Source organism: Malania oleifera, chromosome 3, assembly GCF_029873635.1.
Source record: "Malania oleifera isolate guangnan ecotype guangnan chromosome 3, ASM2987363v1, whole genome shotgun sequence".
Taxonomy (NCBI): Eukaryota; Viridiplantae; Streptophyta; class Magnoliopsida; order Santalales; family Ximeniaceae; genus Malania; species Malania oleifera.
The window spans coordinates 47040263-47112351 of NC_080419.1; the positions used below are offsets into that span (position 1 = coordinate 47040263).

At 36.7% G+C, this 72089-nt stretch overlaps 2 long non-coding RNA genes across 2 annotated transcripts; both read left to right on the plus strand.

Moving 5' to 3' along the window:
- The first annotated feature begins 15698 nt into the window (after positions 1–15698).
- Positions 15699–35206, plus strand: LOC131152220 (uncharacterized). The gene is made up of 7 exons (XR_009135890.1): positions 15699–17029; positions 20792–20918; positions 21350–21554; positions 23139–23428; positions 28502–28551; positions 34294–34426; positions 34864–35206. It is a non-coding gene; the product is annotated as an uncharacterized LOC131152220 (long non-coding RNA).
- A 1254-nt stretch (positions 35207–36460) lies between these two features.
- Positions 36461–38394, plus strand: LOC131152221 (uncharacterized). Its single transcript, XR_009135891.1, has 2 exons — positions 36461–36934; positions 38144–38394. It is a non-coding gene; the product is annotated as an uncharacterized LOC131152221 (long non-coding RNA).
- The last annotated feature ends 33695 nt before the right edge of the window (positions 38395–72089 follow it).

The window sequence follows — 72089 nt, forward strand, 5'->3', positions numbered from 1 at the left end:
ATTTCTTACTCTGAATTATTCAAAATCTTACTTTGGAAACCCATAATCATTTACTATATTTTACTAGTAAAAATCTCTAATTTAACTGGCATAACATGTTTCCCTTACCTGTTTCCTAATAAGACTGCTGAAACTTTAAATCTACGCCCCACGACATTCGAAGTTCAAAACCTTGAAATTCATATTTCCCAAATTTAATCAACTCGACCCCCAGTATATTCATCATTCAGTATTTTCTAGGCTTTATATACTCCAAATTAACAATAAGACTCTAAATCACCTCACTTACCCTGATTTTGGAGTGGTGCCTCGGAACCGCAAATTGAAAATCTATTCTAGTGAAATTGCAGAGAACCTTCCCACGAACCTGGTGGTGGTTCCTGATCGTCAAAACGGGGTTTAACGGAGCGAGAATCCAAGGAAGGAGGGGGTAGGGCTGTAGGGTTTTAGAGAGAGTATGAGAGAGAGTGATTTTTCCAATTTCTTTTATTATTATACTTTTCGGCCCTCAACATTATGAACTTAGAGAATTTTTTCTGGATAGCCAATTGTACATTACATGCCATGTCTCATAATATGGCTGCTGCCATTGTGTCCTAGGATAGCATATCCTAATGTATAGGAATTGAGCCATGTTAGATTTGTAATGTTAATGCATTACTGGTTGTGATCACTGCCATCGCCTGTGAGCAGCCATATATTATCTTAAAATTTTTGTAAAGACTCGAAAAATTAAAATGATTGAAATAATAAAAAAAAAGATAAAATAAAAAATAAATAAATAAAAGGAATGCGTGGGAAAAAGAAAAAAAAATTAATTTAATTAATTTTTTTAAAGAAATTAAATTAAATCAAGATAAATTAAATAATTAAATAATTAGTTATTAAATTAAACATTTTTGCATTGGACTTAAAAAAAAGAAAAAAAAAACTAATTGAAATAAGAGAAATATATATATATATATATACATATATAGGTTATTATAATATATAAATAAATAAATATATATATTATATTATAATATAAGTAAGTTATATATATATATGAAAGGAAAGGTTTCCTGAAAGTTCAGGAAACTAAAGATTTAAAATTATAGAGAGTTTGGCTCTCTCTCTCCGCCTCTCTCAATTGGCTCGCTCCGTCTTTCTCTCTCTCTCTCTCTCTCTCTCTCTCTCTCTCTCTCTCTCTCTCTCTCTCTCTCTCTCTCTCTCTCCTTCTCTTAATTTTTCGATGAGTTTGCGGTGGATCGGGAAACGGAAGGTGTCATTGGATTCTTGGTTCCGCTGCCGACATTTCTACTGGAGCAGATTTTTCATGGGAACGGCTTAGGCACTACTCTTGGGAAAAGATAATTTTTCTCTATTTTTTTCAATTTTGCTTTAAATCTGTTGTTAAATCGGCGATCGGGTACCACCATGTGGTCCTAGTCGCGATTACCGTCATTTTGACGTGGACAAATTTTCAATTGGAATTTTCTAGGCCCTACTCCAAAGCAAGAGTGAGATTTAGGAAATTTGGCAATTTGGATATATTTGCGGGTATTATTATTTATTTAGAAATTATGACCCTAGGAAATATTTAAATAATATTTTATTCAGGAATAATTTATTGCAATTAGGAATTTAATTTCAGGATCCGAGTGAGCGCCGCAAGCATCTTCTCGGGATCCCTATTAGCGTAGTGCAAGAAATCAGGTAAGGGGAAAAATATATATTAAATCAGAATTTTTATGAATTTAATGAAAATAATAAATTGTGTTATATGTATGTGTAAATTTTTCAATATGGGTTTAAAATGCCGACCATTTAAATAATGTTTTTTTGAATTTAGGACTGTTTATTAGATATGTATATGTGAAATTGAACTGATGAATGAAAGTGAAATATTTTTTTCAAAATAATTATGCAAGAAATTAAAAGTATTTTTCTAGTATATGAATGTTGATTGTGGGTTGGCTTATTTTCAGGCAATGTATGAATTTTACTGCTAAATTGTGTGGCATGAGTAAATAGGAATGCTGTGTGGAAATATGTTATATGTATGAGATGCATGATATATAGGAAATGAACTGAGTATGAAAATGTTAAATTATATATGTTGCTTATGTGTGTTAATGCAACCATGTAAATAGCTGAAATATGTTGGGTAAAACAGTTGAAAGTGGCTGGGTAAATGTATGACAGCTGAAATATGCTGGGTAAAACAGCTGAAAGTGGCTGGGTAAATGTATGACAGCTGAAATATGTTGGGTAAAATAGCTGAAAGTGTTTGGGTAAATGTGTGACAGTTGAAAAATGCTGAATAAAACAGCTGAAAGTGGCTGGGTAACTGTATGACAGCTGAAAAATGATGGGTTAATGTATGACTGCTGAAATATGTTGGGTAAAACAACTGAAAAATGCTGGGTATGAAATGAAATGATAAGGGAAATGAATGAAAGGGAAATGGAATGTGAAATGTGAACAATGTAAAATGGGAAAGAGTCACTTAAAGTGAAATGTCATCCAATGTTAAGCTATGAATATGAACAGATGTGTATGATTGAATAATGATAGAAAGAATGATATATTATGATATTAGAAGTATGTATGTACGTAGAACATGTTACGATTGGGCGAGGCGTACCTTTCGCCTAAGGGCTTGCTGAGTAAGGCGAGTGCACTAATAGCTACAGATGTGGCAGTAGCCGCATAACGTGCTAGGGCAGAGGGAAACTACTTGTATGGGCAGGTAGATTTCCCTATTCTTAGGAGCCTTCACCGGTAAACTTTTGTATGAACTGTGTGAGTACGAGATCAATTTATCACTTGTGCGCTTACTAAGTAAGGTGAGTGCCCTGGTATGCTTTAGGTGCGACCTTTGAGTTGCCTAAATATTAGAGCAGAGGGGTGCTACTTGTATGGGCGGGTAAACACCCCTATCCTCGGGTAATCTCGTGGGTTAAACATTTGCATGTGTTTGATTAGGTTCAATGAATGATTTCAGAAATTATGTTAACGATTTTCAAATGTTAAATAATATGTCATATATAAACTCATGTTGCCACACACTGTTTTAATATATTGTTTATTCTTTTACTGAGATGTGTCTCACCCGAATATGAATTTATCTTTTTCAGGATTTCCTCGAGATCGAGCTTTAAGAGCTCGAGGTTTTTATAGCATTATTGGGGAATAGGAAAAAGAAAATGGTATATTTCTATGTAAATTTTGAGATGTATATGTTATGTTTTATGTTTTGTATTTTAAGTCTTCTAGATATTATGAAAGGTTGTGAAACATACTGGTATTATGAATACTAAACAATGTTTGGAGATATGTATATATTTGAATACAGGTGGATGATTAATTTATTATGTTTGGTAGATGGAATTAGAAAACTCTGGTATTGTCACGCCCCGAACCCGCAGGTGGGTCCTAGGTATGAGTTTAGTAACCTAACTTGTCTTTGTATTAATTAAAATATACATGATACAACACAAAAAGAGGGTCCGACCCTGTGGGGTGAACAGATGCTTCATATACATACACATAAACATCCATACTCATCCAAAATATGCAGCGCAATACGGTCTTTCCATACATATACAGTATCATACCAGAGTCTATACAAACTAGGATATACATTCCCATAATACCAAACGTACCCTAGGTGTCTACAAAACCATCCTGACAACTTGGGTACCAAAACTCGTACCTAACAGGTACTAGCAATAGCTAATGACACCCCCGCCTCCAGATGCTAAGATGCTAAATACGGCTACCAGAAGGACCTGAAAAACATTGTACGTACATTCGGGGCGAGACACCTCTCAGTAATGAAGAAAGCAAGTTATATCAGTGTGTGGCATACCGGTGTTATTTTACATACTTCATACACTATACAATACGATACAGTTCGAAACATTTACATACAGTTTCATACATATCCATACAGTTCCAGTATTTTCAAAAAATCATTCCAGTACATGCGATACCCAAAACATACGGTCAATGTTGTCACACTAGTTCGCAACTACACAAGGTTACCTCGTCTCACAACGATTACATTGCTACATACGCAACTACACTGTGACGATCGAGGCCCAATAGTGATTACATTGCTCCATACGCAACTACACAAGGTCACCTAGTCTCTTAGCAATTACATTGCCACACACGCAACTACGCTACGACGACTTAGACCCACAGTGATTACATTACTACATACGCAACTACACAAGGTCACCTAGTCTCATAATGATTACATTGCTACATACGCAACTATGATGCGATGACTTAGGCCCACAGTGATTACATTGCTACATACGGTGTAGAATACACCCTTTGGTGACCAGCTGGAACATACTGGTGATATTTCACACCCCGGATATAGAGCCGGCCACTCTTGCCCACGGTAGTTAACCGATACATGGTTGTTTTACAAATCCCTAGAATCATTTTGGAACTCACGTTTCTATATATTTTAGCGTACGATAATTAGTTGCCACATAACTGTTTTGCTAATACTTGGAACAAATACATACAACCATACATACCACACTTATTTGGTTTACGGCAAATCATATCGTTTACAAATTCAAGTATACAGTTTATGCAAATTTGGATTATGGTCACCTCAATAATACAGTTGTAGCCTAACCAATAGTTTTCCAAATAAAGTAGAGATGATACCCGAAATCCTCATTTTTCTCGAAAACTGTAACTCGAAAATCCCGCATTTTTACCTGATAGATTTCCCCAAATAAGTTACCAAAACATACATACGATTGTAGCCTACAAGCTTACCAATCCTGATTTCGAAAATAACCTGATATAAACAGAATCCCCTTACCTTAACCCGAATTCCAACTACGAACTTTACTATCCCCAAAACTATGAACCGAGATTCCAAAAACTACAAACCACAGTACATTACATACTTACAATTCGTACTACTACACATATATTGAATCAGAAATGAAAATCGAGCCTTACCTCAATTTTAGCCCAAAACTTGAAAATGCTCAAAATGGAATTCCGATCCACTAGAAACGTAGAGAATCCTTCACTGATCCTTGTCGTAACTTTGGATTCCCAATTCCATCAACGATCGGCTAAAGAATCTAGAGAGAGAGAGATAGGGAGAGTTCTAGAGTGAGAGAGAGAGAGAGTTTAGGGAAACTTAGTCCCAAAGCAACCAAAAATATCCTTTATAGGACCTTTGACCCGGCCCAACTCGTCGATGAAATGGGGTTCTCGTCGACAAATCCTTCACTGCCTTTGTTGACGAATCGGTGGCCTCATCGATGAATCTGGGATCTTCGATTTTTCCGAGACTCCTTTGCTTTTCCTCGTCGACGAGTCCCTGAATTTCGTCGACGAGAAATGCATGGCCTTCATCGATGAACTCTGGCTTCGTCGACGAAGTCTGTTCAAATACCACTTTACCCCTCTTTTATTTATTTAACCCATTTATCACGGTTCGGGTTCTTACAAACTCCCCTCCTTACAAAAATTTTGTCCTCGAAATTTGCCATCTCTTATTCACATACTCATACATACCATCAAACATTTATATACCACTCTAGAACAAAACTAGCGGCCACTACAACGTAGCCCATCACAATCCATACATACATACTCTAGAGAATATGGCGACCATTTATACGTAGCCCCATCACGATACATACATACACCCTCTAGAGAATACGGCGGACATTTATACGAAGCCCTATTACGATACATACATACATTCCCTAGAGAATACGGTGGCCATTTATACGCAGCCCCGTCACAATACATACATACACCCTCTAGAGAATACAACGACCATTTATACGCAGCTCCGTTACGATACATACATACATTCCCTAGAGAATACGGCGACCATTTATATACAGCCCTGTCACGATACATACATACACCCTCTAGAGAATACGACGACCATTTATATGCAACCCCGTTACGATACATACATACATTCCCTAGAGAATACGATGGCCATTTATACGCAGCCCCTTTACAATACATACATACACCCTCTAGAGAATACGGCGGCCATTTATACGCAGCCTCGTTACGATACATACATACATTCCCTAGAGAATACGACAACCATTTATATGCAGCCCCGTCATGATACATACATACATACATACTCTTCCTCACTTATGGTGGAGGAATACCGTGGTTACATACATATACGGTCTCGAGAGCTTACAATACAACAGGACTTCTCCCAGAGACTAACCACTAACTACAATATGATAATAGAGGTTTACATACATACATACATACTCATACCACCCTGCTATCCAAGTACTACTCGAACAACTGCGGATACTTTCGGTGTATTTGCGCTTCCAGTTCCCAAGAAACTTCTTCAACCTCGTGGTTTCGCCAAAATACCTTCCCCAATGGTATTTCTTTGGTACGAAGCTTCTGAACTTTACGGTCCAGAACCTGAACAGGTATTTCCTCATACGCTAAAGTATCCTCAATTTCCAACTCATCATAACTAATAACATGAGATGGATCCAACATGTACCTTCTCAACATGGATACGTGAAATACATCGTGGACCCTCGAGAGTGCTGGGGGTAGTGCAACTCTGTAGGCTACCAGACCCACTCGCTTAATAACCTCGAATGGTCCGATATACCTTGGGATCAACTTGCCCTTCCTTCCAAATCTCATCACTCCCTTCATTGGAGCAATTCTAAGGAATACTTTGCCCCCTACCTCGAACTCCAACTCATGGAAGCGAACATCTACGTAGCTTTTCTGCAAACTCTGAGCCGTTCTAATCCTCTCCCAGATCAAATATACCTTCTCAGATGCCTGGTGCACGAGTTCAGGTCCTAAAAGCTAACGTTCACCGACCTCATCCCAATACAAAGGAGATTGACACCTCTGACCATACAAAGCCTCAAACGGTGCCATCCTTATACTAACCTGGAAGTTATTGTTATAGGCGAACTCCACTAGTGGTAGAAACTAAATTTAACTACCACCGAAGTCTAATACATAAGCCCATAACATATCCTCCAAAATTTGTATTGTCCTCTCCGACTGTCCATCAGTCTGGGGGTGGAACGCTGTACTGAAAGTAAGCTTCGTCCCCAACGCTTCCTGCAAGCTCCTCCAAAATCAAGAAGTAAACCTCGAATCTCGATCTGAAACAATGGACACCGGAACTCCGTGCATCCTCACTATCTCTTGCACGTATAGGTCCACTAGTCTACTTAAAGGGTAGCTGACCTTCGTTAGTACAAAGTGAGCAGATTTTGTCCACAATTACCCAAATAGCATTCTGCCCGTGAAGCATTGTTGGTAATCCGGTAACAAAGTCCATGGAAATATGCTCCCATTTCCATACTGAAATAGGTAAAGGTTGTAACGACCTTGCCGACCTTTGATGTTCAGCTTTCACCTATTGACACGTTAGACACTGCTCCACAAACCGGGCAATATCCTTCTTCATACCACTCCACCAGAAGACTCACGCAAATCTCGATACATCTTCGTACTACCAGAGTGTACCGTATACAGAGAACGATGCGCTTCCTCCAGAATCGTCCTTCTGATCTCATTGTCATTTGGAACACACAGCCTGGACCCAAACCTGAATACACCTCTGTCAGAGATGTTAAAATTTGCAGTCAAACCCTGCTGCACCTTCTTCACAATCTCAACTAACTCTGCATCATTAGCCTGCGCGACTTTAATAACCTCGGACAAGGTCGGATGGACCACCAAGCTAGCAATGAAAGCCTGATGATCACCATGCACCAATTCCACACCAAGGCTTTCCATATCCCGTCTGACATGATGTTGAGTTATAACTGTAGTTACTGCTGCATGTTTTGACTTCCGACTCAATGCATCTGCTACCACATTAGCCTTTCTTGGGTGATAACTGATCGTGCAATCGTAGTCCTTAATCAACTCTAGCCACTGCCTTTGCCTTATATTTAGTTTCTTCTACGTGAAAAAGTACCTGAGGCTTTTGTGGTCAGTGAAAATCTCACACTGAACACCGTATAGGTAGTGTCTCCAAATCTTTAGAGCATATACTACAGCAGCCAATTCCAGATCATGCGTAGGGTAATTCTTCTCATACTCCTTAAGTTGCCAAGAAGCATAAGCTACCACCTTACCCTGTTGTATAAGCACACATCCCAAAACTTTCAGAGACGCGTCACTATAAATCATGAAACCCCCATCCCCCGAAGGAATGGTCAATACTGGAGTAGTAACCAGTCGGTGCTTCAACTCGAGAAAGCACTGCTCACAATCATTAGTCCAATCAAACTTCACTCCCTTCTTAGTTAATCGTGTCAGAGGTCTAGACAATTTAGAGAATCCCTCTATGAACCGAAGATAGTAACCCGCCAGTCTCAGAAAAGTTCGAACCTCCGGCACACTCTCTCGATCTAGCCCAGTCAACCACAGCTTCAATCTTGCTAGGATCAATAGAGATACTGCCCTCAGACACCACATGGCCTAAGAAAGTGACTTGATTACACTAGAACTCACACTTCTTCAGCTTAGCATACAACTTCTTCTCCTGTAGAATCTGTAACACTAACCCCAAATGTTCCACATGCTCTTCCGTACTCCTCGAGTATATCAGAATGTCGTCAATGAATACCACTACGAATTGATCTAGGTACTTATGGAAAACCCTGTTTATCAGATCCATGAACACCGCCGGAGCATTTTTCAACCCAAAAGGCATGACCAAAAACTCGTAATGACCATATCTGGTTCAAAAAGAAATCTTTGCTACATCCTTAGACCTAACCCTCACCTGATGATACCCTGACCGTAGGTCAATCTTTGAAAAGACCTGCGTTCCCTGCAGCTGGTCAAAAAGATCATCTATACGAAGCAAAGGGTAATGGTTCTTCAACATCACTTTATTAATCTCACGATAGTCAATGCACATGCGCATCGACCCATCCTTCTTCTTCACAAATAATACTAGAGCTCCCTAGGGCGAAACACTCGGTTGAATAAAACCCTGGTCCAGTAGTTCTTGCAACTGCTCCTTCAACTCTTGAAGTTTTGCTGGAGCCATCAGATACGAAGCTTTAGAGGTCGGTGCCTTACCAGGCAGCAACTCTATCGCAAACTCCACCTCACGATCCGGAGGTAAACCGGGTAAGTCATCTGGAAACACATCCGGAAACTCGTTGACCACCCGAATATCCTCGAGTCTCAACTCATCTCGCGGTTGTTCCTTCACGCAAGCTAGTTACCCCTGACAACCATCCAAGAGTAACCTCCTCGTTTGCAATGCCGATAAAATCTGTGGCGTCGAACGCACACACGATCCCACAAACTCATACTCCTACTTCCCAGGAGGTCTCAACACTACTACCTTTTTACGACAATCAATCACCGCATAACTGGGGAACAACCAATCCATTCCCAGTATGACGTCGAAACTCGACATGTCGTATACTACAAGATTTGCCGGTAGCAGTCTCTCTTGAATCACAACTGGGTAGTTTCCTAACATCTTACTACAAATCGTTACACTCCCAGTCGGTGTAGTCACAGACAACATCTCATTCATCATATAGGTTTCCGCCTCACATAACTTCACAAAACTAGTAGATATGAACGAATGGGTTGCCCCCGAATCAAATAAAACAACGGCTCTATTTGAAAGCAATAACATGGTACTTGTCACCACGTTCCTAGCGTGTTCCGCATCTGCTAGAGTAAGTGAATATACTCTCACCGGAGTCGTGGTTTCCTGGTGGCTTCCTCGAGGCATCTGATTACTCCCACAGTTATGGCTCTATGCAGGCATAATCCTCCTTTGTTCCTGACAACTGTTTGCTATATGGCCCGACTTGCCACAGTTGTAGCAGACACCCCAGAATGGCTAACATTCTCCATCGTGCCATTTGCGGCACTTGGCGCATGGTGCGGAGGGTGGATCCCCCTGAGAACTCGGCCACACGGTGTTCCGCTGATAACCAGAGTTGTAGTTCTTCTTCTTCTTCCACTAACCCTGCCGAGAACCACTATGAGGACCAGAAGATACTGGCCTCTTCCCTTGAACCTGCACTACCTCATCTCCCCGAAGGTCGATCTCAACTATAGTGGCTTTATCCACCAAGACATAGAACTCACGGATCTGTAGCATCCCCATAAGACAACGAATGTCTTTCCTCAAACCCCTCTCGAACCTCCGAGATTTTTCGTCCTCATTTGGAATGAAGTACGGCGCGAATTGAGACAACTCAATAAATCTGGCAGCATACTTCTGCACCGTCAATGTTCCTTGTGTTAGGCCCGAAAACTCATTAGCCTTTGCATCTTGAGTGGAGAATGAAAAGTATCTCTCGAAAAATACCTCCTTGAAACGGCCCCACGTTATACCAGATGGATCAGTTCTCTACCTCTCAAGCAGACTCACCGCCGTCCACCATCGCCCTGCCTCTCCAGTCAGCTGAAAGGTAGTGCACAAGACCTTCTGCCCATCAGTGCAGTGGAGGACATCCAAAATCCTCTCAGTCTTCTCAACCCAGTCCTCTGCTATAATCGGATCAGGTCCTCCCGTAAACGTCGGAGGGTACATGTGTGTGAACCTCTCGATGGTACACCCCGCATCAATAGGAGAGCTCTCGCGTCTCTTAACACTCCGCCCAATCTCTCGGATTACCGATCTCGCTAAACCATGAGACACTAAAGGAGACTCATCACTTGCTGTCTCCTCAGAGCCACTCTCCAAGTTATTACCCTTGGGCTCCATTCTGAAAATAGAATAGGAATCGGTTAGAATTCCCATATTGTACACAGTTAACACAATCATAGACCTAATCATGTCAACTATTACTCTCATAGGTCTAAGCCTGTCCTGTCACACTGACATGAATCCATCAATGGTCTGCCCTGCCTTTACTAGAATCGTCATTCCAAGAAAAACACGGAATACCTCCGACACATCCCGATCTAGTAACAGAACAACCCTCGACCAACACTACCCATTTCCTACATCCTATACTCTAGTATGTACACATCAATACTCCTAACCAAGTCTACAAAACCTAACAACCTGGTTAGCTCTGATACCAAGTTGTCATGCCCCGAACCTGTAGGTGGGTCCCAAGTGTGAGTTTAGTAGCCTAACCTGTCTCTGTATCAATTAAAAATACATGATACAACACAAAAAGAGGGTCTGACCCCGTGGGGTGAATAGATGCTTCATATACATACACATAAACATCCATACTCATCCAAAATACGCAGCGCAATATGGTCTTTCCATACATATATAGTATCATACAAGAGTCTATACAAACTAGGATATACATTCCCATAATACTAAACGTACCCCAGGTGTCTAACCATCCCGACAACCTGGGTACCAAAACTCGTACCTAACAGGTACTAGCAGTAGCTAATGACACCCCCGCCTCCAAATGCTAGGATGCTAAATATGGCTACCAGAAGGACCTGAAAAACATTGTACATACATTCGGGGTGAGACACCTCTCAGTAAGGAAGAAAGTAGGTTATATCAGTGTGTGACATACCAGTGTTATTTTACATACTTCATACACTATACAATACGATACAGTTCGAAACATTTACATACAGTTTCATACATATAAATACAGTTCCAGTATTTTCACAAAACCATTCCAGTATATACGATACCCAAAACATACGGTCAGTGTCATCACACTAGTTCGCAACTACACAAGGTCACCTCGTCTCACAGCGATTACATTGCTACATACGCAACTACGCTGCGACGACCGAGGCCCAATTGTGATTACATTGCTCCATACGCAACTACACAGGGTCACCTAATCTCACAGTGATTATATTGCCACACACGCAACTACGCTACGATGACCCAGGCCCACAGTGATTACATTGCTACATACGCAACTACACAAGGTCACCTAGTCTCACAACGATTACATTGCTACATACGCAACTACGATGTAACAACTCAGGCCCACAGTGATTACATTGCTACATACGGTGTAGAACACACCCTTCGGTGACCAGCCGAAGCATACTGGTGATATTTCACACCCCGGATATAGAGCCAACCACTCTCGCCCATGGTAGTTAACAGATACGTGGCTGTTTTACAAATCCTTGGAATCATTTTGGAACTCACATTCCTATACATTTCAGCGTATAGTAATTAGCCACCACATAGCTGTTTTGCAAATACTTGGAACAAATACATACAACCATACATACCACACTTATTTGATTTACGGCAAATCATATCGTTTACAAATTCAAGTATACAATTTATGCAAATATGAATTACGGTCACCTCAATAATATAGTTTTAGCCTAACCAACAGTTTTCCAAACAAAGTAGAGATGATACCCAAAATCCCCATTTTTTCCAAAAACTATAACCCGAAAATCCTGCATTTTTACCCGATAGATTTCCCCAAATAAGTTACTAAAACATACATACGATCGTAGCCTACAAGCTTACCGATCCTACTTTCGAAAATAAACTGATATAAACAGAATCCCCTTACCTTAACCCGAATTCCAACTACGAACTTTACGATCCCCAAAACTACAAACCAAGACTCCAAAACCTACAAACCACAGTACATTACATACTTACAATTCGTACTACTACACATATACTAAATCAGAAACGAAAACCGAACCTTATCTCGATTTTAGCTCGAAACCCAAAGACACTTAAAACGGAATTCCGATCTGCTAGAAACGTAGAGAATCCTTCACTGATCCTCGCAGTAACTTTGGATTCCCAATTCCATCAACGATCGGCTAAAGAATCTAAAGAGAGAGAGAGAGAGAGATAGGGAGAGTTCTAGAGTGAGAGAGAGAGAGAGTTTAGGGAAACTTAGTCCCAAAGCAACCCAAAATATCGTTTATAGAACCTTTGACCCAGCCCAACTCGTTGACAAAATGGGGTTCTCGTCGAAGAATCCTTCACTGCCTTTGTCGACGAATCGGTGGCCTCGTCGACGAATCTAGGATCTCTGATTTTTTTGAGACTCCTCGGCTTCTCCTCGTCGACGAGTCCTTGAATTTTGTCAACGAGAAATGCATGGCCTTCTTCGACGAACTCTGGCTTCGTTGACGAAGCCTGTTCAAATACCACTTCACCCCTCTCTTATTTATTTAACCCATTTATCACGGTTCAGGTTCTTACAGGTATTATATAATTGGGAGATTATATTTATGTTTTTCGCTGCGTATATGTTGATTATGGATTATCAGAGATTTTATCAGGTATAACGCGCCGGGGACCCCGGGTTTAAGGGTTCAGAGCATTACAGATGGTATCAGAACAAAGTCCAGCCGGGAGTGTGATTAATTTCACATCGCCTAGATATGAAAATATTAGAGTATTACGTTAGAGATGATTTATACCAGAGTATAGGAATAAGTTAGGATGAAAAATAGGAGATGGGTAAGTTAGGTGTTGAGAAGTAGGTTTGGTGTAGGGAAATATAGGATTTTATCTTATAGCTTGGAGGCAGAAATCCCTTGGCGGTCTTTTGTGATTTTCTGATTCAGTCGATGGTTTCAAAAACCACGGTAAATCCATTGACGGTGATGTTTCCTAGTCATGAGATTGGTCCTTATATGGAGAACTTGGATGTGTATTGGATTTAAAGTATATAATTGTATTGTTGAGATTATGGTGTGGGATATAGTAAATCGTAGAATTATGGAAATGAAAGATCGGGTAACAAATTTCGAGGATGAAATTTCTTAAGGAGGGGAGAATGTAAAGACCTGAAAAAATTAAAATGATTAAAATAATAATAAAAAATAAAATAATAAATAAATAAATAAAAGGAATCCGTGGGAAAAAGAAAAAAATTAAATTAATTTAAAAAAAAATTAAAGAATTTAAATTAAATAATTAGTTATTAAATTAAACATTTTTGCATTGGATTTAAAAAAAAAAGAAAAAAAACTAATTGAAATAAGAGAAATATACATATATATATATATATATATACATATATAGGTTATTATAATATATAAATAAATATATATATATTATATTATAATATAAGTAAGTTATATATATATCAAAGGAAAGGTTTCTTGAAAGTTTAGGAAATGGAAGGTGCCATTGGATTCCTGGTTCCGCTGCCGACACTTCTACCGGAGCAGATTTCTCATGGGAATGACTTAGGCACTGCTCTTGGGGAAAGGCGATTTTTTCCTATTTTCTCAATTTTTCTTTAAATCTGCTGTTAAATCGGCGATTGGGTACCACCATGTGGTCCTAGTCGCGATTGCCGTCATTTTGACGTGGATAAATTTTCAATTGAGATTTTCTAGACCCTACTCGAATGCTGAAATATGTTGGGTAAAACAACTAAAAGTGGGTGGGTAAATGTATGACAGCTGAAATATGCTCAGTAAAACAGCTGAAAGTGGTTAGGTAAATGTATGACAGCTGAAAAATGTTGGGTAAATGTATGACAGCTGAAATATGCTGGGTAAAATAGTTGAAAGATATTGGGTATGAAATGAAATGAAATGATAAGAGAAATGAATGAAAGGGAAATGAAATGTGAAATGTGAACAATGTAAAATGGGAAAGAGTCACTTAAAGTGAAATGCCATGCAATGTTAAGGCATGAATATGAACAGATGTGTATGATTGAATAATGATAGAAAAAATGATGTATTATGATATTAGAAGAATGTATGTACGTAGAACATGTTACGATTGGGCGAGGCGTACCTTTCGCCTAAGGGCTTGCTGAGTAAGGCGAGTGCACTAGTAGTTACAGATGTGGCAGTAGCCGTATAACGTGTTAGGGTAGAGGGAAACTACTTGTATGGGCGGGTAGATTTCCCTATTCTTAGGAGCCTTCACCGGTAAACTTTTGTATGAACTGTGTGAGTATGAGATCAATTTATCACTTGAGGGCTTACTGAGTAAGGTGAGTGCCCTGGTATGCTTTAACTGCGACTTTTGGATTGCCTAAATATCAGAGCAGAGGGGTGCTACTTGTATGGGCGGGTAATCACCCCTATTCTCGGGTAATCTCGTGGGTTAAACATTTGCATGTGTTTGATTAGGTTCAAGGAATGATTTCAGAAATTATGTTAACGATTTTCAAATATTAAATAATATGTCATATATAAACTCATGTTGGCCACACACTGTTTTAATATATTGTTTATTCCCTTACTGAGATGTGTCTCACTCGAATATGAATTTATCTTTTTCAGGATTTCCTTGAGATCAAGCTTTAAGAGCTCGAAGTTTTTATAGCATTATTGGGGAATAGGAAAAAGAAAAGGGTATATTTCTATGTTAATTTTGAGATGTATATGCTAAGTTTTATGTTTGTATTTTAAGTCTTCTATATATTATGAAAGGTTGTGAAACATACTGACATTATGAATACTGAATAATGTTTGGAGATATGTATATATTTGAATACATGTGGATGATTAATTTATTATGGTTGATAGATGGATTTAGAAAACTCGGGTATTATATAATTGGGAGATTATATTTATGTTTTTCGCTGCGTATATGTTGATTATGGATTATCAGGGATTTTATCAGGTATAACGCGCCGGACCCCGGGTTTAAGGGTTCGGGGCGTTACAATTTTCCCTACTGATTCTTGGTTCCCTCTACTCATGCAGGGAAGAAGACAACCTTTGATGACAAGAATGTAGCAAGGGGCACTTTGCAGGTCGGACATTGCCAGTGCCAGTTTTTATATCCAAGTTTCAGTATGATAATTTTTAATAGGAGGATATATACGTTTTTTATTTTTTGTTTTCTGCTTCCTCCAGCGGTAATTTTTTTGGTAGTACACCTTGCCTCTTATATTATGCTGCTGCTACTACTGATTGTGCCCTTATTCTTGGAATGTGATTTTGTTTTTTATCTTTATATAATTTTTCCTTTTGGAAATTTTTGTTCTTTTTAAACTTTCTTCTTATTTTTGTACTAGCTTTTTTATTGAAGCTGCTCATATAATCACAATTAATTGAAGAGATTTAGGAGTTATAACCTCCTTAAATTCCTCCCCACATGGTCTAGGGCTGCAAATGAGCTGAGTTTTAGCATGCTCGAGCTTGGGCTTGGCATTTTGATCTCAGAAAGTCAGGCTTGAGCTTGAGCTCGGCTCAAGAATAAAAATAATGGCTCGAGCTTGGTTCGGGCTTGGCATTTTGATCTTAGAAAGTCTGGATCGGGATCGAGTTTGGGCTCAACTCATTTGCAGGCTCAGGCTTCGTCTCAGGAGAAAACAAAATAAAATAATAAAAACCAAAAAAAAAAAAACCACCATTTTTGGTTTGTGTTCTTTGGGTATTTGGGTTAACATCCATCGCAAGTAACTACCTATTTGGCTGTCTTTATCCTCCAATTTTCTATTGAAAATTCCTTATATTGCTTTCATTTCTGTTCTTCTTGTATTTGATTGACAACTATAGGTGGCTATTTTAGTTAGTTATTTATTTAATTATCTACTGCGTGTTGAGGGAGCTAGGTTGCAAAAATTGTATAAATCTTGGGAAGAAAATCTAGACATTGGTTTTACCACATTGAAGGTAATACTTTTGTGCTCTTTCTACTGTTGATTTCATTTATGTTTTTAGGTAATTGTTAATTTGTGTCTTTATCATATGGTGATTATTTTTGTTAAATAGCTTGTTGTTTATGGTGTGGCTCTTATACTTGGAGTTTCATAAACAAAGGAAGGAAGAAGAACATGGAGGGGCTGCATAGATTGGGAGCAACGACTTGGAATGAATTGGGAGCAATCATTTGTCTTTATTTGGCTAAGGATGTGTTGTATCACGTCATGGATGAGAATTCTCCGGCATTAGTTTGGTGAAAATGGGAATGCCGATATATGTCTAAGGGTTTGTCAAAATCTGCAAGTGTAGTGGAGAAAGACTCAGAATGTAATGTTGAAGATACGCTACGCGTTTCATCGGGTTTGGAGTGCCTCACGGGTGATTCTTGAATCTTAGTCATCGGATGCTTTTATCCTAGAAAATGGTTTGACACCGACAGGTTAGTTTGTACTGGTTGTATTTTGATGGAAAATGATATTTCATGCAAAATATTTGTTATTGGAAATGTCAAAATCAAAATTGTATGATGGTGTTGTAAAAGGCATATGTGATGTAAAGCATGAATTGGGTCTAAGGAAGAATGGTATTTTCATTTGAAATTTTAGATTGTAATGGATATTGTTACGAGTCTGAATGCAAAGAAATGAAAATGTGTGGTAACTCAATAGTGATGAAAGGGCATAAAGTAGCGACAAACATCTTTGCACTATGGGATGTTATAGTTGTAGGTGGAGTTGCAACTGTTGAATCTCAGTTGAGTTTCTTGTGGCATATGCGGTTAGAGCATATGGGTAACTACATGTATTCAGATGTTTGGGAACCAATGATGATAGCATCAGGGGATAGATATATGTTTTTCGTGGAATTATCACGAAGGGTCTTAGTGTACTTTATGCAGTGGCTGAGGTGGAGAACCAGACTGGGAGAGAGATTCTCAAGTCAAACATTGGGACAGAGTATGCTGGTTTTGTTCAAGAAGTTTTGTGAGCAAGGTAGGTTATATGTAGGGCTTGTAGGGTACTTCTTGGTGAAGTCAGTGAGTATGGCGCGTTTCTTGAGTAATCGATTGCCAAAGGTATCGCTAGATAAGAAAGTTGCAAGTGAATTGTGGGCATGTTTTTGCGGTAGACTACTGGGTTGTGAGTGGATGTCCACTGGTGCACTATTCTAGTGATGAAGGATCTAGGCTTGATGTTTTGTCCGGAAAGTACCTCTTTCTTTATTCACTAAGAAAGGAGGGTGCAAGTTGGGTGATCCTGTGGCAAACAAAGGGGTGATCGAGAACATGACTTTTCGTTGATAAAGTCATGGGGCAGCGTACTTAGGTAAAGGAAGAGAAACATAAATGCTAGAAAACTGCGGCAGAAGCAATCATGTTATTTAGGTGGAGTTAGGGACTCTGGGCAGAAATGCGGGGAGTTCTAAGTTTCTAACTCAGGTTAACAATATCACAGATTAAATGAGTTTGTGATGCAGGTGGAGCAACAGACTCAGGGTAGAGATGACATTGGTCATATTGCATGGAGTTTCAGCTCGGGAGATCCGTAGAATCACGTTAAGCTTATATGCACTATTAGACCATCACTCAGGTGTGTGAGGTGGTGAGGCTTCCAATATGGAAGAGGGTGATAAGATGTAGTGAAGTGATATGTTTGTTGTGTATGAATGACATGTTATTGGCTGGAAATGCTTTAACTGAGGCTTTAATCCGTTGGAAACTCTGTTGAAAGGTTTTGATATGAATGTGTTGGGCATGGCCAAGATGGGTCTTGGTTTGTTGATTCACATGGACAAAGCTGCAGGGAGATTGATATTATCTCAGGGTGGTTTTTTGGATGGAACCGTAGGGAGACTTCTTTTTCTGTCTCAAGGGGGTTCTGTGGAGAATCGTTGTGAAATGTCTACCACTTGGTACCCAAGGACGGGCTGTGATGTCCAGCATATGTAAAAGGTCCTCCATGATTGTGAAAATGGGGTGTTTCGTTAGGCAACAAAGTGGACTGTTAGTTGTGAGATTTGTTGAAGACTATGCAGGGGGCTTTGGTAATATAAGGCTTGCAGTAGTATTTGTTGTTGTTGGAAGGCTTTGTTGGAAGCTTAGGGTGAAGTCTTCGGGTGGTGAATCTACAACTGCATCGAAGTTGATGGTAGAAGTTGAAGCTGCCATCAGTAAGTTCAAGCGGTATTGTTTGGACTTGGTATTTGTCTCCAAGTGTTAGAAGGGAGACATAACCCAACTGGGCGATTCAAGTTCAAGGTGGAGCAGTTCATATGTTTTTCAGTATTCTCCTAAGGGGGCGTATAATCGCCAAGGTGGAATTGTTGTCTATGGTGTGGCTCTTATACTTGGAATTTCATAAACAAGGGAAGGAAGAAGAACATGGAGAGGCTGCACAACAGGCACTCGTTGGCGAATGCCTTGAGCTCGTCGATGAGTATATACCGAGAGCCAGAAAATCTCAGAGCAAAAGACTCGTCGACGAGATGATAGACTAGTCAACGAGTGGGCTTCTTGGACTCATCGACGAATCCCTTGTTCTCGTTGACGAGTGCGACTGGGCTGCGAGAGGTTATTTGAATTTTGAATTTGAATGTGGTGACAGTTGGGGATTCGGAGCGAAACTTCAGAGGGCTTGTTATATATGCTCTTTTGGGCATATTTTGACATGTAAGAGAGTAAGAGAGGGTAAGAGAAGGAGAGAAGATAATTGTATTATGAGACTTTGATTTTCATAGTGAATCTCTTGTTGATTGCTCTCGTGGATGTAGGTTTTGCTGAACCACGTAATTCCTGATATCGTTGCTCTTATCTTTACTCTCTTTATATTGCTATGGTTGTGGAATGTTTCTGTTTATCACTAATATGTTTGTTGTAAGTGTGTATGTGTGATCCTTTATACAGTGTTCATTCTGGTGCGCATTGTTGGGAGAGGCCTCCCTTATTTTTTTCATAAGATAGCTTATACAGCATCTTGAATTTTTTTAAGGGCAGTGGAAAGGCATTTTGTGCTGGTAGAGATATTGTTACACTTTATTGATTATTAAAAAGAGGTATGTGACAGGCTTAGCAAAAAAATAAAAAATTGTTGTGTGAAAGAGAAGCCTCTTATAAAAGGATGGAACTCACTAATTAACAGCACCTTGGCTAATCTGCTTGACTACTTCATGCCACCATGATAAAAGGGCGTGAAGGCATCTAGAAGAGGTCTTTGCAGGATAATGTTGGGGAGGAGTTAAAATATCATTTGGTGAAGTTGGGGATGGTTAAATTATCAATGACCATAACAGATTTGTTTTTGAAATGCAAGTGGATGAACTTTACCGTAAATCTGTAATTTTATTTTTTTAAAAATTCTTTGATATAAAACTGGTAATAAAAATAATTCATCAGGTCTCCTTTTCGGATTTGCATTAACAGATTTGCTTTGTCTTGTTCAAATACAAAGTAAAGATAAGAGCACCTCAAATATCTGCTGTGATATTTTGATTTAAATTATTTTTTTGTACTTTGTTTAAATTATTGTTATATTGTATTGCAATATAGCATTGAGTCTGATTCCAACAGAGAGAAATTTAATTGTAAAATAATATTGGATTTAGGTATTCCGTTTATCTGTGAGAAGACCTGCTGCCCAACAGTTTGAATCTATCCAAGTAGGACGATAGACACAGGTTTTAACTGAAGCATAACATATTTTAGGTTGGGGAAATTCTCAACCAATCAGAGATGCTGAGTTATTCTGGTTCATGATTCATAGCTGATCCACTTATGTTCTGGACTATTGTAACTTTTAAGTGTTTTAGCCAATTCTGGTTGATGATTCAAAGTTGATGTTGGTCATCAATCATAATACAGAGCACTATGATAACTAATAAATCTGAAGTATGAGCATGTTTATTTGTATGTGCTCAGAATCAAGTACACAATAGGACTTGTTCATATAGCAAGGTTGTTAGTTGGCTCATTAGGTTAGAATGGCTTGGTTTTAGGGTTGGGGAGAAGCTTGGATATAGAATGAGGCTTCTCTGCTCTAGGTGAAATGTATAACTAACATGAGAATTGAACAAATCCGCCACAGCTGGTCATAATCAAAGATAATTGGGGCCCATTATCAATTTCTGCTTGTGTTAGCTATAGTGAACTTTGATTTACGTGGATTTTGAGTATTGCTATTTTTGCCTTCATTTTTTTTATGTTCAGTGAATTCCACTTCACTACATAAGCATCCATGTGGCAACCTCTGATGCATCCATGTGACTACCTTCGAGAGGAGTATGAGGTCACACAGCGTTTTGGGAATCTGGATTTCAAATTGAAATTTGTTGAGGTATTTCTCTCTGTTCTGATCATTTCTTTTATCAGCTTATGTTGGAGTATACCCATTTTGTCATTTTCTTCCTCCAAATGTGGAGATCAAGGTTGCATAGATCATGTCCTTCCAACCCCCTGAAGGTGCGGGAACCTTTTGCGCTGGGTATTGCCTTTTCTTTTTTTCCCTATTTTAAAATGCTCAGGTTTGGATGTGGATGTTGTGTGCTTTCTATAATGATCATTGTTGGTTTTCCCCAGAAATTTGGAATGTAGTACATTCATAAACATAATGTGTTGGATGATTGTTACAAGAAAAAATAACAGTACTCCATAGAAGTAAATAGTTGAAAAATTGCTACACATTTTGTGAATGTTCTAAAATTGTCCAATGAACTTTTATTGAACTTATTTGAATATTTGATGTAAACCTTTTTTTTTTTTTGGCAGCACAACGTTCATTTTCTTCAAGAAGTCCTCCAAAATAGGCGGTCAGATCTTTCGGAGTGGTGCATCATTTGCTTGCTGAGTATTGAGAATGTCCTATCCATTTATGAGATCATTCGTGAATCAACCAGTGTTTTTCTTTGATCTGTCAAACAGATGGTGACGACTTCAACAGCCAAATAAAGTTTACAGCATAACTACTTAATGGGTAGGGCAAATGATTCTGCAATTTACTGCTGCTTGTTGAGTATTTGATAATGTTACATTAATTTATAAGATTTTTGTGTGAATCAATTCCAGTTTATGTTTTTTGATTTGGCAAGCATATGGGATTTTTGATAGCCAACACATACAGCAGTAAAACAAATCATATCTTGACAGGGTGAATGAATCTGCAATTCTGTATCCAGTATCAAGTTAATAGCAGTCCGAGTAGAGATGGGAAAATAGTTAGAACAAATCATATTGCCAGGGTGAATGAATCTGCAATTCTGTATCCAGTATCAAGTTAATAGCAGTCCGAGCAGAGATGGGAAAATAGTTAGAATCAATTGATCTAACTCATACTTGATCCGCCTAATTTGAATTACATCTGGTTTGCACAAAATATGGGATTTAGATATGCATTGGAATATTTATATTTGCATTGTAAATGGATTGGGATGGTTAAACAAATGGGTATCTGTTGATTTGTTTATCAATGAATACAACAAAAGAGAAATATGGGAAGTAATTGGCAGTATGTGCATATAATACAAATTGTTTTCTTATCCAAAAATTTTAGAAGCCTAGAGTTGTGGTAATTGATTGAGTACTCTTTGGTAGTGTTTGGGAGCATGGATTTCAAGACTTGGATTTGGATTTGTGTGAATTTGAATAAAATTTAATATAATTTTGCATTGCGTTTTGCCTAGATAATAAAATTTTATCCCAAAATTTTGTAGAAAATTGATTTTTTTTTAGTTCTTTCATTCAAATACAGCCAGATATTCTGGTTTGGCATTGTAATTAGAAGGATTTTGATATTAAAGTGTCATTATTTCAGTGTCAATAGCCCCCAACACAAGTAATAAAATGGTTAATCTAGTCACCCAACCCCTTGCCACTGACCATCTAGTTGTTAAACTTGGGACGACCCAGTTGGCTCAGTCAATTTCAGATGTCTCATTTGAGCCTAGCAGGTTGATTGTTTAATGTTTTCCTAGAATTATGTTAATGTATGAAATTTTTGGGCCATCAAGCTTGTTCCATCCAGCTTAAGACTTAAATTCATAGAAGCAACAGCGACAGAACTAGTTTTTAGAAGCTTGTTAATAATTTGATTGCTTACATGATTTACAGAAAATAGTTACTTCTAGACAATGTGATAAATTGGGTCCTGAGCAGCATTAAAAATGACTAATATATCTTAACAAAAAGAAAGCAATATTAATTTGTACAAAAGCAATAAACAAAAAATTATTTCTGTGTGAACAAAATAATATAAACTCCTATCAAAATTTTAGAAATCTAAGTTATTTATTCTGGCTATCTGGGTTTGCTAAATTATTTAGAATGCAGATCGACCCTCTAATCTGGAGGTTGGGCCATGACCTGGTGATCTATTCTTGGTTCTAGTTTGACGAGGGTTGTTCCAATTCTGACTGAGCGAACTGGTCAACGAGTTCTTTCACATTTTCCCCCAAGTTATTTTATGTGCATTACCTCCATGAGAGTTGGATATCTTATGAATTTTAATTTAATGAGAATGTGGTTTAATCTTTATTAAGGAATATTAATGACATCATGATAGATATGTTGGTGAAAACCCAAAAGAAGGGGAGAAGAAGCGATCCCCAGCCTGGTAAGTTCAACCTTGGGATCCACTGGATTACAGAGCTTGAAAAGGCATAAAGCAGCATTCTTACAACCGGGCAGAACTGAGGCTTTCAGATCATCGGCCTGTAAGCTCAGCCTTCTTAGTTGAGATTGAAGTTTTAGACCCTCAGAACCTCAAAAGGGCTCTCAATATCACTAGCGCGGCAGTACATCCTGAGATTTTCCTTGATGGAGAGGGGGAGTTAGAACTTTAGCATATTAGAGGTAATCAATTTATTTCTGATCACATAAATCATTATCTGAATTGCAGTTGTTGGTGCTGGTACTCCTAAAGAATAGCCGCATGTATCTTGATTGCCCATTGATAGAAATCAGCACTTAAAAGTTGAATGCAAAATTATTAACCGGTCACTGACTTGGTGGAATGATGGAAAGGAGGTTTGAGCTAGGAGTTAAATTGTGTTTTTTTAAGTGGATAACTATTTACAATACTGCAGCATTACTGTTCATAAGAGCATTTTTGGGTGATTTTTATTTCACTATGGGTCCTGTGTTAAGGGAATTTTCGGTCCATATTTTCGGCTATTTTATGTAGTCTATTTTTTATGGTCAAGATTAGTTTAGTTTTAATAGTGGTCATTGATTATTGTTAGGGTTAAGCTACCAAGAGGCTTATATAAGATTCATATTAATTCTTGGTGAAGTTGGGGATGGTTAAATGGGCATGTTTGGTGATGGAAGAGAATGCACTTTTAGTTCATTTGAAGTTAACTACAACAATCTCTTAATTTGTTCTTTTTTTTTTTCAATTAGTTTTGTTGTGTTGGTTGTGATTTTACAAAAGGCATTTCATTTTCATGTATAAAAAGGAAAATAGGTTCTTTTTAGCAGTTCAACTATGTATCCATTGGAAAATTTGGATAATGTGGCTAATCTTCCATGCAATAATTTCCTTTTTAGAAAAATGTTGCCATATTTGCATATTCTTATTTTAAAAATATTTATCAACTTCATATCTGTATACATAGCCTTCTCCCGGTCAAGAACCCATATCAAGAACCCATCATCTTGTTGATCTATAGGAGGAATAAAATCAAATGTTACATAATTGTGAAACAGTGGATTTGCTTAACAACTAATATAGTGGACATTGGTTTGTATTATTGTGAAAGGAATTGAATCTTGTGTGAAAAATAGTCATTAAAAAGCAATATTTCCTTTGAAAGATGATAATGAAAGACATAGTATATCATCTATTTCTTTGCAATGTGAATAAATAGCTAGTTTTCTAGCTGGAATTGGTATGGCGATGTCATGTTCTTCTTTTTACTTATAGGAGGGAAATTTAACTATTTGAAATTGTATCATTTTTTTTAACTATGCCCGAATGTCTGATTATTTTGCTATTAAATCATTGATACTTATAGTACGTAAACATATATGTTCAAAAATTGTATATTAATTTTTTTTTTATAATTCTTAATTTGTAGGGTTAGTAGCTGTCACAACATCAGCACGATGTCATATACTATAGTCAGATGTAGCTTTTGATTAATTTTTTTTTTTTGTGTATTTTTTTGTTATCTGAACAGATAGAATTTTTGTATTTTAATTTGAATTTGTATAATGTATTTGTATTTGAATTTGATTTTGATTTTTGAATTTTTTTGAATTTTTTTTTTGTTATCCGAACAAATGGAATTTTTGTATTTTAATTGAATTTGTATAATGTATTTGTATTTGTATTTGAATTTGAATTTTAAATAATTTATGAATTTTTTAGTAATTATTGTTTAATGTTATGTATGCGAAAATGTAATTACAGATTTTTACAAGAATTAATGATTAAAAATATTATTAGTGATAGTTTTAAAACTATCACTAATAATTGTCCATTTTTTGAGTATTAGTGAAGGTTTCAAAACTGCCACTAATACTCTATTATTAGTGACGAATTTTAAAAGTGTCACTAAAGCTCAAGTATCAGTGATGGTTTTAAATTTTGGTTTTGAAATTCATCACTAATACTCTTCTATTAGTGACGATTTTCAGCCGAACCAACGTAAAATTTATAGTAACGGCATTAGAATTTTAGTGACGGTTATAATCCGTCACTAATACTTTGTTATTAGTGACGTTTTTAGAATTCGTGACTAATAAGTATTAGTAACTGCAATTATAGTGACTAATTCAAAATTGTTACTAATAATCACAAAATCGTATTAGTGACGGTTTTGTGATTATTAGTGACGGTTTTTGATAATTCACTAATAACCTTATTTTTTGTAGTGTTACACCTTAGAAAAATAAGGTGTCCTAATTTACTTTCATGATTTTACCACTTGCTTATAATGGGACGAGTGAGAGAATATCCTATTGTATGGTGTTTTTCTCTCTTCCCTCTCTAGGCACAATGTGAGTACTCTTCCTTAAGCATGTATGAGTGAATGAAAGTAGGTGCTTGCTGTAACAACCTGACCCTTTAAACGGACCTAGATTGCCAACCTACATACATAATAACCTGTACCTGATAGCCATACATGAAGAACCCGTCCTAAACAGGGACATACGGGTGTAAATCATACAAAACTGGGATATAAATGTCGCGAAAAAACATAAATATCCATCGGGATTTATACTAGGTATAAACCAGAGTCTACCAACTGTATTTTTAAATTCTCAAACATCCAACTTAATACATAAATCAGTGTTTACAACCTCCAAAAAGATGCTTCTAACTAAGTTTATTACATAACCGAATACTTACACAACTAAACCAAAAACCACCTTCCCAGTCGCTCTAGCAACTAGGACCGACGTCCTGAAGGACCTAAAAATAGAGGTTGTATAACGAGGTGAGACACTTCTCAGTAGGGAAGAAAGTATTACAATTAGCGTGTGGCCACATGTGAGTATTTCAATTTAAAACATATATCCATATATATAAAACGAAGGTTTTCAATACTGAAGCACAACACATATATCAATATAAACAATACCGTTTTTCCATATCAGCTTTTAAATCATGTATATGAATATAGAATGACCAACAACTTGGTATCACAAATAATGCCTATTTTACCCCGTGGCACGGGTTGTGCAGTGATATCTCTAACAATGCCCTGTTAAGTGCAGGCACTATCATGTATCTCATATGTAGTCTGACTGCCTCCCCTGGTCCATTATTCACCTATGATTACAAACTCCTGCAAGTCGACCATCTTTGTACCCACACCACTTAGCGTGTGTGGTTGCACTGTACTCACTGGCAATGGAATCCGAGCCTTTTGGTATCAGGACTATAAACCCCTTTACCCTGAAGTATTTCAACTCCAGTTTGGTAGTATCTTTCAACTCCTTAGTCGGTAGTATCTTTCAACCCCTTAGGTGGTAGTATCTTTCAACTCCAATAGTCGCAAGCTATGGTTCCACTTATCATGTAAACAATTTATAACAAAACATGATAACCTGTGTAATTCTAGCATTTTTACAAACTCATATATCCATATCTGGTATAAATCGGCACACACCCTCTCGGTTTACCCTTTTTACATAATTAGCACGGTATATAACCGACACTTGTTTTTCAACATTTTCCAGTATAACAATCTGAAACTCCTTTCCCATAATCCATATCAATAATATCAAATGTTCACAAGTTCATTTTCATCCACATGTCACACTAATTTAAACAAAAATCCGCTATATAGTATATAATACAATAAACACCATTTAAATAAAAATAAGGGATTCAGACATCTCCCACATACATAATAATACAAATAAAGAAGTTTTGAAACATTTGGAGACCATACGCCAAAACCCGTATTTTTACCAAAACCGTAAAATCACGAAACCCTGCATTTCAACCTGGTGAAATTTAGTAAAATAGCAGTCAAATCAATCATATGAATGTAAACTATCTTTTTAGTGGTTTAGTTTTACGAAATAACTGTTGTAATCAATTTCCCCTTACCTTAAACATGAAATAGAAACACGAACGAACCGATCGAAAATAACGACTCGGGGTCCCCAAAACCTAAAAATTGAAGAACAATGCTTCAATATAATTTCCTATACTACCAATCTACCGAACCGAAATCGAATTTATACCCTTACCTCGATTTTAGGGAAAATCCCGAAATTTCACAAACGAAGATCTATTCCACAATAAACGTAGAGATTCTCCTCCAGACCCATGTGGTAACGACGGATCGTGAATTCCTGCAACGGATGATGCGAAATCCTAGAGAGAGAGAGAGAATGAGAGAGTTTATAGAATAAAACCTAACTTAGCCTTTAAGTAATCTAAATAAATATCTCCTCTAAGATATTTATATATAAATATCTCAAAATATCTTCTCCAAAATATCTCCTCCAAAATATCTCTTTATTTATTATTTATTTATTTATTTTTTGGGTCAGGTTACTACACTTGCTCTATGGGATTGAAGCATGAATGGTAAACTTGGAATTCCATTTTTTCAAAAAAAAAAAAAAAAAAGCACCTTCCATTTTTAAAAGAGACATTTTTTATTGTTTTCGTTTTTGGCCAATGATGAAATATAGTAATGTTATAAAAAAACCTCTTTATTTTGCCAAATATGCTCTTTTCAAAATGAAACTTCCATTTTTGAAACCATGAATATCTTCTATTTTCCTACCCCTTGATCACAATTTGAAAGGATCTCAATCTTGTTTCCATTAAAACCTTGATTGCAATTAGGCGATTTTCAACTCAATCATAATTTATTCCCTGATTTCAATCAAAGATCTCAATCTCCCTCTCTATTAAAACCCTAATTGCTATTAGGAGATTTTCAACTCAATCATCACTAAGTTCATGATTTCAAGCAAAGATTTTAAAAATTGAGATGTGTCTCACTCGAATATGAATTTATCTTTTTCAGGATTTTGTTGAGATCAAGTTTTAAAAGCTCGAGATTTTTATAGCATTATTGGGGAATAGGAAAAAGAAAAGGGTATATTTCTATGTTAATTTTGAGATGTATATGTTATGTTTTATGTTTTGTATTTTAAGTCCTTTAGATATTATGAAAGGTTGTGAAACATACTGACATTATGAATACTGAATAATGTTTGGAGATATGTATATATTTGAATACAGGTGGATGATTAATTTATTATGGCTGATAGATGGATTTAGAAAATTATGGTATTATATAATTGGGAGATTATATTTATGTTTCTCGCTGCGTATATGTTGATTATGGATTTTCAAGGATTTTATCAGGTATAACGCGCCGGACCCCGGGTTTAAGGGTTCGGGGCGTTACAATTTTCCTTACTGATTCTTGGTTCCCTCTACTCATGCAGGGAAGAAGACAACCTTTGATGATAAGAATGTAGCAAGGGGCGCTTTGCAGGTCGGACATTGCCAATGCCAGTTTTTATATCCAAGTTTCAGTATGATAATTTTTAATAGGAGGATATATAGGTTCTTTATTTTTTGTTTTCTGCTTCCTCCAGTAGTAATTTTTTTGGTAGTACACCTTGCCTCTTATATTATGCCGCTGCTACTACTGTTTGTGCCCTTATTCTTGGAATGTGATTTTTTTTTTTTATCTTTATATAATTTTTCCTTTTGGAAATTTTTGTTCTTTTTAAACTTTCTTCTTATTTTTGTACTAGCTTTGCTATTGAAGTTGCTGATATAATCACAATTAATTGAAGAGATTATATATAGGAGTTATAACCTCCTTAAATTCCTCCCCACATGGTCTAGGGCTGCAAATGAGCTGAGTTTCAGCATGCTCGAGCTTGGGCTTGGCATTTTGATCTCAAAAAGTCAGGCTTGAGCTTGAGCTCGGCTCAAGAATAAAAATAATGGCTCAGGCTTGGTTCAAGCTTGGCATTTTGATCTTAGAAAGTATAGATCGGGCTCGAGTTTGGGCTCAACTCATTTGCAGGCGCAGGCTTCGGCTCAGGAGAAAACAAAATAAAATAATAAAAACCCAAAAAAAAAAAAACCACCATTTTTGGTTTGTGTTCTTTGGGTATTTGGGTTAACATCCATCGCAAGTAACTACCTATTTGGCTGTCTTTATCCTCCAATTTTCTATTGAAAATTCCTTATATTGCTTTCATTTCTGTTCTTCTTGTATTTGATTGACAACTGTAGGTGGCTATTTTAGTTAGTTATTTATTTAATTATCTACTGTGTGTTGAGGGAGCTAGGTTGCAAAAATTGTATAAATCTTGGGAAGAAAATCTAGACATTGGTTTTACCACATTGAAGGTAATACTTTTGTGCTCTTTCAACTATTGATTTCATTCATGTTTTTAGGTAATTGTTAATTTGTGTCTTTATCATATGGTGATTATTTATGTTAAATAGCTTGTTGTTTATGGTGTGACTCTTATACTTGGAGTTTCATAAACAAAAGAAGGAAGAAGAACATGGAGGGGCTGCATAGCAGGCACTCGTTGACGAGTGCCCTGAGCTTGTCGACGAGTATATATCGAGAGCTAGAAAATCTCAGAGTAGAAGACTCGTCGATGAGATGATAGATTAGTTGACGAGTGGGCTTCTTGGACTCGTCGACGAATCCCCTGTTCTCGTTGACGAGTGCGACTGGGCTGCAATAGGTTATTTGAATTTTGAATTTGAAAGTTGTGACAGTTGGGGATTCGGAGGGAAACTTCCAAGGGCTTTTTATATATGCTCTTCTGGGCATATTTTGACATGTAAGAGAGTAAGAGAGGGTAAGAGGAGGAGAGAAGATCATTGTATTGTGAGACTTTGATTTTCATAGTGAATCTCTTGCCGATTGCTCCCGTGGATATAGGCTTTTTCGAACCACGTAATTCCTGGTGTCGTTACTCTTATCTTTACTCTCTTTATATTGCTATGGTTGTGGAATGCTTCTGTTTATCACCAATTTTTTTGTTGCAAGTATGTATGTGTGATCCTTTATACAATGTTCATTCCGATGCGCATTGTTAGGAGAGGCCTCCCTTATTTTTTTCGTAACAATTGGTATTAGAGCGTGTTGTATGGCCTCTGAATTTGAGGATTTCATGTTGTAACAAGGCATGGGGAATGTTTTTTTACAAAATTTCAACTGGATAGCATGAATGCAACGACTTGGAATGAATTGGAAGCAATCATTTGTCTTTATTTGGCTAAGGATGTGTTGTATCACGTCATGGATGAGAATTCTCCGGCATTAGTTTGGTGAAAACGGGAATGCCGATATATGTCTAAGGGTTTGTCAAAATCTGCAAGTGTAGTGGAGAAAGACTCAGAATGTAGTGTTGAAGATACGCTACGCGTTTCATCGGGTTTGGAGTGCCTCACGAGTGATTCTTGAATCTTAGTCATCGGATGCTTTTATCCTAGAAAATGGTTTGACACCGACAGGTTAGTTTGTACTAGTTGTATTTTGATGGAAAATGATATTTCATGCAAAATATTTGTTATTGGAAATGTCAAAATCAAAATTGTATGATGGTGTTGTAAAAGGCATATGTGATGTAAAGCATGAATTGGGTCTAAGGAAGAATGGTATTTTCATTTGAAATTTTAGATTGTAATGGATATTGTTACGAGTCTGAATGCAAAGAAATGAAAATGTGTGGTAACTCAATAGTGATGAAAGGGCATAAAGTAGCGGGAAACATCTTTGCACTATGGGATGTTATAGTTGTAGGTGGAGTTACAACTGTTGAATCTCAGTCGAGTTTCTTGTGGCATATGCGGTTAGAGCATATGGGTTACTACATGTATTCAGATGTTTGGGAACCAATGATGATAGCATCAGGGGATAGATATAAGTTTTTTGTGGTATTATCACGAAGGGTCTTAGTGTACTTTATGTAGTGGCTGAGGTGGAGAACCAGACTGGGAGAGAGATTCTCAAGTCAATCATTGGGACAGAGTATGTTGGTTTCTTTCAAGAAGTTTTGTGAGCAAGGTAGGTTATATGTAGGGCTTGCAGGGTACTTCTTAGTGAAGTCAGTGAGTATGGCGCGTTTCTTGAGTAATTGATTGCCGAAGGTATCGCTAGATGGGAAAGTTTCAAGTGAATTGTGGGCATGTTTTTGCGGTAGACTATTCGGTTGTGAGTGGATGTCCACTGGTGCACTATTCTAGTGATGAAGGATCTAGGCTTGGCGTTTTGTTAGGAAAGTACCTCTTTCTTCATTCACTAAGAAAGGAGGGTGCAAGTTGGGTGATCCTGTGGCAAACAAAGGGGTGATCGAGGACATGACTTTTCGTTGATAAAGTCATGGGGCAGCGTACTCAGGTAAAGGAAAAGAAACAGAAATGCTAGAAAACTACGGCAGAAGCAGTCATGTTATTCAGGTGGAGTTAGGGACTCTGGGCAGAAATGTGGGGAGTTCTAACTCAGGTTAACAATATCACAGATTAAATGAGTTTGTGATGCAGGTGGAGCAATAGACTCAGGGCAGAGATGACATTGGTCATATTGCATGGAGTTTTAGCTCTGGAGATTTGTAGAATCACAGTCAGCTTATATGCACTATAAGACCATCACTCAGGTGTGCGAGGTGGTGAGGCTTCCAATATGGAAGAGGGTGATAAGATGCAGTGAAGTGATATGTTTGTTGTGTATGAATGGCATGTTATTGGCTGGAAATGCTTTAACTGAGGCTTTAATAAGTTGGAAATTCTATTGAAAGGTTTTGACATGAATGTGTTGGGTATGGCCAAGATGGGTCTTGGTTTGTTGCTTCACATGGACAAAGCTGCAGGGAGATTGATATTATCTCAGGATGGTTTTGTGGATGGAACCGTAGGGAGACTTCTTTTTCCATCTCAAGGGGGTTCTGTGGAGAATCGTTGTGAAATGTCTACCACTCGGTACCCAAGGACGGGCTGTGATGTCCAGCATATGTCAAAGGTCCTCCATGATTGTGAAAATGGGGTGTTTCATCAGGCAACAGAGTAGACTGTTAGTTGTGAGATTTGTTGAAGACTATGCAGGGGGCTTTGGTAATATAAGGCTTGCAGCAGTATTTGTTTACTGTTGTTGGAAGGCTTTGTTGGAAGTTTAGGGTGAAGTCTTCGGGTGGTGAATCTACAACTGCATCGAGGTTGATGGCAGAAGCTGAAGCTGCCATCAGTAAGTTCAAGCGGTATTGTTTGGACTTGGTATTTGTCTCCAAGTGTTAGAAGGGAGACATAACCTAACCGGACGATTCAAGTTCAAGGTGGAGCAGTTCATATGTTTTTCAGTATTCTCCTAAGGGGGCGTATAATCGCCAAGGTGGAATTGTTGTCTATGGTGTGGCTCTTATACTTGGAATTTCATAAACAAGGGAAGGAAGAAGAACATGGAGAGGCTGCACAACAGGCACTCGTTGGCGAATGCCCTGAGCTCGTCGATGAGTATATACCGAGAGCTAGAAAATCTCAGAGCAAAAGACTCGTCGACGAGATGATAGACTAGTCAACGAGTGGGCTTCTTGGACTCATCGACGAATCCCTTGTTCTCGTTGACAAGTGCGACTGGGCTGCGAGAGGTTATTTGAATTTTGAATTTGAATGTGGTGACAGTTGGGGATTTAGAGGGAAACTTTGGAGGGCTTGTTATATATGCTCTTCTGGGTATATTTTGACATGTAAGAGAGTAAGAGAGGGTAAGAGAAGGAGAGAAGATCATTGTATTATGAGACTTTGATTTTCATAGTGAATCTCTTGCTGATTGCTCCCGTGGATGTAGGTTTTGCTGAACCACGTAATTCCTAATATCGTTGCTCTTATCTTTACTCTCTTTATATTGCTATGGTTGTGGAATGTTTCTGTTTATCACCAATATGTTTGTTGTAAGTATGTATGTGTGATCCTTTATACAATGTTCATTCTGGTGCGCATTGTTGGGAGAGGCCTCCCTTATTTTTTTTGTAACATAGCTCATACAGCATCTTGAATTTTTTTAAGGGCAGTGGAAAGGCATTTTGTGCTGGTAGAGATATTGCTACACTTTATTGATTATTAAAAAGAGGCATGTGACAGGCTTAGCAAAAAAATAAAAAATTGCTGTGTGAAAGAGAAGCCTCTTATAAAAGGATGGAACTCACTAATTAACAGCACCTTGGCTAATCTGCTTGACTACTTCATGCCACCATGATAAAAGGGCGTGAAGGCATCTAGAAGAGGTCTTTGCAGGATAATGTTGGGGAGGAGTTAAAGTATCATTTGGTGAAGTTGGGGATGGTTAAATTATCAATGACCATAACAGATTTGTTTTTGAAATGCAAGTGGATGAACTTTACCGTAAATCTGTAATTTTATTTTTTTTAAAAAAATTCTTTGATATAAAACTGGTAATAAAAATAATTCATCAGGTCTCCTTTTCGGATTTGCATTAACAGATTTGTTTTGTCTTGTTCAAATACAAAGTAAAGATAAGAGCATCTCAAATATCTGCTGTGATATTTGATTTAAATTATTTTTTTATACTTTGTTTAAATTATCGTTATATTGTATAGCAATATAGCATTGAGCCTGATGCCAACAGAGAGAAAATTTAATCGTAAAATAATATTGGATTCTGTGAGAAGACCTGCTGCCCAACAGTTTGAATCTATCCAAGTAGGACGATAGACACAGGTTTTAACTGAAGCATAACATATTTTAGGTTGGGGAAATTCTCAACCAATCAGAGATACTGAGTTATTCTGGTTGATGATTCATAGCTGATCCACTTATGTTCTGGACTATTGTAACTTTTAAGTGTTTTAGCCAATTCTGGTTGATGATTCAAAGTTGATGTTGGTCATCAATCATAATACAGAGCACTATGATAACTAATAAATCTGAAGTACGAGCATGTTTGTTTGTATGTGCTCAGAATCAAGTACACAATAGGACTTGTTCATATAGCAAGGTTGTTAGTTGGCTCATTAGGTTAGAATGGCTTGGTTTTAGGGTTGGGGAGAAGCTTGGATATAGAATGAGGCTTCTCTGCTCTAGGTGAAATGTATAACTAACATGAGAATTGAACAAATCCGCCACAGCTGGTCATAATCAAAGATAATTGGGGCCCATTATCAATTTCTGCTTGTGTTAGCTATAGTGAACTTTGATTTACGTGGATTTTGAGTATTGCTATTTTTGCCTTCATTTTTTTTATGTTCAGTGAATTGGGAACCCACTTCACTACATAAGCATCCATGTGGCTACCTCTGATGCATCCATGTGACTACCTTCGAGAGGAGTATGAGGTCACACAGCGTTTTGGGAATCTGGATTTCAAATTGAAATTTGTTGAGGTATTTCTCTCTGTTCTGATCATTTCTTTTATCAGCTTATGTTGGAGTATACCCATTTTGTCATTTTCTTCCTCCAAATGTGGAGATCAAGGTTGCATAGATCATGCCCTTCCAACCCCCTGATGGTGCGGGAACCTTTTGCACTGGGTATTGCCTTTTCTTTTCTTTTTTTCCCTATTTTAAAATGCTCAGGTTTGGATGTGGATGTTGTGTGCTTTCTATAATGATCATTGTTGGTTTTCCCCAGAAATTTTGGAATGTAGTACATTCATAAACATAATGTGTTGGATGATTGTTACAAGAAAAAATAACAGTACTCCATAGAAGTAAATAGTTGAAAAATTGCTACACATTTTGTGAATGTTCTAAAATTGTCCAATGAACTTTTATTGAACTTATTTGAATATTTGATGTAAACCTTTTTTTTTTTTTGGCAGCACAACGTTCATTTTCTTCAAGAAGTCCTCCAAAATAGGCGGTCAGATCTTTCGGAGTGGTGCATCATTTGCTTGCTGAGTATTGAGAATGTCCTATCCATTTATGAGATCATTCGTGAATCAACCAGTGTTTTTCTTTGATCTGTCAAACAGATGGTGACGACTTCAACAGCCAAATAAAGTTTACAGCATAACTACTTAATGGGTAGGGCAAATGATTCTGCAATTTACTGCTGCTTGTTGAGTATTTGATAATGTTACATTAATTTATAAGATTTTTGTGTGAATCAATTCCAGTTTATGTTTTTTGATTTGGCAAGCATATGGGATTTTTGATAGCCAACACATACAGCAGTAAAACAAATCATATCTTGACAGGGTGAATGAATCTGCAATTCTGTATCCAGTATCAAGTTAATAGCAGTCCGAGTAGAGATGGGAAAATAGTTAGAACAAATCATATTGCCAGGGTGAATGAATCTGCAATTCTGTATCCAGTATCAAGTTAATAGCAGTCCGAGCAGAGATGGGAAAATAGTTAGAATCAATTGATCTAACTCATACTTGATCCGCCTAATTTGAATTACATCTGGTTTGCACAAAATATGGGATTTAGATATGCATTGGAATATTTATATTTGCATTGTAAATGGATTGGGATGGTTAAACAAATGGGTATCTGTTGATTTGTTTATCAATGAATACAACAAAAGAGAAATATGGGAAGTAATTGGCAGTATGTGCATATAATACAAATTGTTTTCTTATCCAAAAATTTTAGAAGCCTAGAGTTGTGGTAATTGATTGAGTACTCTTTGGTAGTGTTTGGGAGCATGGATTTCAAGACTTGGATTTGGATTTGTGTGAATTTGAATAAAATTTAATATAATTTTGCATTGCGTTTTGCCTAGATAATAAAATTTTATCCCAAAATTTTGTAGAAAATTGATTTTTTTTTAGTTCTTTCATTCAAATACAGCCAGATATTCTTGTTTGGCATTGTAATTAGAAGGATTTTGATATTAAAGTGTCATTATTTCAGTGTCAATAGCCCCCAACACAAGTAATAAAATGGTTAATCTAGTCACCCAACCCCTTGCCACTGACCATCTAGTTGTTAAACTTGGGACGACCCAGTTGGCTCAGTCAATTTCAGATGTCTCATTTGAGCCTAGCAGGTTGATTGTTTAATGTTTTCCTAGAATTATGTTAATGTATGAAATTTTTGGGCCATCAAGCTTGTTCCATCCAGCTTAAGACTTAAATTCATAGAAGCAACAGCGACAGAACTAGTTTTTAGAAGCTTGATAATAATTTGATTGCTTACATGATTTACAGAAAATAGTTACTTCTGGACAATGTGATAAATTGGGTCGTGAGCAGCATTAAAAATGACTAATATATCTTAACAAAAAGAAAGCAATATTAATTTGTACAAAAGCAATAAACAAAAAATTATTTCTGCGTGAACAAAATAATATAAACTCCTATCAAAATTTTAGAAATCTAAGTTATTTATTCTGGCTATCTGGGTTTGCTAAATTATTTAGAATGCAGATCGACCCTCTAATCTGGAGGTTGGGCCATGACCTGGTGATCTATTCTTGGTTCTAGTTTGACGAGGGTTGTTCCAATTCTGACTGAGCGAACTGGTCAATGAGTCCTTTCACATTTTCCCCTAAGTTATTTTATGTGCATTACCTCCATGAAAGTTGGATATCTTATGAATTTTAATTTAATGAGAATGTGGTTTAATCTTTATTAAGGAATATTAATGACATCATGACAGATATGTTGGTGAAAACCAAAAGAAGGGGAGAAGAAGCAATCCCCAGCCTGGTAAGTTCAACCTTGGGATCCACTGGATTACAGAGCTTGAAAAGGCATAAAACAGCATTCTTACAACCGGGCAGAACTGAGGCTTTCAGATCATCGGGCTGTAAGCTCAGCCTTCTTAGTTGAGATTGAAGTTTTAGACCCTCAGAAGCTCAAAAGGGCTCTCAATATCACTAGCGCGGCAGTACATCCTGAGATTTTCCTTGATGGAGAGGGGGACTTTAGCATATTAGAGGTAATCAATTTATTTCTGATCACATAAATCATTATCTGAATTGCAGTTGTTGGTGCTGGTACTCCTAAAGAATAGCCGCATGTATCTTGATTGCCCATTGATAGAAATCAGCGCTTAAAGGTTGAATGCAAAATTATTAACCGGTCACTGACTTGGTGGAATGATGGAAAGGAGGTTTGAGCCAGGAGTTAAATTGTGTTTTTTTAAGTGGATAACTATTTACAGTACTGCAGCATTACTGTTCATAAGAGCATTTTTGGGTGATTTTTATTTCACTATGGGTCCTGTGTTAAGGGAATTTTGGGTCCATATTTTCGGCTATTTTATGTAGTCTATTTTTTATGGTCAAGATTAGTTTAGTTTTAATAGTGGTCATTGATTATTGTTAGGGTTAAGCTACCAAGAGGCTTATATAAGATTCATATTAATTGTTGGTGAAGTTGGGGATGGTTAAATGGGCATGTTTGGTGATGAAAGAGAATCCACTTTTAGTTCATTTGAAATTAACTACAACAATCTCTTAATTTCGTTCTTTTTTTCAATTAGTTCTATTGTGTTGGTTGTGGTTTTATAAAAGGCATTTCATTTTCATATATAAAAAGGAAAATAGGTTCTTTTTAGCAGTTCAACTATGTATCCATTGGAAAATTTGGATAATGTGGCTAATCTTCCATGCAATAATTTCCTTTTTAGAAAAATGTTACCATATTTGCATATTCTTATTTTAAAAATATTTATCAACTTCATATTTGTATACATAGCTTTCTCCAGGTCAAGAACCCTTATCAAGAACCCATCATCTTGTTGATCTATAGGAGGAATAAAATCAAATGTTACATAATTGGGAAGCAGTGGAATTGCTTAACAACTAATATCGTGGACATTGGTTTGTTTTATTGTGAAAGGAATTGAATCTTGTGTGAAAAATAGTCATGAAAAAGCAATATTTCATTTGAAAGATGATAATGAAAGGCAGCAGTATATCATCTATTTCTTTGCAATGTGAATAAATAGCTAGTTTTTCAGCTGGAAATGTCATGTTCTTCTTTTTACTTCTAGGAGGGAAATTTAGTTATTTAAAATTGTATAATTCTTTTTAATTATGTCCGAATGTCTGATTATTTTGCTATCAAATCATTGATACTTATAGTAGTAAACATATATGTTCAAAAATCGTATATTATTTTTTTTATAATTCTTAATTTGTAGGGTTTGCACCTGTCACAACATCAGCACGATGTCATGCACTACAGCCGGATGTAGCTTTTGATTATTTTTTTTTTTGTACTTTTTTGTTATCTGAACAGATAAAATTTTTGTATTTTAATTTGAATTTGTACAATGTATTTATATTTGAGTTTGAATTTGAATTTGATTTTTGAATTTTTTTGATTTATTTTTGTTATCCGAACAAATGGAATTTCTATATTTTAATTGAATTTGTATAATGTATTTGTATTTGAATTTGAATTAGAATTTTGAATAATTTATGAATTTTGTAGTAATTATTGTTTAATGTTATGTATGCAAAAATGTAATTACAAATTTTTACAAGAATTAATGATTAAAAAAATTATTAATTTTAAATTATTAGTGATAATTTTAAAACCGTCACTAATAATTGTCCATTTTTTAAGTACTAGTGAAGGTTTCAAAACCGTCACTAATAGTAGAGTATTTGTGACGAATTTTAAAAGCGTCACAAAGCTCAAGTATTAGTCACGATTTTAAATTCTGGTTTTCAAATTCGTCACTAATACTCTAATATTAGTGACGATTTTGAAATTTGTCACTAATTCTCTACTATTATTGAGGATTTTGAGCCGAACCAATGTAAAATTTATAGTAACGTCATTAGGGTTTTAGTGACGGTTATAATCTGTTACTAATACTCTGTTATTAGTGACATTTTTAGGATTCGTCACTAATAAGTATTAGTAACCGCAGTTATAGTGACTAATTCAAAACTGTCACTAATAATCACAAAATTGTCACTAATAATATTAGTGACGGTTTTGTGATTATTTGTGACGATTTTTATCATTAACTAATAACCTTATTTTTTGTAGTGTTATACCTTAGAAAAATAGGGTGTCCTTGTTTACTTTCATGATTTCACCCCTTGCTTATAATGGGACGAGTGAGATAATATCCCATTGTATGGTGCTTTTCTCTCTTTCCTCCCTAGCCATGATGTGAGTACTCTTCCTTAAGCATGTATGAGTAAATGAAAGCGGGTGCTTGCACTATGGGATTGAAGCATGAATGGTAAACTTGGAATTCCATTTTTTCAGAAAAAAAAAAAAAAACACCTTCCATTTTTAAAAGAGACATTTTTTATTGTTTTCGTTTTTGGCCAATGATGAAATATAGTAATGTTCTAAAAAAACCTCTTTATTTTGCCAAATATTCTCTTTTCAAAAGGAAACTTCCATTTTTGAAACCGTGAATATCTTCTATTTTCCTACCCCATGATTGATTACAATTTGAAAGGATCTCAATCCTTGTTTCCATTAAAACATTGATAGCAATTAGGCGATTTTCAACTCAATCATCATTTATTCTCTAATTTCAATCAAGGATCTCAATCTCCCTCTCTATTAAAACCCTGATTGCAATTAGGAGATTTTCAACTCAATCATCACTAAGGTCATGATTTCAAGCAAAGATCTTAATCTCTCTCTCTCTATTAAAATCTTGATTGTAATTAGGATATTTTGAACCCAATCTTCATCTCCATTAAAACTCTGATTGCAATTAGTAGATTTTCAACCTAATCATCATTAATTCCTTGATTCCAATGAAGGATCTCAATCTAAATCTCCGTTAAAACCCTAATTGCAATATGGAGATTTTCAACTCAATCATCATTAATAACCTGATTCCAACCAAGGATGTTACTACCATTTCCATTAAAACCTTCTTTGCAATTAGGAGATTTTCAACTTCATCACCATTAATTTTTTGATTTCAATCAAATATTTAGATTTCCATCACTATTGAAGCCCTAATTGTAATTAGGAGATTTTTGAACTTATTCCCATTAAAATCCTGATTCCAATATAGGCGTAACGAACCCGACCCGCCACGTGGGCCCGGAGTGCTACTTTAATCTGTGTACCTGATACCTTATTCATCATATATAAAACACATATATGCAGTGGAAATAAAATACAAAATCCTCAAATTACATTATTAGAGTTCTAATCCATTTTCACATAATTACATCCCATAAAACTAAAAAAAAATAAAATCTCTATCTACACACTACCTACATAAATTTACATCGCTAGCTCGACTCCTTCAGCCTGCTAGACCAGATCTTTGGGATTTCCAGAAAAGATGGTTTGTAAAGTAGGGGTGAGGCATGACTTAGTAAGGGAAAGACTAAATTAATGTCAGTGTGTGGCCAGCATGCATTTAGTGTACAGAAAATAACCAGTTCACTAAATAGATAAACACATTTATGAAATCATTCTTATTTTACATTCACACACACAATTAGCCGAGGATAGGGAAGATTACTCGCCCATACAAGTAGCTTCCCTCTACTCTAATACCATTACTGCTACTAGGGCACTCGCCTTTCTCAGCAAGTCCTCGAAATTATCTTATTCATTATTCGTATTTACATAAATTAACAGATATACATATAAGACACTCTCTGTGACAAACACGCCATTTACTTCCCCCATGGCACGGGTTGTGCGGCCCGAAAGCTAGACTAAGCCTGGGTGGGCAGCCCAAACAAAGTCAAAAAAACAACATCCTCTACAACTACGTTTGTAGGCATCCATAGCAAAGTCGCAGGTCCGACGCCCTTACTTCATCCCCACATAGGCAGTCGGCTGAGACCCCCAACACTTCTATCTAGAACGGTGTGGGTGCACATAGTCTAACTAGCAATGATACCGTACTCACAATACACTGGTCCTCAGGGTTCCTAAAGCATATCATGCAATTTAGATAATAGAAATCACCAATTAAAAATATCAATTCACATGTATTTCCTGTTATTATAAAAAAAAAAGCCCTCGGCCACAAATACAATCTGGTTCACAACCGTTTGACAAGACCTCGGCCCTCGACCGTTAAATCAAAGTCCTGCGTTATTCACAAGCAGTTCCAATATTTTTCACAACAAGTCCAGTATTTCACAAACAGTTCCAGTATTTCACAAATAGTCTCAAATCCAGTTAAACAATAAATCCTACCAATTAATCATTGACCACATAATTTCAATATTTAAACATAACCATATAAATAACCAAACTTTCCACCATTTGTTTTTATTTAAAATACCATACCATATATCCTAAGTTTGTAAAATCCATTTTGAATGGTTCATATTTAATAAAATTCTAACTTAACTTAATCCCCTTACCCAATTCTTGAAAAGCCCCGGTAAAACCCCGGCCTATGCCCCACGACTTTCAAAACTCCTGAAATCCTGAAATTCTAATTTCACCATATTATTCATCACAATCCCCAGAGTAACTTTCCCTAAAATTCCCCTAGGTTCTGAATACCCTAAATAGCCTAATAAAACCTAAATTATTAAACTTACCCTTGATTTAGGGTTGGTGCCCTGGAACTCCAATTCGAAAATTCGCTCCCGCTAAATTGTAGAGAATCTCCACACGAATCTCCTGGAAATTTTTGTTCATTAATTGGGCTTAATATTTAAGAAAAATTGAGGTAAGAATGAAAATTAGCCTTATCCTAAGAGATATGACTATGTCGCTCCCATGATAAATCTACTCCAATAGAAGTGTCGGTGGCAGAGAATGGAGCCCAACGTTATTTTCTGATTTTCGATCGGACGAATATTGAAAAAGAAATTAAGGAGAGTGGGCGAAAGGAGATGAGGGACGACGAAAGGCTTTTGCGCTGCCCTATTTCCTTTTCTTAGGAAATTGAACTCCTTCCTGAAGCCTCTCTAGCTTCAAGAAGGTTATATATATAATTTATATTTTATTATAATATTATATTATTATTTTATTATATTATTTAATTAATAATAATTATTTAAAAATAAAAAGTAATTAAATTAAAAATTAATTTTAAAAATTAATTTAATTTTTTCATTTTTTATTTTTTATTAGGATCACTACATTCTCCCCTCCTTACAAAAAATTTCGTCCTCGAAATTTGTTAACTATTACCAATCACATTTTTAACTCACAATCCCTATCTACAAAAAGTAGGTAGCCACTCACATAGCAGCTCTCTCCCAAGTTTATTAACTACCCTCACTTATGGCAGAGGAATACCATGGTTACAATATTGCCTTTAGGAAATTACAATAACCATAACAAATTTTTCCAAAGACTATCCATAATTAAACTACAAACAACTAACTACACAACCTACTCTAATCCATCCATATACAACCATACCCTTACCCGTCTTGCACTAGCCCTCGCTGAACAGCTGTGGGTACTTCTAGCGTATCTCCATTTTTAATTCCTAGGAAGCTTCCTCAACTGTATGATTACGCCATAGTACTCTCACTAACGATATATCCTTAGTACGCAGTTCCTGTACTTTTCGATCTAGAATCTGAACTGGTACCTTCTTATATGCTAAAGCATCCCCGATCTCCAATGACTCATAACTGATCACATGTGAGGGGTCTGGAATGTACCTCCTTATCATGGACACGTGGAACAAGTCGTGTATCCTGAACAGTGTTGGGGGTAATGTTATCTTGTATGCCGCCGAACCAATTCTCTCCAAAATCTCAAACGACCCAATGTATCTAAGGCTCAACTTACCCTTCTTTCCATACCTCATCACCCCCTTCATCGGAGCAATCCTCAAGAATATCATATAACCTATCTCAAATTCTAGCTTCCATCGGTGAGTATCCACATAACTCTTCTGCCAACTTTGGGCTACTTTAATCCTTTCCCTGATAAGCTCGACCTTTGTAGAGGCCCGCTGAACAAGTTCTGGCCCCAAAATCTACCGTTAGCCTACTTCATCCTACTACAAGGGAGTTTGGCACCGGTGACCATACAAAGCCTCATATGGTGCCATTCCAATGCTAGTCTGGTGACTGTTATTGTATGTAAACTCAACCAACGGCATATCGGATCTAACTACACCCAAAATTTAACACACATGCCCGTAGCATATCCTCGAGAATCTGAATGGTTCGTTCGGACTATCCATCCATCTGAGGGTGAAATGCAGTACTGAAAGTGAGTTGAGAACCCAACGCTCCCTACAGACTCTTCCAGAATCGGTAGGTGACCTATGGATCCCGATCTGAAACAATGGACACAGGCACGCCATGCATTCTGACTATCTTCTGAACATAGTTATGTCAGTTTATCCATGGAATAACTAGTTCTAACCAGAATGAAATGGACAATCTTTGTCAATCTGTCAATAACTACCCATATGACATTCTGCCCATGCAACACTGAAGGCAATCTCGATACAAAGTCCATCGAGATATGCTCGTACTTTCACGTAGGCATGTCAAGTGGTTGAAGTGGTCTCGCTGGCCTCTAGTGTTCCGCCTTCACCTACTGACATGTTAAGCATTGCCATAAAAATTTTGCAATCTCCCTTTTCATGTTACTCCACCAGAACAATTCACACAAGTCTCTATACATCTTCGTGCTACCCGGGTGAACAGTATAAAGAGAGCGGTTAGCTTCCCCCCATAATCATCCTCTTTATCTCTGCATCGTCTGACACACACAATCGAGTGTGAAATCTAAGAACTCCATCCTCAGAAACATTAAAGTCTGTGTGCTACTCATCTTGTATTTTCTCTACAATCTCCATCAACTTTGCATCTTTCAACTGAGCTTTTCTAATTCTTTCCAGTAAAGTTAGTTGAACCACCATACTAGAAATGAACACCTGATGATTCCCTTCTACCAATTCTACACTCAACCTCTCTAGGTCCATTATGATCTGGTGCAAAGCCATAACTGCTAAGGCTGACATACCCCCAAATTTCTGGTTCAATGCATCGCCTACCATGTTCATCTTTCTTGGGTAATAGCTAATGGTGCAGTCATAATCCTTTATCAACTTGAGCTATCTGCGTTGTCTCATATTCAACTCCTTCTAGGTGAAGAAATACTTGAGACTCTTATAGTCAGTAAAGATCTTATACCTTACACCATAAAGGTAGTGTTGCCAAATTTTTAATGCAAACACAACTGCTGCCAGCTCCAAGTCGTGTTTAGGATAGTTCTTTTCATACTCTTTCAACTAGCGAGACGCATACGGAATGACTTTCCCCTGCTACATTAGAACATAACCAAGTCCCTTCTGCGATGCGTTGCTATAGATTACAAATCAACCCTCACTTGATGGAAAGGTCAACACTGGGGCAGTGACTAGACGCTGCTTCAACCCCTGGAAGCTCTGCTCGCGTTCGTCAGTCCAGTCAAACTTCACATTCTTCCTTGTGAGTCATGTGAAAGACCCTGATAATTTGGAGAATCCCTCAACAAATCGGCGGTAGTATCTAGCAAGACCTAGAAAAATTATGAATTCCTGCACGTTCTTCAACCTTGCCCAATCAACTACAACCTCTACTTTGCTCGAATCCATTAAAATCCCTTCGTTGGATACCACATGACCCAAAAATGCAACCTGCTCTAGCCAAAATTCACATTTATTAAGTTTAGCAATAACTTCTTTTCCCTGAACACCTAAAGTACTAGTCTTAGATGAGCTTTATGCTCCTTAGGGCTCCTCGAGTAGACCAAAATATCATCTATGAAAACAATAACAAACTGATCTAAGTACTCATGGAATATCTTGTTCATTAGATCCATGAATACTGCTGGAGCATTCGTCAACCTAAATAGTATAACCAAGAACTCGTAATGGCCGTACCGAGTTCAAAAAGCAGTCTTCGATACATCATCTGATCTAACCCTCACCTGATGATATCCAGATCGTAGATCAATTTTAGAAAAAATCTACGTACCTTGAAGCTGATCAAACAGGTCGTCGATTCAGGGTAATGGATACTTGTTCTTCAAAGTTACTTTATTAATCTCCAGGTAGTTGATGCACATCCTCATCGACCCGTCTTTCTTCTTCACAAACAACACCGGTGCACCCTAGGGTGATACACTTGGTTTGATAAATCCCCTATCTAGAAGCTCCTATAGTTGCTCTTTTAACTCCTTTAATTCAGCTGGAGCCATTTTGTATAGGGCTTTGGAGATTGGTGCTATCCTTAGGATCAAATCAATTGCAAATTCCACCTCACGATCAGGAGGCAACCCTGGTAAATCCTTTGGAAAAACATCATAGAACTCCCTTATCATTAGGATATCTTCCAACTTAAGCTCCTCCTTTGGCGTTTCCTTCACCATTGCAAGGTAATCCTGGCATCCCCTCAAAAGTAGCCTTTTTGCCTGGATAGCGGAAAGGATCCGTGGTGCTAAATACATACACGACCCAAAAAATACAAACTCTAGCTCCCCAAGAGGTCTGAATACCACCTCCTTCCTGCGACAGTCAATGCTCGCGTAGTTGGATGCTAGCCAGTCCATGCCCATAATAATGTCAAAACCATGCATATCAAGGAATATCAAACTAGCGGGCAGCACTTTCCTTTGAATCTCTACCGGATAATCCTTGATCACTTTACTACATATTAACACTGATCCTGTCAGTTTGCCCATTACTAACTCAGTCTCTAATAGTTGAGCTTCTAACACAAATAGTTCAACAAATCCCTGAGACACAAACGAGTGGGTGACACCTGAATCAAATAACTTGACAGCACTATTTGACAGTATGGAAATAGTATCTCTCATAACATCACTAGCATTCTCCGCATCACCCAATGTAGTGAGCATACTCGCACTTGAGCTGTACCCTGCTGGTGACCACCTCGGAGTGCCTGGTTACTTCCCCGATACTGAGGCTGCGGCAACGTGTAGTTCAACACTGCGCAGCAATCTCGTATTCGATGTCTTGCCTCTCCACATTAGTAGTAAACAACTGGTCCTCCCCTGCATTCGACCCAATGCCTCTAATGGCATTTAGAACATATAGGGTGTTGGGAACCCCCCTGATGGCCTTGGTACCCCATCTTTTGTCGCTGGCCCAAAAAATTACTAGGTGGCTTCCATGAGCTCAAGCTAGAGCTAGTATGAAACCTCTGAGGCAAGGGCCTCTTCTTTTAATTCACCACTCTCTCCCCCTCTTAAATGCTGGCCTCAACTGCCATGGCCTAATCAACAAACTCATAAAAGCTCTAAGTCAACAACGCCACCACCTGTGCACGTATACTCTGTCTCAGTCCCTTTTCAAACATTCGGGCCTTCAGTGGCTCATTTGAAACCATGTGTGGAGAGAAACAGGATAACTCCATAAACTTGGTTGCATACTGCTGCACAGTCATGGGCCCTTAAGTCAGCTGCAAGAATTCCTCTACCTTAGCTGCGTGGGTGACAACGGGGAAATACCTGTTGAAGAAAACCTCCCTAAATCGGCTCCAAGTGTTAGTCACTAGCCCTGGGCGCTGCTCCTCCACCATTTTCGCTGATCACCACCATCTCTTTGCTCCCCCCACTAGTTTACAAGTGGCATACTTCATCTTTTGCTCCTCAGTGCACTCCAACACCCCTAGCAGCTCCTCTATTTCTTGAACCCAATCTTCAGTTGCTATTGGGTTTGGTCCTCCGGCAAACGTCAGTGGGTTCACCTGGGTGAACTGCTGAAATGTGCAACCCCTATTAGCCACTGGCTGATCTAGCTTTTTAGAGTCCCTCTCATTCTCCTTTCTAGCCTGTTGCGCTATATTTCGCAGCACTGTTGAAGCATCAGCATCATCCTCACTAGAGGCATCCCCTCCAACCATAATATATTTTCCTTTGGAATCCATCCTGTAAATAGGATATAACTCGACTTAGAAATTTCACATTTAACATAATTAAAGCAAATATGGATTAATGGAATTGATATAATATATGAGTTCTAATTTAATAATTCATATTCCAATTCCATCACAAAACCATTGAGGTAAAAATCTCCATCCTAATATTAACTGCACACAAATACTCACTCATCCTAACATTCCAACCTAAATTTTCTGAGTTGGAGTCCCTCAACCCTGAAACAAAACCATCGATAAATTTACCATGGTTTGCTGAAACTCGTGATTGATAGAAAATCACAGAAGTCCGTCAATAGATTTTTGCCTCCAAGCTTCTAGACCAAAACCAATCTTAACCTACCCAATCCTATCCTTATCTTATCTCAACCTAGACTCTGGTAATTATCAATCCTCAAAGTTTGCAGAACCTAGTAAACCTAAGCTCTGATACGACCTGTAACGACTCTGACATGCCACGTGGGCCCGAAGTGCTACTTTAGTTTATGTACTTGATAACTTATTCATCATATATGAAACAAATATATGCAGTGGAAATAAAATACAAAATCCTCAAATTACATTATCAGAGTTCTAATCCATTTTCACATAATTACATCCTACAAAACTAAAAAAAAATAAAATCTCTATCTACACACTACCTACATAAATTTACATCGCTAGCTCGACTCCTTCAGCCTGCTAGACCAGATCTTTGGGATTTCCGGAAAAGATGGTTTGTAAAGTAGGGGTGAGGCATGACTTAGTAAGGGAAAGACTAAATTAATGTCAGTGTGTGGCTAGCATGCATTTAGTGTACAGAAAATAACCAGTTCACTAAATAGATAAACACATTTATGAAATCATTCTTATTTTACACTCACACACACAATTAGCCGAGGATAGGGAAGATTACCCGCCCATACAAGTAGCTTCCCTCTACTCTAATACCATTACTGCTACTAGGGCACTCGCCTTTCTCAGCAAGCCCTCGAAATTATCTTATTAATTATTCGTATTTACATAAATTAACAGATATACATATAAGACACTCTTTGTGACAAACACGCCATTTACTTCCCCCATGGCACGGGTTGTGCGGCCCGAAAGCTAGACTAAGCATGGGTGGGCAGCCCAAACAAAGTCAAAAAAACAACATCCTCTGCAACTACGTCCGCAGGCATCCATAGCAAAGCTGCAGGTCCGACGCCCTTACTTCATCCCCACACAGGCATTCGGCTGAGACCCCCAACACTTCTATCTAGAACAGTGTGGGTGCACATGGTCTAACTAGCAACGCTACCATACTCACAATACACTGGTCCCCAGGGTTCCTAAAACATATCATGCAATTTAGATAATAGAAATCACCAATTAAAAATATCAATTCACATGTATTTCTTGTTATTATAAAAACCTAGCCCTCGGCCACAAATACAATCTGGTTCACAATCGTTTGACAAGACCTCGGCCCTCGACCATTAAATCAAAGTCCTGCATTATTCACAAGCAGTTCCAATATTTTTCACAACAAGTCCAGTATTTCACAAACAGTTCCAGTATTTCACAAATAGTCTCAAATCTAGTTAAACAATAAATCCTACCAATTAATCATTGGCTACATGATTTCAATATTTAAACATAACCATATAAACAACCAAACTTTCCATCATTCGTTTTTATTCAAAATACCATACCATATATCATAAGTTTGTAAAATCCATTTCGAATGGTTGGTTTTTGAAATAACCTTCAAATTCTTATATATATATATATATATATATATATATATATATATATCAATTTAATCAGTTCATATTTAATAAAATTCTAACTTAACTTAATCCCCTTACACGATTCTTGAAAAGTCCCGATAAAATCCCGGCTTACGCCCCACGGTGTTCAATACTCCTGAAATCTTGAAATTTAAATTTCACCATATTATTCGTCACAATCCCTAAAGTAACTTTCCCTAAAATTCTCCTTTTCTCAGGAAATTGAATTCCTTCCTAAAGCCAAGGTTATATATATAATATATATTTTATTATAATATTATATTATTATTATTATATTATATTATATTATTTAATTAACAATAATTATTTGAAATTAAAAATTAATTAAATTTAAATTTAAATTTTAATATTTTTGTTAGGATCACTACAATAGGATTCAAAACTCACCATTCATAAATTTTTAATCTCAGGAGATGTTCCCACCCCTTCATCATTAAATTCTCAATTTCAATTATTGAACTCCAATAATAATTCCCATTAAATCTTGACTTAATCAGTGCATGCTATCCAATCCCTAATTTAAATAGAGAAATATTAATGTTGACTTTCTATGATCTCTAATTTCAAAATCATCTCTGAATTCATTCATTGCAACCAATCATAGCTTTTTCATCCCTTTCTCTCATTCCTTCCTATTTTAAAAAATTTAGGGTTACTTCAGGCAAACCCTTTGTGAAGCAAGAACATATCGAGATTTTCTAACTTGATTTGTTGGGGCTCTTAGACAATGATAATTTCATTAGATGACCAAAAGGGGAATTTTTATGCCTTATCTTTTTCTTTAGTTAAGGCGTGCGTGCGCGCACGCACGCGCGCGCACACACACACACACATACACACACATAGAGCATTAATCGTTCTCATAATGGGTGTTGGTAGGGTGTTGATTGACTAATCTCCTTTAGAATGGTTGGTCAATCACCTTTTTTACGCATGAATGTGCTCCCATACCTCATTTCCTATTTTGTAGACTTCTTAGGTTTTTTTTTTTCCACTTTTTTTTCCTTAAAAATAAACAATAAAGGTGACAACCCTACTTTTTCAATATTTTGTATCTTCTTAGAGTTTTTGTCCATCCTCTTGACTTTCTTGTTTAGGGAAACCATCATTAATGTTCCATTTGTTAACATGCCCCTAGACTGGAATCCGATGTCAACATTCTATAATGTAAGCAGGTGGTGGTAGCAGAATCAACCCATACATGACTAAGGCTAATATTTGAAGTCTGAAGTTAGGATCTGAATCACCAAGATGTCCTTTGAAGATCTTCTTTAGCTCATTCCAATGCGATCCTTTAGTTTCTCTTGTCTTTTGGACCTAGTATGCTAGCTCGTTAGCTTTGGCTTGCACAGCACTAATCAATACCCATGTAAGAGAGACATTTGGATCAAAGATAAAGTCTCAATCCTAAGCTAGCTTAGGGATTTGAAGCAGATCCTCATATTCCTCAATTAGTGGAACCATATCAATCAACCAAGACGTGAAGCACCTATAAACTAGGTCCCATTGTTGTATCATGAAATGTAACACCTTCCAGTTGACATCTACCCTTATAACATCCATAATGCAACCATAGTAAACTTGTAACTTCTTTTGATCACCATTGGATAGGCAGTTCTAGCAACTTAATAATCCATTATTGTCTTGCTTCTTCACCCATAACCTCATACTATTAGGTAAGGAACTTTGACATTTAGTTTGAATGTTATCCTTCTCATTAGCCTTCTGCTGCCCTGATTGAAATGCCTTCTCTAAAACATTAATTTTTTCCAATGGCATGTTGTATACCTATATATGCAATCAAATTCTAAGATAATAAGGACAAAATGCACATGATGAGAGGTTGTCATGTTTCCTAAATGACAATTATGGTGTATTCCCAAGAGAGGGGGGTGAATTGGGTATAAAAAAAATCTTCCTAGGTTAAGTGTGTTCAATTTTAAACTGCAACCAATATTATACAACCTAAGATCTTTCAATACAAACACCAATACTACAAATATTTAAAGCATGTATGTGAAACAATCAAAACAATAAATAATTAAACGTACATGTGCTAAAATTAAAATGCAGAAATTAAATAGATAAGAGAGAGAAAGAGCATACACAATATTTGTTATCGAGGGTCGGCCAATCCTGCCTATGTCCCCGCTTCAAGTCAACCTGCTTGAGGATTCACTATGTTGGCTTTTTGAGTCCGATCCCTGTATTGATTATGACAAATCACAATATCTCATTTATGCATTTAGTCTCTGAAAATGTTAAATCTCAGATAAGCACAAATAATGATTCAAAATGGAAGTCTTGAAGTATCTAAACGAACACATCATGAGGCATATTCCATGGATATGAGAAGAGCAAAGTACTGAAGACTTTATATTTTAAAGTTGTAATATTATTATAGGTTTAAATTTTTGCATGCATCTTATGATTTGAATTGAAGTTCAACCTTAACCATAGATTGACCTTAGGCACATAAACTTCCATGAAAACATTTTTCCAAAACAAGTTTCTTTAAAAAACCCCTTCATGTTTCTTCCGCCGCATTAATGAGCACTTTTCTCTATAAAAAAGTCCTTATCTTAAAAGGTGTTCAACACGGATGTTGTGGCATTTTATCTTAGCTTTCTATTGATACCAAGAAGGATCAATTTGAAGTTGTATAGAAAAACTTATGTCCAAAATACTAGAAGATGTGTGCAGTAGAAAATTTCTTTCATGCTGAAGACTTTCAAGAAAAAACATTCGACCATTTGGGAGAGCCCAGAAAAATAGTCGACGATTTTGTATGGTTTCAGAATGTTCAAATGGGTATAAAATGACTAGTTTTCAAAATAAAATCATTTCTTTATTCCACAACAGTCATATAACAACTACTTGAGGGTTTAGCCTATAAATACATGCCCAAACACTTAGAAAACAAGAGAGAAACACTTGGGAAGCATACTTACACATTCTTTGTTCCAAACCCATTTTTGAATATCAAAGCTCATTTTCTTCTACTCTTCTATTTTGAAAAAATCTTTTTGGGAGAAATTATTTTTGGGTTATTTATTGAAAGGCTCAAGCATATACTTGCATTCATATAAATTGTGCTTGAAAGACTTCTTGCATTTGTTATTTTCAAAGATCAATCTTTAATTTGAAAAAATGATTTTTGAGAACAAAACTCTAGGTTCTCCTAATCTTGTCCTGAAAATATTTTTTGGAGAAAAATCTTTGGGTTTTTGAAGAGAGCCTTGAGCAATATATCCACTCATATATTCTTACTTGAGAGGCTTTTCATATTTGAAATGGGAAAGGTCAATCACTTTGAGAAAAATCATTTTCCATGCTCTAACTCATTTATTTGAAAAATATTTTGAGAGTGTTACATATACTCTACTGAGTTTCATTTGAAAATCATTTGAGAGTGCATAATAGATTTTCATTTGTACATCTTTGCTTATCAAGAAGCATTTATTGTACTCAAATTTCTTACATCATTTGTACTGGTGGTTCAGATTGTGAACCATGGAGTGGTAGTTATGCCTTGTATAAGTAGGGATTGTAAAGAGGTAGCTATGCTTTATGTAAGCAGTGGACTGTAAAGAGGTAGCTACACCTCGTGTAAGCAACGAATTGTAAAGGGAAGCTTTGCCCTGGTAAGAAGTAGACTGTAACGGGAAGGTCTGCCTGATTTTAATTAGTGGAATAGTGGAATCCTCAGAGAAGTTGTCTAGGGGCAAGGATGTAGGCCGGGTTGGCCGAACCTCATAAAATATTGAGTTTGCTTCTTTTTCTCTTATCTCTTTTAATTTCTACTTGTGTTTGTTTATATTTATTTCATATTCATTTTATTGTGAATGCCTTGGTGATTAAATATTGGATTGTGATTGATGGGAAAATACTGAAATTATTATACTTGCTTTGTTTATTTGGACTTTCATATATTTGGTGAATTTATAATTGCGTAGAATGACCTTAGTCTTGTGTAATACTGTTTGTGACTTTTAAAATTAGGACTCAAAAGATCTAGAATTTTAAAATACCCAATTCACCCCCCTATTGGAATTACACCATAACTCTCAATTGGTATCAGAGTCTCGTTGCAAAAACTTAACCACTTGCATTAAATATCGCAATGACTCACTTTGGTGTATCCCCATTCGGTGAGGGACAATCATTTTCTAGGCCTTCTATATTTCGTGGTGAAAATTTTACCACCTGGAAATTAAGAAGGAGCGTATTTATAAAATCAATGGATTGGAGGGCCTGACAAGTGATTGATAAAGGAATTTGTATGATGAATGAAAATGATATTAGTTTTGTACATGCGAATTCAAATGTCATTTATATGTTATACTGCGCTTTAGATTCTAGTATTTTTCATAATATTATGGCATGTAAATGTGTGAGAAAAATTTGGGAGGAGCTAGAAAAGACGTATGGAGAGTCTAAGAAAGAAGAAACCACCACTCTAGAAGCTCCAAGCTCAAATGATCAGGTAGTGGCAAATCATGGGCTAATAGCATTAACAGACGAAGAGGTATATGCTTCCTATTTTACCTCAATTAATAATGCATTTGATAATTTTTGTGTTTCCTATGATATATCATGTGTTGAATCATCTGTTGAATCTAGTGATTATTCTGTTAATGATGCATGCAATCATTCTCTTATCAAACATTGCGCTATTTCTTGTAATGAATCATCTGATAACTTATGTGATATTTTTGTTAATAATTTATGCAATGATTCATATAATTATTGTGATAAACTTTGTGATGCATCATGTGATGATCTCAAAAATGAAAGCATGCCTTTGTGTGGAGAACTAGAAAAAGCTTTATTGAAAATGCATAATTTTCTAGTTAAAGTATCTAAGAAGAAAATAATTTTGAAAAATGAGAATAAAAAGTTGGCAAAACAAATAGGAGAATTAAAAGAATATCATGACATTCTAGAAAAGAAAAAGATTGAGAAGATATTGAAAATATCAGTTTGGAAAGAAAAATAGAAGATCGTTCTGGAATGGGATCCAAAGTTCCAAGTAAAAAGAAAAATAAATCATTGGGAGTTAAAAGAAATAATTCTTTCAAAAAGGGTTCAAGATCAGTTCATAAATCCCATAGTCATTCGTATGCCTCATCTAGCAAAAATAGAATATATGAGCAAAATCCTTCATATACACTTAAATATGCTCATATTGTGAAAGATTAGGGCACATTCGATATAATTATTCATTTAGAAGTGCTAGAGGCATAGATAAGAAAATGGTATGGGTCGTTAAGAAAGCAACCCCCTTAGGGCCAAAGGAAGAATGGACTCTGAAAGGAATTACATAAATGTTATCAAACTCTTCTTCCTTAGATTTTAGGTTTAGTTTTAGGGGGATAGTGATGACCAAAGGCTTGGGAAGTGGTATGTGCCTAAAATGTCAAAACTTAGTATATGCATTCACTATACACTATTTTCTATACTATATACATAAGGAAATCAAGCCAACACAAAAATTCAAGTAATTTATCCAATCTAAACTTAATGCATATACATCATAATATGAAAGTATTGGCTATAGCATGCTTGAGTTAAATCCACTTCCAAGTGAAAAAAAGCATCTTTGCTTGGTACATAATTCTTAATGCTTAACTCATGCTTAAATGAATATTTTAAGTTAAGCATATTGTGTCCTTTGCATAGAATTGAGCTTTAGGAAATGAATCATATACTAAGTATCATCTAATCCTAAACTTATCTTGGAGCCTTAAATACTTGATCAGAAATTAGTCATCACTCTGGACATAAGTACTCATTATCATAAACTCCCAATCTACTAAGTGCTTATCAAAATTATTCCTTTTGGAATCAAATTAGGGGCATCCTCTAAGGGAATCAATTTTTCATCTAATCAAATTAAAATATTCCCTTTGTGCTTTAAATGTAAAAATTCTCTAATTTTGGTTCATCTCCTCTATAGGAAATCTTTACCAAATCACGATCACATTAGGTAAAGATTCATCTATTCATTGTTTCATATCCTTGTTCTAAATTGTGATAATATTTAATGGATGCTTTCCATCTAAGATAAATCAGAAATGACCAAAGAGCAGTATTCAAGAAAATTCATAAGCTCCTAATGTAACGACCTCAAAATTATATCATCATTTTTTTTATCATTATATATATTACTTAAATATCCTTGCTATAGACTCTCAGGCCTCAGATAGGCGCTGAAGTATTTTTGTAGATAATGGACACATCTATGCAGCAGGACAACATAAATCACATAACCACAAATATACATACAATACCAGAATCCAGTAATTTTACATATTATATTTACATATACTAGTATCACTTCCCCAAAATTCAAACCTCCCTGTACCAACTTACCCTAAGTACAGAGCAACCAAGGGACTCTCTAACCATGAGCCTGATCTGCTCGCCTAACTGGCTCACTTGAAAAAATGTTAAAAGGATGGGATGAGTCAATGTTCAGTAAGTGGAAATATGCCATTACTAGTGTGTGGCGACCAAGTTGCATATCAATAATGATAACATTTGAAACTGTATAGCTGAAAAGTCCATATAAATAAATTTTACGTTAATCGTAGCTTAAAATATAACTGTATCATCTGAACTTTCTATCTTTTGTATTGCTAATATCATATTATATACATTAAATGCTGTAAAACTGTATATATATATAACTATGTTTTTTTTTGGAAATCTGTATGTCATGATTTGAACCCTCATGACAGGGTTGTGTAGCCTGTAGGCGCGACTTAACACTGGTCGGCTCTCCAGGTAAGTCACTATACTCTACACTACCTCATTCTGACCAAACTACATCAAATCCTAAGCATGGAACTGGAACTGCTATCTCATCAAACCAGCCCCCTCAACCCAACTGGGGAGCGCCATCCTCTCTGAGCATGGTTTGACGGTACCCACACACTATCTGAGATATGTGGTTGCACTCTATTCTGTATATAGCAACAGTATTGTGCTCTATAGATTGTATCTGTTTGTAATATCTCATCAAGGATCTGATACTATATAAATATATATACTATAATTATCTTTGCTTTTTTTTTTTTTTTTTATCATGTTTCCAAAATAACCATAACATTATAATTTTGTACTATAAATACTATAATATCTGAACAACATGTCTGTAGCATCTTGATGCTATAATTATATATTCTGTCTGTATAAACTGAGTGTTATGGCATTAGGAAAACATGACATTCTGTAAATACTGTATATACTGATATGAGTAAGCATCTGTGTACATGTATATATATATATATATATATATATATATATCTGTGTAAATATCTGAATATATACTGATATGAATAAAACTGTAGATGTACATATGCTCGTATATACTATATAACGTGATATTTTTAGAAGAACTGCATAAGATTCTATATCAGATAATATCTACTCAGGCCACACATTCTTTAATACTCTTATTCTATAAAACTACATAATAACCGCATATAAAATCTCTAATAATATAAATAAAATCTCCTAACATAGCATACTTCCCTTACCTAGTCTCTAAAAAAGCCCTCACTAAACTCTGACCCTACACCCGCAGGGTTCTCCGCTCAACACCCTAAAAACGATATTTTCGTACATACTACATTTCTTATAACTGTAGGGAAAACAAATTCTGAATAAAACACCTTGCCCTGAATTTGGGATGAATTTCAAACCACTTTCACCGACGATCCACTCTAGTAGACTTGCAGAGAACTTCACTAGGAGCGTTGTGGTGGCTTCAGATCGTCGATCCGGTGAGAGACGGGGCTGCGACCGAAGAGAGAAGGAGAGGGGTACGTTTTAGAGAGAGAGAGAGGTGACTTGTGTTGAAATTCTGTGAAAAATCTAAGTTTTTGCAATTTATAGAGCCGGATTCATCGACGAGACACGTCATCTCATCGACGAGTCCTTATGGAATTTCGTCAACGAACCTACCTTCCTCGTCGACGAATTTCAGACTGCCTAAAAACTCCTCTCAGTATCTTCTCGTCGATGAGGAGTGGCTTCGTCAACGAGGCTTCCTTATGAGCTCGTCGACGAACTCCCTGAATTCGTCGACGAGGCCCTGTGTAAATCTTTCGGGTTATTACATCCAAAGTGCAATGTCGTCGACGAAGTTTGCTGCCTCCTTTTGTTTCTATTTCCATTTCCCTCCCTTTTTATTATTTAAATACCATTATTTTTTGGGTCATTACATTCTCCCCTCCTTATAAAATTTCGTCCTTGAAATTTACTATTCATATAACTCATCATTTTTTCAAGGCAAAATGGTCTACTTATTTTATTACCTGCCCTTACTTATGGCGGAGGAATACTGTGGTTACATTATATGTTGTGGGAGATTAAACAAATAAAATTAAAAACTACTTACTAACTAAATAGTACATGTACCTGCAAAAGATATATTACCTAACTATTTAAATTACTTGATTACTCTTAGAACAAATGTGGGTATTTCTTTTTAATTTCATTCTCGAGTTCCCATGAGGCTTCTTCCATAGCATGGTTCCTCCACAAAATCTTCACTAGTTTAATTTCTTTAGTACGCAGTTCTTGTGTCTTTCTGTCTAAAATATGTACTGGCGTCTCTTCATAAGCTAGTGAATCCTTAAGTTCTATCTTTGTATAGCTGATTATGTGGGATGGGTTTGGGACATATTTTCCTAACATAACAACATGAAACACGTCATGAATTCGAGCCAAAGCTGGCGGCAAAGCTAACCTATAGGCAACTAACCCTATTCTCTCTTGTATCTCAAAAGGGCTAATATACCTAGGACTCAACTTGCCCTTCTTTCCAAACCTCACAACTCCTTTCAGAGGAGCTATCTTAAAAAATACTCGATCTCCCACATCAAATTGTAGCTCTTGGCGGCGAGTGTCTGTGTAGCTTTTCTTCCGACTCTGTGCGATGCTGATTCTTTCTTTAATTAGTCGGACCTTATCACACGCCTGCTGTACAATCTCTGGACCTAACACTCGCATTTCACCTACTTCATCCCAGAAGAGACGAGAACGACGTCTCCTGCCATACAGTGCCTTATATGGAGCCATGCTGATACTAGCCTAGTAGCTGTTATTATAGACAAATTCAACTAATGGTAAAAAATGGGTCCAGCTACCCCCAAAATCCAGCACGCAAGCACGAAGCATATCTTCCAATGTCTGGATCGTCCTCTCAATCTAACCATCTATTTGGGGGTGGAAAGTAGTGCTAAATGTTATCTGTATACCCATAGCCTCCTGAAAACTTTTCCAGAATCGTGATGTTAACCGAGGATCTCGGTCCAAGACTATGGACACTGGCACTCCATGAACGCGAACTATCTCCTGAACATATATCTCTGCTAGTCTGTCCATGGAATAGCTGACTTTAATAGGAATGAAATGAGAGGTCTTCGTCAAACGATCAACAACTGCCCAAATCATATTCAACCCCTCTCGCACTGGTGGTAATCCCGTAATGAAATCCATCGAAACGTGATCCCATCTCCACTCAGGAATAAATAATGGCTGTAACTGCCCTGCTGGTCATTGTTGTACAAATTCAACTATCTCTCTCTTCATTCCACTCCACCAGAAGCACCCCCGCAGATCCCAATACATTTTAGTGCTACTGGATGTACGATGTATAGGGATCTGTGAGCTTCCACCAATACAGTTCTCCTAATCTCGGTATCTGCAGGAACACAGAGCCTAGTACGGAACCGCAGGGCTCCGTCATCTGATATGCTGAATTCTTCACCCTGACCAGCTCGCACCCTAGCCATTACCTCTGCCAACTTTGCATCATCACTCTGGGCTGCTTTAACCCTCTCGTATAACGTAGGATGAACCACTAGAGTGGCAATGGCTGCTTGAGGACTTTCCTCTATCATTTCTATGCTAAGCCTCTCCAAATCTATCAAAATTGAATGCGAAGTCTCCATGCCTGCTAGTACTAGTCCTATTGATTTCTTACTCAAAGAATCAGCTACCATATTCGCTTTCATTAGGTGGTAACTAATGGTGTAGTCATAGTCTCTAATAAGCTCTAGCCACCTTCTTTGTCTCATATTTAGTTCCTTCCATGTAAAGAAATACTTTAGGCTCTTATGATCTGTGAAAATCTCACACTTTCCGCCATATAGGTAATGCCTCCAGATCTTGAGAGCATACACTACCGCAGCAAGCTCTAAATCATGGGTAGGGTATTCCTCTCATACTCATTAAGCTGTCTAGATGCATACACAATAACCCTGCTATGCTGCATTAATATGCACCCAAGTCCCTTCAGGGACACATCACTATATATCACAAATCTGTCCTCCCCCAAAGGAATAGCCAGTACTGGAGTTGAAACTAACCGCCACTTTAACTCCTGAAAACTCTGCTCATAGTCATCAATCCAATCAAACTTCACATTTTTTCCTTGTAAGTTGTGTTAATGGACCAGACAACCTGGAGAAGCCATCCATGTAGCATCGGTAATAGCTTGCCAATCCCAAAAAACTCCTAACTCCTTGAACATTTCCCAGCCTTTCCTAATTCAGTACTGCTTCTATTCTACTCAGATCAACTGACACTCCCGCTTTAGAGGTCACATGGCCGAGAAAGGTAACTTGCCTTAACCAAAAATTACACTTCTTGAATTTTTCTTACAATTTTCTTTCCCTTAACACCTGCAACACCAGTTTTAGATGATGCTCGTGCTCCTTAAAACTTCTCGAATATACCAATATATCGTTAATGAAGACAGCCACAAACTGGTCCAAATATTGATGAAGCACTCGATTCATTAAATCCATGAATACTTGTGGTACATTCGTCAACCCAAATGGCATCACCAAGAACTCGTAATGCCCATATCAGGTTCAAAATGTGGTCTTCAAAATATCTTATGCTCTATTTTTCACTTGATGGTAACTCGACCGCAGGTCAATTTTAGAGTAAACTCGGGTCCCCTGCAACTGATAAAATAAATCATCGATCCTAGGCAGACGATATTTATTCTTGATTGTCAGTTTATTTATCTCCTTATAATCGATACACTACCTCATGGTCCCATCCTTCTTTTTCATGAACAGAACTGGCGTAGCCCAAGGCGACACATTCGACTGATGAAACCTTTATCCAACAATTCCTGTAATTGTTGTTTCAATTCTTTTAACTCTATTGGGGCTATACAGTAAGGTGCTTTAGATATTGGTGCAGACCCTGACAACAGATCTATAGTAAATTCAATCTCACGGTCAGGCGATAAACGAGGAATTCTTCTGGAAAGATGTCTGGGAATTCCCTTACTACTGGTATGTCAGCTTGTTCCAATTCTTCTTTCAGTAATTCTTTTATGTATGCGACATACTCCTAGAAACCATCCTGTAGCAATCTCCTCACCTAAATAGTCGACACTAGTTGTGGTGAAGCACATACGCGTGAACCCACGAATCTGAATTCTAGCTCACCTGGAGGTTTGAAAATCACTTCTCTCTGATGACAAACAATACTGGTGTGATGAGTTGCTAGCCAATCCATGCCCAGTATCACATCAAACCCTTGCATATCAAGGATCATAAGATCAGCTGGTAGTATTCTCTCCTGTATACTTATTGGGAAATTCTGAAACACCTTCCTGCATCTCATTACAGATCCCATCGGCGTACGCACAGACAATTCTTCACATAATAACTGTGTCTCCACTCCAGTTATTTTGACATATCCCATTGATATAAAAGAGTGAGTAACACCTGTATCAAATAAAACAATAATTTTATATGGTAAAGCAATAATAGTACCAGTAACTACGTCTCCAACCGTCTCAGCGTCACCCGAAGTCAACACATAGAGCCTCGTTGGTGCAGTATTCCTCTGCAGACCTTCTCGGGGCGCCTGATATACACCTCGAAACTGTCTGGGAATCAGTGCATAATTCGATAACATTCGACATGATTGAGCCATATGGTAGGGCTTCCTACAACAATAACAGACATTCTCCCCCAACCGGCACTCACCCAGGTGTCTTCGTCCACATTTGATACAAATGGTGGGAGGCTGGCCACCTTGAAATCCACCCTGCTCTACCATCTGTCTTTGACCTCCTCCATATCAACCTCCTCTCCAAGGGCCTCGGCTGGGATCTGCCTGAAAGCTCGAGGGTGCGGTCCTCTTCTTCTGACTTCGTGTCTCAGTCTTTTTCAGCAGACTTTCCTATGCTATAATGACCTTGTCAACCAACTCTACAAAATCTTGGATCCTTAGTACCGCCACCTGCTTGTAAATATCTCGCCTCAAATTCCTCTCGAACATTCTAGCGTTCTTTACTTCATCACGGGCAGAAACACGAGCCTCAATAAATTTTGTTGCGTATTGCTGGATTGTCAATGACCCCTGGGTCAAACACAAGAACTCTTGTACCTAAGCCTCTCTGACTAAGGTAGGATAATATCTATCAAAGAATACGTCCCTGAATCAAGCCCAAGTTAGGGGTACTGGAATCACCCTTTGCTCCTCCAACAACATGGTGGCTGCCCACCATCTCTTAACTTCCCCCACCAGTCTATACGTGATATATAAGACTCTTTGCTCATCGGTGCAGTGAAGTACTGTCAGAACCTTTTCTACCTCCTACAACCAATTCTCCACCACTACAGGGTTAGCTGCTCCAGAAAATGCCGAGGGGTTCATCTTCATAAATTTCTCTATGGTACACCCCCGAAACAACGACGGACCTCCCTGTTCCTTAGAGCTCTGAGCAATCTCAGCCATAACTTGCTGAGCCATACTACGTAGCACAGCATCTGAATCTCCGCCGCCTGCGCCAGAAGGACCCGCTCCATCATCTCCACTAGCGTGAGCGCTACTACCCCCTGGGTCCATCCTGCAAACACACAAAAGCCCATTTTAGAATCCTATTTCCCATATATACCAAACTTATTCTATTAAACTAAAACTTCAGATTCTCTATTAACAATCCCTCTTGTTCCTGACCCTAAATCAAATCCTGCAATCTAAACACATGACTCGTCAACAGTTTACTATGGTTTTCCTGGAATCGTCACCCTAGGAAAAACATGGAAACTACCACAAAAGTCTTGTATTTGGATCACAGAATAAAACCTCAATTCATTTTCTAAATTCTGGTATTGTTTTCCTCTGCACTCTAAAGTTTGCAGAACCTAGCAACTTAGGCTCTGATACCAAATTGTATCGACCTCAAAATTATATCATCATTTTTTTATCATTATATATATTACTTAAATATCCCTGCTATAGACTCTCAGGCATCAGATTGACGCTGAAGTATTTCTGTAGATAGTGGGCACATCTATGAAGCGGAAAACATACATAACCACAAATATACATGCAATACCAGAATCCAGTAATTATTCATATTATATTTACATATACTAGTATCACTTCCCCAAAACTCAAACCTCCCTATACCAACTTACCTTAAGTACAGAGGAACCAAGGGACTATTTAACCACGAGCTTGATCTGCTCGCCTAGCTAGCTCACCTGAAAAAATGTTAAAATGATAGGATGAGTCAACGCTCAGTAAGTGGAAATATGCTATTACTAGTGTGTGGCGACCAAGTTGCATATCAATAATAATAACATTTGAAACTGTAAAGTTGGCAAATCAATATAAATAAATTTTACTTTAATCATAGCTTAAAATATAACTGCATCATCTGAACTTTCTATGTTTCGTACTACTAATATCATACTATATACACAAAATGCTATAAAACTGTATACATATATATAACTATGCTTTTTCCTAAAAATCTGTATGTCATGATTTGACCCCTCATGACAGGATTGTGCTGCCCATAGGCAGGACTTAAAACTGGTCGGCCCTCCAGGTAAGTCACTATACTCCACACTACCTTAGTTTGGCCAAACTACATCAAATCCTAAGCATGGAACTGGAATTACTACCTCATCAAACTAGCCCCCTCAACCCAACTAGGGAGCGCCATCCTCTCTGAGCATGGTTTGATGGTACCCACACACTATTTGAGATATGTGGTTGCACTCTATTTTGTATATAGCAATGGTACCGTGCTCTATAGACTGTATTTGTCTGTAATATCTCATCAGGGATATGATACTATATAAATATATATACTATAATTATCTTGGTTGCTTTTATCATGTTTCCAAAATAGCCATAACATTATAATTCTGTACTGTAAATACTATAATATCTGAACAACATGTCTGTAGGATCTTGATGCTATAACTATATATTCTGTCTGTATAAACTGTCTGTATAAACTGAGTGTTATGGCATTAGGAAAACATAACATTCTCTAAATACTGTATATACTGATCTGAGTAAACATCTGTGTAAATATCTGAATATATACTGATTTGAATAAAACTGTAGATGTACATATGCTCGTATATACTATATAACATGATATTCTGAGAAAAAAATGCTTAAAATTCTATATCAGATAATATCTACTCAGGCCATACATTCTTTAATACTTTTATTCTATAAAATTGCATAATAACTGCATATAAAATCTCTAATAATATAAGTAAAATCTCCTAACATAGCATATTTCCCTTACCTAGTTTTTGAAAAAGCCCTCACTGAACTTTGACCCTACACCCACAGGGTTTTCCACTCAACACCCTAAGAACGACATCCCCTAGAACAAAACATTAGTATTTTCTTACATACTACATTTCCTATAACTATAGGGAAAGTAGATTCTGAATAAAACACCTTACCCTGAATTTGGGATGAATTTCAAACCACTTCTATCGACGATCCGCTTCGGTAGACTTGTAGAGAACTTCACCAGGAGCGTTGTGGTGGCTTTAGATCGTCGATCTGACGAGTGACGGGGCCGGGACCTAAGAGAGATGGAGAGGGGTGCGTTTTAGAGAGAGAGAGAGAGAGAGAGAGAGAGAGAGAGAGAGAGAGAGGTGAGTTGCGCCGAAATTCTGTGAAAAATTTGAGTTTTAGAAATTTATAGAGTCGAATTCGTCGATGAGACACGTCATCTTGTCGACGAGTCCTTAAGGAATTTCGTCGATGAACCCTCTTTCCTCGTCAAAGAATTTTAGATTGCCTAAAAACCCCTCTTGGTATCTTTTCATAGACTAGGCGTGGCTTCGTTGACGAGGCCTCCTTATGAGCTCGTTGACAAACTCCTTGAATTCGTCGATGAGACCCTATGTAAATCTTTCAAGTTATTACATCTAAAGTGCAATGTCGTCGACGAATGCTTTTGCCTCATTTTGTTTCTGTTTCCATTTCCCTCCCTCTTTATTATTTAAATACCATTATTTTTCGGGTCATTACACCTAAATGCTCTTTGCCCAAACGATTAGGACATATTCTTTAGCATGAAAATATTTTGAATATTGTCCATTTGTAATGTCTTAAATACTCTTCTGAAATTATTAGTGAATTAATTTTTAAGAGTTATTATCCACATTACCTTCATAAGCTTATAATTTATAATTCAAATCATTCAGAGCTTCCTATCCTCATAGATGTGTTTGAAAATGGCTGAGATGATTGCACTAGGTTTCAATCTAGATATCAATTCAAATGTCAAGGAAACCTATGCATGAGAAGTTAAAATTAAAAGCCATTTGTAGCCTCTCACGTGTTAAGATTCATAAGAAAGGAGGCAAAAATAGGCTTAGTACACCTAAAAAAAATATTCATTGTGACTTTTTGGTCCTCTACGGCTCTGCATGTAAACCCAAGCTTAAGTCATTAAAAAAAATTAGAACACTTGGCTAAGGATTTGAACAATGCAGAAGGCATAAGATAGTGGAGTGCATAACTAAAGGGGAGGATTTCTATTTATATTTTCATGGCCATATAAATTAAATACTCTCTTGATCCTACCTTGTTTATGCCTATATGCTTCTATAACAACAACACTACAACTTACTATCCATGATGTATTAAATAATTAAATTTCTTTGATGGATGGTTAACTTATGGTATCATGAATTGTTATTGGTCATTTTGAATTGATTGACACCATCTGCTTGCTGATAAAAGGCCAAATACCTGCATTCTTGAGCTAAATGCAATTTGCATGGTTAATGTAGATCTTTGTGAATGGCATGCCGGTAGAGGATTAGGTTGTTGCATGCTAAACTTTATTTTGAAGGATGATTGTATATTAAATGGATGTTTGATCTTCATCCTTATCTGAAAAGGCATGCATGAGAACGTATAGTGGAGCTGAGCTCCATCCTTAGAGATAATGGAATTAATTTAAAACATTGAGGACTCATATGCATCATTGTTGCTCTTTTTGAATATTGAGGCTTTGCTGAAAAACCTTGAACATCATATCTGGCTATTAATGTTCTATGAATAAATATGGATTGTTTTCAGGTTATGAGCACTAAGTTATGCCTTAATATTATATACTCCTGATGCATATGTGGTATGTAGGGATGATTATACTGGTCTAATGACAAAAGCCTTGATAGATATCTAGTATAGTTCGTCTAAAGGTTCAAAAATGATTGCGTATACTGCTTAGTGTGCTTAGTAAAATTAACCTTTGTTAAGTATGATTAATTCATTTCATCTAAGTTTTTATTCTAATCTAAAGGGGGGGGGGGGAGTTTTTACAAAAAAAATCATGTCTAAATTCATGTCTTGTACTCGCCCTACTTTCAACTTAGATTTATGCTTTATGTGGCTTGCGAATTTAAATGTGATGATTTTATTGAAAATCTTAAATGAAAATATATTTGCTTTGCCACGAGTTCTTTGTGTTTGCAATATGGTCCCTGCTTTAACTTTTGATATCTTTGGAATCTATGCGGTTGAGCTTTCTGGTTATATCTTGGTTTGTTCGTAAATGCTTAACCAGAAAAATGAAGCTTGCTTGATCTTGTTGTTGAAGTTTCTTTTTCAGCAAGCTTAAATCCCAGAACTTATTAGTAATATCATAAGGGGAAATAATTTTTTGGCAAGAACTAATCTTTTAAAAGAAAAATCTTATATCTTGCTTGAGTGTTTAAATGCCTTCATGACATATACTATTTAGTATTTAAAATCATTTTTGTCATGAAGATTCCCAAAAAAATAAAAAATAAAAAATTCAAAGGCAACAGGGGGAGAAGGTTTAAATGCTTAAATGATCTTCCTTTTAAAGCAAAATTTTTAACCCTTTTGTTGATGACAAAAGGGGAAGAAAGTTAATGAGCAAAATTTCATAATAACTGTTTTCTCCTGATTTTGTTATTTATCAAATCGAAAATGCCTTGTGCCTGATTGAAAATCCTTTTAAAGAAAGCTTCAATACATAAAGTGCACAATGAACCCAACTAAACCTAAATGAATAACTTAAAAAATACTGAAGTCTTCATATTTGCATATGTTTGTTTACATTGAATATCTTTTTGAAATAATGCGTATTGTGAGGGGGAGCCTTGTCAGGCGAACCCAATCTCGCTCCTGTGTTTGTCATCATCAAAAAGAGGGAGATTGTTGACTTTTTGAGTTCAATCCCTATTTTGATTATGACAAATCATAGTATCTTATTTGTGTATTTAGTCTTTGAATAGGTTAAATCTTAGATAAGCACAAATAATGATGCAAAATAGAAGCTTTAAAGTCTTTGGACAAACACATCATGAGGCGTATTCCGTGGATATGAGAAGAGCAAAGTACTGAAGACTTTATGTTTTTAAGTTGTAATATTATTATAGGTTTAAATTTGTGCATGCATCTCATGATTTGAATTGAAGCTCAACTTTGACCATAGATTGACCTTAGGCATATAAACTTTCATGAAAACATTTTTCCAAAACAAGTTTCGTTAAAAAAACCCCTTCATGTTTCTTCTATTGCATTAATGAGCAATTTTCTCTATAAAAAACTCCTTATCCTAAAAGGTGTTCAACATGAAATTTGTGGTATTTTCTCTTAGCTTTCTATTGATACCAAGAACGTATAATTTGAAGTTGTATAGAAAAAGTTATATCCAAAATACTAGAAGGTGTGCGCAGTAGAAAATTCCTTTCATGCTAAAGACTTTCAAGAAAAAATAGTCGACGGCTTGGGAGGGCCCAGAAAAACCGTCGACGGTTTTGTACGGTGTCAAAATGCTCAAACAGGCATAAAACAACTAGTTTTCAAAATGAAATCATTTCTTTATTCCCAAACGACCATATAACGGCTACTTGAGGGTTTAGCCTATAAATACATGCCTAAACACTTAGAAAACAAGAGAAAAACACTTGAGAAGCATACTTACACATTCTTTGTTCCAAACCCATTTTTGAAGATCAAAGCTCATTTTCTCCTACTCTTCTATTTTGAAAAACTCTTTTTGGGATAAATTCATTTTTGGTTATTTATTGAAAGGCTCAAGCATATATTTACATTCATATATATTGTGCTTGAAAGACTTCTTGCATTTGGCTTATGTATTATGTATGTACCTTGGGAACTCTCTCCTGTAACATTAACTTGTACATCTTATTCTGCATTTTTCACTTTTTCAGATGTAATTTTCCATTGTTTTATTTTTTTGCCTGCCTGTGCATGGACCTCACCAAGGGCACCTGCCCATCCTAATGCATGATTTCACATGCAATTTTAAATTTTGACCTGACATTGTTTGACTCAAGAAAAACCCCTAGGTTAATACACATGACTTTAGCATTAGAGCAAAAACCTCGATTTTGAAATTAAAGGGTGCACTCAAGAAAAGTTTGAAAACATAATTTCACAAATTAGACATTTAAAATTTGATTTAAAAACCAAGCTTTTGAAAACACCTTCTAATGAGAGGATTATTTTGAAGTTGTGAGACCTCTCCTAAAATTAAAATAGATCAATTTTGTAACTAACATTATTTAAGAGACTTAACGATGAATGAAATACAAGGACCTGATTTTTTTGACACTCAACTGAATACTTAAAACTAAAAAGTTATTTGAGAAATTGATTTCAAAACTAGAAGGGTTTAGTTTAAGCACAAATTATTTTACAACCCTTAAGAGGAAGGGATAAAGCTTGGTGACTAGAGGGTTTTTGATCAACTACAGTAAAGGGACTCAAAACAATGGGACTCATCGTGAAATGGCAAGATTATTTTGATTAGGATTCTAAACATGACATGATTGAAAACAAATCGGGGCTCCATGCCTGAACTTAAAGTCAATTTCATTATTCTGGAATTTATTTTTTTCAAGAAAGCCTAGTAAAAATTAGGGTGCCTACAGGGTTCATGGAGGATAAAGAATAAAATGATGCAAATGGAGGCGTTAAGCGCAAAACGAAGCTAATTGGGTGATTATGCATAGTTTCAACACTGCTTCGTAATCTATGCATAACTCTCTCATCCGAATCCTTATTTAGATGATTCAAGTTACTATAGAAAGCTAAGAAAACTCTCTAAAACTTTCATGTTTTGCATTTTAAGAGATACTGACTGCATCAAGGTCGAAATCGGACGTGAAGTTACCATATGCTGTTTTTTATGGACAATTTCAACATTGTTTTGTAATTTGAGCATAAATTTCTCATCCATGCTCCGATTGAGGTGATTGATGATGATATGGAAATTAAAAAAAATTCTCTAAAACTTTCATGTTTTGATTTTTGAGAGATATGGGCTGTAGGAAGGTCAAAATTGGGCTTGAAAGTGCAAGGCAAGCCGTGTGCTTTTGAATTAAAAGGAAAAACCCATGTGTGAGGCCCGTGATGTGACCATGAGGTGAGTGGGCTGCTAGGTCCACATGCATGCTGCTGGAGCTCCAAGGAATTGCGCCAATTGCAAAGGATTTGCAAGGGGGCAATTTTGAAAAGTTAACAAAAGGGGGCAATTTTGAAAAGTCAAAAAAGGGGGGGTATTAAATGGAAAAAGAAGTAGGGTTTCTTGAGGTTTTGTAGCTAGGTCTTCTTTTTGGTGGCTGGGAGGCATGCGCAACAAGGGAGACTCTCCAATCTCCACATCCTCATGGACTTCAACTCTCTCTCTCTCTCTCTCTCTCTCTCTCTCTAGCATTTAAACATTTATTTAAGTTCATCGTTAATTTTAGTTTTTTTTTTTTATTTAAAGTTTGTTGCAATCTCAATAATTGTTGGGTTATTTTCATTATTAAAGTTTGGTTGTTTTTTTTTTTATATTTAAAGTTATTGTTATGAGCAATTTTTATTGTGCGATGGTTATTTTATCATTTTGTTTAAGTTTATTATTTTGATTGAGATTTTTATTGTAGAATAATTAGTTTTAATCTCTATTCAAGGTAGTACTCTAGTTTAATTTATTGTTGAAGTCGTGTTTAAGTTATTTTAATGTTGAAGTCTGAGTTAATTTATTTCTTTACTTTGTTTGCATCTATGGTTGGATTCAGTTTAATTTTTTTTTATGTTATTGATTGGGTTAATTTCAGTTTTTGAGTTCATATTTGATTGGTGATTTGAAGGTTGAATGTCTTAGTTGCATGATAAAGTTATCATTTTTAGGCGTTTGTCCGAAATTTCGAATGTAGGATTTATTTCCTGTCTGAATGGTTAAATGTAGAATTGTGTTCTGCATTTAATTTTGTTATCGTCTATATTATTGTGCCTTTTCCCCATTTCTTGTCGTTAATTTTGTGCATGTTAGGTTTATAGTTTAGATCTTGCGTCGTTTTAATTTCGTGACAAAAATCTCACAAATCCAAGAAACCAAATATGAACCATGTTTAGTAAACTTTTCTTTTCTTAATTTCTTTTGGGATTACACAAAGTTTGGAATTAAACTGTATTCCCTGAGGAGACAATCTGGCCCTTGGGCTAATTATTACACGATTGAACTACTATACTTGGGATAGTCTTTGCGCTGCTCATATTTAAAGTGAGTCAAGTTTTTGGTGTCATTTTTGGAGAATTCCAGATTTAGTTTCAAAGTAATGTTTTTCTATTTTATTTTTGAAAAAAAAAAGATTTTTAAAAAATAAAATCAAAATATGGTTGCACTTGCATCATGCACGCTTATGGATTTTTTGGCAGCCTACATGCACCATTGCACCATCTTACACTTCTTTACCTAATAGCGCACTTAATTTCATGATTAAGCATGAGAGGATGTCATTGATACCTCAATTCCATAGGACAGAATCCGAGTGTCCTTATCAACATTTGACGGATTTTGAGTTGATTTGCAATCCTTTTTTTCCTAGTGCTAGAACTCATGAATTTTTTAGACTTCGTTTATTTACGTCCTCTTTGAAGGATATAGCGAAGATGTCGTTTAATTCTTTAATGCCTCATTCTGTCTCTAGTTGGAATGATATGGAACGTGAATTTATACATATAGTTTCTCCTTTATAGAGAACTCAATTTTTGCAGGCATAGATCAGTCAATTCAAGCAAAGAGATGGCGAGAAATTTCATGAAAGCTAGGAGCGATTTAAAGATTTGGTTAATATATGTCCCTACCATGGATTTGAATCATGGCGCGTGGTCAACTACTTCTACACTGCATTGACTCCTTGCTTGAAACAGTTCGTCCATAATGTGTGTTTAGGAAATTTCTTCGACAAGGAGCCTGATGAGGCATTGGGTTTTTTGGATCATTTAGCTGACTATGCTCCACAGTGGAACACTAGGATTGACAGAAGACTGATTGCAGCTCCACCATTAGGAGTAATACATGGTGGAGACTGGTATGAATTGAAAGATGATTTTTATGTTAAGGCACATTGGGTTGAACTCACCAGAAGTTTGGATGCTATGATGAAAAAGGAGAATAGTACAGAGCAATTTTAGAATCAACCTTTCTAGTCCTATGCATCCCTTTATTAGCCGATATATCATTTGGTTGTTCCTTTGCATCAGTATCAGTCACAACAGATCTCTCAGAGTTATGCACCTCAAAGATTTCAATCTAATGTAGCACCTACTCCACCAGAGAAGTCTCTTAAGGATACTCTTTAGCAATTCATGCATATTCAGGTCACAACTAACAATCAGTACACTCAGGTCATGAATGAATTGTGGGACTCCATTAATGAGATAAGCACACAATTGACTATCTTAGAAAAATGGAGAATTTCTGGTACAACCTCAGCCTAATCCTCAAGAATACCGACAGCAATAACAACAAGTACATAATGTTTCTCTTGAGATAGCGGAGGCCGTTATTACTTCGAGAAGTGGAAAAGAAGTTTCCTAACCTGAGATACTCATCGACAAACAAACAGTTGTCCTGGCACCTGAAGTTACAACTGAGACAGATGAAGCCAAAGAAAAATTAGAGGAAGCGAGTTTAGAATTTAAGAAGTCAGTTAATGTGGAGATTGAGACTAATAAGGAGTACCAACCTATGCTACCTTATCCTCAGATATTGGCAGTCGTGGAATTGTCACTCATAACTGGAGTAAATGTCAAGGAGTGCAATGCTGAAGCAAATCCTGGCATTGGTAAGGTGATTGGTACACTCAATAAAGAAGTTAAGCAGAATGGTGAGAGTTTAAATTTCGAGGAATGCGATAAAAATTTTAGTGTTGATGCTTCTGAAGAACCAAAGGTACATGCTCTGACAAGTTTGCCTCAAAGATCAGTTATTAAAGAAGTGAATTTCTTGAAAAATATACTGAATAAAGATCATTTCTTGTTAAAGTAAGGAAGGAAGTCTACACATGTTTTGTCTGGTATCTTAGAATGTATTGATTTATTTGAGGCTAACTTTCGAGTAGGTAATAAGATTGATTCATTGTAGCAGCTTAAATTTGGAGACCTGCCAGTTCAATTTATAAAACTACACCCACTAGATGAAATTCCTCTAGAGCCTCCGCTAGACAGACTGTGATGTTTTTCTTTCCTTTCTTTTCATTTTGTTTTACCTTGTTTTATTTTTAGTTAATATTTAGGTACATTTTTCCTTAGTTTTAGTTTTTATTTTCCCTTACTTCTCATCCCAGGTACACTTTACTTCCCCCGTGCACATTTTTCTATTTCCTCTATGCTTTCACATTGAGGACGATGTTCCACTTTAGTTGGGGGGGGGGGGGGAGAAAATACATTGAAAAAAAAATTGAATATGGATGATTAGGCCATGATTAACACTGATTTATACCCTTTACATATTTGCATATAACTTAAGAGTTACACACTTAAGCTGTATAGTGGGTTATTTATGTGTAGTTTCTCTTTACATGGCTAATCAAGGAATTGTAACTTTGTGTAGGTTGACTAGTTGTTCATTCTTGTTAATCTGACTATATAAACTTTTATATTTATATGGTATCTCATGAGACTGAAAATACACGTTCATGTGACTTGTAGCACTTAGGGTTCCTTGTGAGCACTGAGAGAGCGTTTGTGGCGACTTTGACACCCTAAAAGGTACTGTTGAGCCTGTCGTGACGTCTCGAGAGCTTGGCGACTCCGTTGGGGACATTAGAGAGTCGAGCCAGTAATTAATTCGAAATTATCCCAAGTTCAAATTTAATAAAATCTTTTAATTACTCCTTATTTTGTG